Source organism: Camellia sinensis, chromosome 7, assembly GCF_055761805.1.
Source record: "Camellia sinensis isolate YWXY chromosome 7, ASM5576180v1, whole genome shotgun sequence".
Taxonomy (NCBI): domain Eukaryota; kingdom Viridiplantae; phylum Streptophyta; class Magnoliopsida; order Ericales; family Theaceae; genus Camellia; species Camellia sinensis.
This window is the reverse complement of record NC_138967.1, coordinates 45,804,221-45,876,309: the sequence shown is the minus strand read 5'-3', so window position 1 is coordinate 45,876,309 and position 72,089 is coordinate 45,804,221. Positions and strand designations below refer to the sequence as shown.

The following is a 72,089-nucleotide window of genomic DNA, read 5'->3' as shown; positions in this document are numbered from 1 at the left end:
CCAGGCTCCGGAAGGTTGTTGATTTCTGATTTACTGCAACAGAGAGCAATAAAGAGGCATCGCAAAGTATTTTCACATATGTATGCATGACTACTCTTCAGGGAGTGTAGTCCTCGATCCTCGTGCCACCAATCACGCATCTCGATGCATGATGGCCGAGAAGTCGAATTGCATGACTTAATATGAAATGAATGCACATATGGACACAACAAGGCCTAGACTCCATCATGGATAATCCAGAGTGTCGACAATCGGGAATTGAGACACGTTCCGTCACTCGGAGTACGAAACGTCTCTCGTTTCCCGTGCTTGGGCTAACTCCTATCCCAAGCACTATGCAATATGCATGACATGCATGAATGCGATCCTAACATGCAACCTAGCATACGCAATGCTATGAAATGGCATACACAATGCACGATGTAACGAGGCATACACAATGCTCTAACATACAACCTAGCATACACAATGCTATGAAATGAAATGGCATACACAATGCATAATGGACTTACACTAACATGAGTGGACCTCAACCACACTCACATCAGTAGCCATTAGGTGAAAATGAGACCCTCGAAATGCGTGCACGCATGCACGCAAATCGAGGACCGAACCTAAGGCATAACATGTAACTCTAACAAGGCATGGCAAGGGATGCAAGATGGCATGCAAACTCACAAATTCCAGCACTGAAATATGATGTTAAACAGCCCCGAAACATGGAAAAATGGCACCTGATGCATGAGATGAAACTCGAAACTCGAAACTAGGCACATGGAATGACTTATAGCTATACAAAGCATGCATTATTTGATCATGAAGCATGAAGACAGAGCCAAGGCAGTCCCAAAACATAAACATTTCCAGTTCAAAGCATGGCCAAAAGATGCTAGCATGGTGGACAAAAATAGCATGCAATCTTGACTAGCAAACATGGTTTACATGGCAAGTGTGTGAAGCATATGCAATCTCACCAAACCAGAAAAAATCAATGAATAAATCATGTGAAAATAGGCCCAAATAACCACTGATATGCAACCATGGTATGCAAAAATAATGAGTTACTTTAGAGGGCCATGCAACGGATTATTAAGCACATACAAGGTGGACACTTAGCATGGCATAAAAAACTATGAAAATCAAATATTGTAGTCCTAAAACTCACCAAATTGACCCTAGAAAGTGACTTCAAAGCATGCAAGATAGGGTCTCTTTGGAAGGCCAAAATGACCACCAAACAAGTCAAAGAGAAAGTGGGTCACCTCCCTCTGATTTGGAGGCTCAAAATAGTGTTCTAGCCACTGAAAATCCACTGGATTTCAGTGTCTAGAAGGCCAAACAAAGCATGCAACAAGAGCTTAGGTGTAAGGCTCAAAACAAGGGACAATCAAGCATAAAAGGAAGCATGAGACCTCAAATAAGAAATTCCCTTAATAAAATATGAAGATGATGTCAAAACAAGCCTTTTTCCAGTTTATAACAAATCTCAAAAATGAACATAAATAGGACTAATCTATCATGCAAAAATGGCCCTAAAAGAGAGAATGGAGACAAGGGACAGAAGCTGGCCCCAAACAGTGAAGAGCTCAAAATGAAGCACTTTACAGTTTACATTATTCCACTAAAATGATCAAAAATAGGGCTAAACTATCATGCAAGAAAAAGGCCTAAAAGAGGGATAAAGAGACAAGTGGTAGCAGATGACCTCAAATAGCAAAAAGCCCTTCAACAAAGTTGAAGAGGGTCTCAAAACAAGACATTTCATAGTTTATGACCAAGTCCAAAACAGCTCACAAATAAGCCTAAAATATCATGCAAAGATAGGCCTAAAAGAGAGTTTAAACACAAAGGGGGAGGAGGAGACCTCAAACAGAGAAAGACCCTTGATCAAACATGAAAATGAGCTCAAAATATGACTATTTCTAGTTTAGGTCGGAGCCCAAAAATACTTGAAAATAAGGCCAACCAATCATGCAAAATAAGGCAAGAAAAGGGGAAATAGGGACTCACCCCTGAAGATAAGCTTTCCAGCAGCTTTTGGTCTAAATTTCTGAGCTTTTAACCTTTGCAAATGGCCTCCAAGGCGCTGGAATGGGGTGTGGAGGTAGTAGGCTTGGAGGTGTAGTGTAAAGGTCAAGAACAAGGATGTTTGGAGGCTTGAATGAGAGAGATATATGGAAGGTTGTATATATGAATCCCAGCTGGTTTTTCTAACCCTTAGAAATGGAGGAGAGGTGATGGTTTTATAGAGGGAGAGAGTGGAGGAATGGGGGGGGAAATCAAATTCAAATTTCCCTCCAAAGGCAGCCCCCCCGGATACAAAATCTATGGGAAAACAGAGGGTACAGCTAGAATACACTTGGAGAGAGGATCATGGCCGGCCAGGTTCAAAAGGTTCAAGTGGCCAGCCGGCCACCCCCCATGGCCGGACGGCCAAGGGTCAAAAGGGTCAATTAGAATTGCTGGCCGGCCACCCCAAAAAGGTGGCCTCCCATGTGTGCACAACACAAATATGTGGTCAGAACCCAGAAAATGTGAACCAGGAGAGAGAAAAACCCATTTTTTAAAGGGGTTCAAAACGGTCAGAGACAATTACTGGCCGGCCTATTCATACTGGTGACCTCCCAGGTGTGTACAACACAAATATGGGGTTTAGGGCTAAAGAAAGTGGCCCGGGAGTGGTCAACATTAGCTTTCTAGTGAGGAAAACGGACGACGGAGAGCGATGAAGAAATAAAACTGGCTTTTCAGAAAAATTGTTGGCCTCCCACCCTCCTACAAGCTTTCTAACAATGAAAATAAGGTCTCCACCAAAAATGAACCAAAACGGATGCAAAACGGAGGTTCGGGGACCGAAACGCGCGGCCCGGGGCCCCGAAAATGGGCTGTTAAACACCGGAGGTGGCATTCGACCACGAAGTTGGTCTCTCGAGCCACAGTGTCCCTCAAAAGGGAGGAAATAAGGTGTATACCAAAAACCAGAGCAAACGGAGGTGGTTAGGCGGTCCCAAACCGAGGCACACGGCCATCGGCTCCGAAAAATCGGAAACCGGGCTCCAAACGGGAAAAATGGCCTACAACCACGAAACGTAGCCTACGGCCACTAAGAGATGATCTACGAGACCTCTCCCTCCCTTCGGGAAGAGAAAACAGAGAAAACAGAGCCTCGTTTGCAAACCGAGCAAGGCACGAAAGAGTCTGGAAGTCCGGAGGCAAGGCTTGCAGCCGGGACTCTGAAACTTCTGAACGAACACAATATGCAATATCACTGAGCGCTCAATCAATGACGTCTGAGTCTTAAGATCGGTCAAAAATGGGGTGTCTACAGTTGCCCCTCTTTGACAGAACTCGGAAGTCATAAGTGACGGGAGTGAATGTCAAAGCCTAGAGACGACCCATTTTTGACAAGGCCGAAGATTTAGACAAACAGGTGAGATAAACAGAGATGCGCCCGCAGGCGTGCCTGCAGGCAAGGGCAAAATGCAACCGACAATGCAAGAAGCTGAAGGTAACTTATGATTATGCAAAGGTAGCCGTAGCAAAGCAATCATACACAATGAATGCGACAGTTTAAGCAGGCGAATGAAATCAAACCAAACTACATTACATGCAGAAAGGATGCAAGAGAATTATGCAATTCTCACCACGTCTCACACGGAGAATACAATACCGTCCGGTTCGTCTGGTCGCATCAGCTTCAAATGAACCGTACATACAATATCGTGCCTCATGCTGCTGGGGATCTTTTGCTTCTTCTCGGTTGAACTGCAGGTACTACTTTTCTCCCTGACTATGGTTGCAGCTTTCCCTATTCTCCAACAGGGTGACAGACTAGGTTGATTCGGTATCCAGAATTGAGGTGCATACATATGCTATCTCAATCTATGGGGCTGCCATACAGATTTCAAGCCGAGGATATACCCCTGGGTATTTAAACCAGACTTTAGTCTCGGAAATCCCGAACCTTTGTGTTCTAGGCATAAGCCATTCGAACTCTAGTTTCCACCGTCTCAGTTGGTCTCCTAGGAACTCACCTCAAACACAGGCAGGTGGCTATACCAGACCACTGGAAGTCGTTCGGGCACGACAAACACCAAAGGAATTGCACCTTTAGAGGATTTAAGATCTCCTAGACCAAAGGGTGCACAAGACAATGCGATGCAGAGTGAATGTACAAAACAGCGCTAAGAAGATGTACAAAATAGTGCGATGCTAAAGGTGTACAAACCAGTACGAGCAGGGTGAATGCACAAAACAGTGCGATACAGATAAGGTGCGCAAGATAGCGCGATGCTATGCACTAATAAGTGCAGGTAAGGTGCGCAAGATAGCGCGATGCGATATGCAAAGCACAAGACAGTGCGATGCGCGAAATAGTGCGATGAATGCAATGCACAAAACGGTGCGAATGAGGTGCGCAAGATAGCGCGATAAAATGCATGCACAATGCAAGACTTGGCACATGGCTTACGACATAGCATTCCATTCATTTGGCACACGGCTCACAACACAACACTTTGTTTGTTTGGCACGCGGCTCATAACACAATATTTTGTTCATTTGGCACGCAGCTCAAAACATAGCACTCTGTTTATCTGGGCACACAGTTGTTTTGGGCACACAGCTCATTCGGGCACACAGCTCATTTTCGGGCACACAGCTCGTTTTTCGGGCACACAGCTCGTTTTTCGGGCACACAACTCGTTTCTGGCACGCAGCTCATTCTTCGGGCTCACAACTCGTTTGCAAGCACACAGCTTATTTTTCAGGCACACAGCTCCTTTTTCGGGCACACACCTCCTTTTTCGGGCACACAGCTCATAACACTACTCAATCTGAACACTCAGTCCATAACGCAGCATTTGGTTTGTATTTTGAACACACAGCTCAAGCACTTGAATTTCTGAACACGTAGCTCAAACTTTTGTCGTGAACACGCAGCCCACATTTTCTTGAAATCTGAACACACAGCTCAAACTTGTTGTCGTGAACACACAGCTCATAGTTTTTGAAAGTTGAACACGCAGCTCAAACTTTTGAATTTCTGAACACGTGGCCCATCTTTTATTGTGAACACGCAGCACATACTTGTTGAAAGTTGAACACGCAGCTCAAGCTTTTGAACTTCTGAACACGCAGCCCATTTTTTGATTGTGAACACGCGGCGCACACTTGTTGAAAGTCGAACACGCAGCCCAAACTTTTGAATTTCTGAACACGCAACCCATTTTTTGATTGTGAACACACAACACACATTTGTTGAAAGTTGAACACGCAGCTCAAACTTTTGAACTTCTGAACACGCAGCCCATTTTTTGATTGTGAACACACAGCACACACTTGTTAAAAGTTTGAACACGCAGCTCAAACATTTGAACTTCTGAACACGCAGCCCATTTTTTGATTGTGAACACGCGGCGCACACTTGTTGAAAGTCGAACACGCAGCCCAAACTTTTGAATTTCTGAACACGCAGCCCATTTTTTGATTGTGAACACGCAGCACACATTTGTTGAAAGTTGAACACGCAGCTCAAACTTTTAAACTTCTGAACACGCAGCCCATTTTTTGATTGTGAACACGCAGCACACATTTGTTGAAAGTTGAACACGCAGCTCAAACTTTTGAACTTCTAAACACGCAGCCCATTTTTTGATTGTGAACACGCAGCACACACTTGTTGAAAGTTGAACACGCAGCTCAAACTTTTGAACTTCTGAACATGCAGCCCATTTTTTATTGTGAACACGCAGCACACACTTGTTGAAAGAAGTTGAACATGCAGCCCAAACTTTGATTTCTGAACACGCAGCCCATTTTTTGATTGTAAACACGCAGCACACATTTGTTGAAAGTTGAACACGCAGCTCAAACTTTTGAACTTTTGAACACGCAGCCCATATTTTGAATGTGAACACGCAGCACACTCTTGTTGAAAGTTGAACACGCAGCTCAAACTTTTGAACTTCTGAACACGCAGCCCATTTTTGAAAGTTGAACACGCAGCCCAAACTTTTGAATTTCTGAACACGCAGCCCATTTTTTTATTGTGAACACGCAGCACACATTTGTTGAAAGTTGAACACGGAGCCCATATTTTGAATGTGAACACGCAGCACACTCTTGTTGAAAGTTGAACACACAGCTCAAACTTTTGAACTTCTGAACACACAGCCCATTTTTGAAAGTTGAACACGCAGTCCGAACTCTTGATGGTGAACACACAACCCACAATTTTTAAAAGTTGAACACGCAACTCATTCATTTCATTTGCACGCAGCTTATACATCCCACTTTGAACACACAGCTCACACATTTCACTTGTGAACACACAGTCCACACATTTCTCTTCTGAACACGCAGCTCATCCATTTCATTTGCACGCAGCTTATACTGAACACACAGTTCGTACACTTCACTTCTGAACACACAGCTCATTCACTTCAGTTTGAACACGCAGCTCACATATTTCAATTCTGAACGCGCAGCTCATTCATTTTCATTTGCACGCAGCTCATTCTTAATTCTGAACACGCAGCTCATAAATTATCACTTCTGAACTCACAGCTCATTCACTTTATGTTGAACACGCAGCTCATAAATTTTCACTTCTGAACTCACAGCTCATTCACTTCATGTTGAACACGCAGCTCACATACTTCAATTCTGAACACACAGCTCATATACTTTATGTTGAACACGCAGCTCACATACTTCAATTCTGAACACACAGCTCATATACTTCAATTCTGAACACACAGCTCACATACTTTATGTTGAACACGCAGCTCACGTACTGCAATTCTGAACACACAGCTCATATACTTCAATTTTTGAACACGTAGCTCATAGCATAGCACTGCTCAATTTGAACACACGGCTCATAACTCAGTAGTCTTTTAATTTTGAACACACAGCTCATTCTGAACATACAGGATGCGATGACGGAACTTGCAGAAGTTGAAACAAACTCAGATGTCCGACATCTTCCTCTTTTCCTTTTGCTTCGAAGTTTGGAACCTATATAGCTTCAGATGGGTTCTGGCTTTACTGTTCCCACATGACTCGGGTTGAACCCTGCGGTTTTTTTGAAAGAACAAAATCTTGTTTTGCACAAATGTGGAGAACGACACGGCACTCTGAGCACAAGACAATTTTTTGAAATTAAGAAATGTGTTCTTAACTGGGTATTGAGCCTACGACTGAACACAGTGAAAAAGACTCAACAACGGAAAACAAAAGGTAAACAACCTGAACACAATGAGACACGCTCGGAAAGACTCAAGGCAAGAATCGAGACAAACAAAACAAAAGATACGACACACAGACGTGTTACAAAGACGAGAGACCTCTCAGTACGCGAGGAGTCAGTTTCTTCGGGTATTGTTTCCCGCCCTTTCTCATTTGTGATTCTCACATCACTCAGCCCTCAGGCTCCGTTTTTGCTGAAAAAGCCCTTTTCCTCGCTTTTTCTCTCAGCGCACATCTCTCTATTCTTTAATCTCTCATTTTTTTATCCCTCCCCTGGGTGGTTGATGGATGAACAGGAAGTTGAGGGCTCACGCCCAACATAATCAGCTCGCAGCTATTTCCCCCGATGACATCTGCCGATGCGCCGGATGAGGGAATGGAGTATCTTGATTCATTCCAACTCGTGCTTCGCACTCGGCTTGATACCTCGCTGCTTGGAGGATGAGAGAGCTTTCAGCCCTTTGTTGTTAACTTCAGTTATGCCCTTTTCTGGCGGGTAGAGTATCCTTTCTGGTAAGTAGAGTGCCCCTTTCTGGCAAGAATGTTGACAACGGGGAAAAGACAGAACACCTGACTTAACTTTGCCCTTAGTTCATTATTTTGACCATTGTTTGTTTTTGACGTTCTGTTAAAACAATTTTGACCAACATGAGAGTTAGATTAACATGCTTGTTCGATTTTCTGATTTAAAATCATGCAAGTTAGGTTATGAGCACTGAAAATTTTCCTTTTTGGGTCCAAGAAATGGTCCAGTTTTGGAAAAATGGAATAATTTTTCGAGAAAATTAGTCAACTTCATTAAAAAAATCTCAAAACTGTTTTTACAAACGACCGCTGCTCAACGAGCACGGAACCTACTCTTGAGATGCACAACCTCAGATCCGAAGGAAAATTGCCCCTTGCTTGGATGACATTGCATGGCAACGGAAAGTTGCCCTTTGTTTGAACGGCACCACGGCGCATTGAATGGCAACGGAAAGTTGCCCCTTGTTTGAATGGCACCGCAGCGCATTGTGGTCAATCCTCAGGGTGACGATCACAACCGAACTCCCAGATACAAAAAAGACAAAGATGACCAGAACCATCACATGGACATAGTTGAGTTTGAAGTGTTTTACAGCTGGACTTTAGAATGAAGTTGCCTACGTATCCGAAAGATGGGAATCAAGCCTTACGTAGTTCGGGGTTAAGGTACACTCGGGTATTTAACCTCTCCTTTTGCGCTCTAACTTTTGCCAAGGCCGCCCTTCCGGGTTTTCAACCTTGCGAGCTATGTTCTTCTTTTCTTTTCAATTCTTTTCATTTCTTTTCTACTTTGTTCATTCTTTTTCAGAATTTTTCATTTCTTTTTCTTCATTTCTTTTTTTTGTTCTTTGCATTTTTCTTCTTTTTTTTTTGTTCTTTTCCTTGCTCTAACTTTTGCCTGGGTCGCCCTTCCAGGTTTTCGGCCCAGCGAGCCTCTCAAGGGTAAAAGTGTAGCTTGGTCCATGTCAAATGGTTCTGAGATCTTGAATCCGTCTGAATCCAAGAGAGTGGCTGTTGTTCGCTGACGATGCAGGAGTCCATCCCGTGGAGGCTGAATTTGCCCCTAGTGTTGTAGATCGGAACTCAGTTTTTCTTCAGCAATACTTTCTTCTTTCTTCCCCTCTGGAATTTGGCATTCTTGCCGATCTTTGTTAGCTTGAGAAACATCCCAATTTTTTTTTTTTTTTTTTTGACTCTTCGAGCACATCTGACAGTTTTGCCCCTAATTTGAGGGCTTTTGATCTAGCTTCGCAAGCTTCCTTTGAAAACACTTGATCTTCTTGATCTGACTTTTCTTGCCCCTAGTTCGAGGGCTGCTTCGAATCTGGCCACGCATCATGATTGGCCTTGGAACATTTTGAATCCAAGTTCAAGGTTTGAAAGCAAGGGGTCGAGTCTCGAGGCTGAGAGCGATCCTAGGCTGCACAATCTTAAGAGCGATTCCACACAGGTCTTCGCAGGACCGCGCAAAACATTTTTTGAAATCTTTTAAGAAAGCGACTAGTCGCTCGCGCTGAAGACAATGTAGAACCAATCTGGATCAAGCCAGGATCCTTCTCAGCACTCACATTAACAAGCATGATCTCATTCATTAAGGGCTTAGCACGCCTCTCTTTCTCTCAGTTGATCAAATTTTTGCAAATCCCGAGGAATTCCTTCCTCTTTGTTTTCACCACAGTGTTAGAAAAAGTTTTAAAAAACTTAGGTCAATGCAATGAGTTCAAGGCACAGAAAAGACACAGTTCTGGTCAAATACTGTCATCTCAATCAGAACTTCTGGTACAACTGGCACACGGCAGAAGCAAATACAAGAGCGTGAAAATTACCACTGTTCCATTCAAATTTGTTGGTGTAACTGGCTCCAAGCAGGAACAGACTCAAAGCAAAACGAAAAGACAAACACAAAACAAAATGGTGATACCCGAGGTAACACCCCCGGAATCACGTGACCTTTGTACAAAAGGACTGACTCGATATAACAAGACAGACCCTTAATCAAGAAGACTGACTCGAGACAATGAGACAGACTCAAAACAAAACTACAGAACTGACTCAACACCCAAGTCAGAAACTACAAGACTAGCATTCGCAAATGCTCAAAATAGTGCGTGCCATACGCCACATCCGAGGTAAACCGCGCGCCGCCTGTAGGTGGTCGAACCCCTGATCACATACTTGCATTATCCTCAAAATCCACCAACCCGGTGGTGACAGACTTTGTCGAGCTTGGAGGGAGGATGACTTCACTGTCAATCAAATCTTGCACTTCGTGGCGAAGACGGAAGCAGTTGTCGGTGCTGTGACCGGTTTGTTGATGGTATGCACAGTACTGGGTACCATCATGCTTAGCTGGAAGGGGACTCGGGAGAGGCCGAGGCTCGAGGGGTTTGAGATGCCCTTTTTTGACGAGGATTTGAAGGGCCTTAGACAAAGGCATGTAGAGGGCATGGAAGACCCTGCGACCTCGAGGCGGATACTTCGAGGTTTGCTGACTTTTGCTGGACGCACTCGAAAAAGGGTCGGCAGGTGCTGCCTTGGCTCTCTGATCTTTTCCAGGTTAGGATTGGAAGGAACTGTTCTGGTACGACGGTCCCCATCTCGATTTTCCCTCTGGCTTAAACTGCTCTCGGCCTGAGGGGGGAAGATGTCATCCACAGTTTTTACAGCAACAGCGAGCACCTGCTGTTTATTCAATCCTCCGGCTTTCAAAGCCTCAATAGCCCACAAGAGTTGTTCGTAGGGATCGGTGTCCACCTTCATTTTATTCTTACCACTCGCCTCGGCTTGGTAGAAGGTTTGAGTTGCTACATCAGAGTGGAGCCCCGTTGTTGTCGACATGCCATTGCTGAAACTTGGGATGGCTTCAGTTTGGCTAAGTTCGATTACAATTCGTCCCAGTAGCAGGGGCTCCTCCGATATGAAGTTCCCAGCATACGATGCATTTGGTGGCGGAACCGACATTCCGCAGGCTAGATCAACCACGGATCTCTGAAGGTCGCCAATCATTCCCATCAACTCAAACGTGGTGGGCTCACGAGCTTGAAACAACTAGGGTGTCCAGACCGGGTGCGCGGCAGGTGACCTAGGTGGGTGTGGTACTTCAACGTCGGTCTCACCCTGCAATGTGATTTCTTGGTCTATTGCAGCTGCCATAACCACAATTTCTTCCGAATTTTGCGTCATCACGAGTCTGTTGAACTGAACAGAGGTGATGTGACTGGTGACTGACGGATCAGATGGACCGGACTGGTGACGGACGGATCAGATAGACCGGATTGGTGACTGACGGATCTGATGAACCGGTGAGCCTTTTCCTGTCTTGCCTCAACAAAGGAGAACACTGGTTGTTCTGAACCGAGTCTCTGAACTGAAAGAGAAAACATGCAGCATCTCAGCCCAATCCCACCAATACAGACATGAACATAACTGAATAACTTCATTCGACCACTGATCACTGTTCCCAAAATTACTGCCCCCAAAACTGAATCTGATACCCGCAGATATAACTGATTCCCAAACACTGGCTGATGCCCGCCGGCCTGATGCCCCAAACTCGCAAACTGATACATGCAACCCCTGTAGAGACACACTCTGACAGCACATAACAGATAATTGAGAGCCAAAACACCCCTATGTTGAGGGAGGGTTTCCCTGTCCTATTTTGTTAGGAGCTAGGGTTTCACTACGCACGCAGCGGTTTCAAACAACCTATATCGGGTAAGCAACCTGTCCTAGTTTGGAATGGTCACTATGGATTCCGAATATGTACTAGGTCGAATGGTCAAAAAGGGTGCCCCGGTAAAACCAGGGTTTGTGTTCCCATACTGGCAGAGCCCATAACCGGTCAGCCTTATGGTCATGCCTTGACAAGACAAGCCTCCGGCAAACCGTTCAGGAATAGCAAATGGCAAACACAGTGTCCTAGGCGCACCAATGCAAAGAAACACACAAGTGTGGTCAAAACAAGATATCATGAGTTCGAGTTAAGTTCTCTAAATCCCCAGCGGAGTCGCCAGAAACTGTAGACATCCCCCAACGCCCCGGGAGGATGAGTCCCTGTTCTGTTCGTTTTGGGCTCACTACAAGTTCGGACTCTCAAATTGTCACGGTTCTAAATTTGAACCAAAGAGTCCAAATCCGACAAATCGTTTTGAGAAAACAGATTTTTTGAAAGAAGTGCCAAACATGGACTGCTTTGCCAGATACAGAGTCGCCACCTAAATATTTTATTTTTGGGAAATTTAGGAAACCCTGACTCGTTGCCTAAGGCCACGTGTCCGTCATCACCAAAGTTGCCTCGGCTCGGGAACTTGGGTACGATTGGGGAAGGTCACTTCGTGAGCACCCCCGCTCGCCCGATCAAGGATGCTAAAGCATAAACACTTACCGAGTACTCCAAGCCAAAACAAAAGCTATGTTAGAAATCCATGTATGATCCTAACTATACAGAAATGCCTAATGCAACACATGCAAAATGCAACTAAGATAGGCTCGGCTATTCTAAAGATGGCATGTGAAATGCTACAACTAACATGTATTCAACTTGGGATTGAGAAAAAAATGCAGTTAGTATGATGCGCCGAGCCCGGTGCATGCAAGACAGATGAATGAATGCAAACATGCTATCATACTGTATGCTAATTGAAACATGCCCTAATCTAACCATCATAAGCTGATAAATAAAAGGGAGAAAGACGTGGGGTTGAAAGACATACATCACACACATGCACACTTATTACAACATTGCCCTCGCACAGAGGGTCCGAATAAATAATACAGTCCCAAATGAATAAATAACACAATCCCGAATAAATACAGAATCCTAATTAATTAACAAATTAATATAGAAAAGCAGTAAATTGGCACGCAAATCCATGGACCGCCTCAACTCTGTTCCAAATGATGAATGATGCATGCTGGGGTTGCCTTGTGCGGAGAATCCCTTGCGATGCCCCGATTTGCCTCTGTTTGCAATTATTCTTGGGATGCATGCCAGGCTCCGGAAGGTTTTTGATTTCTGATTTGCTGCAACAGAGAGCAACAAAGGGGCATGGCAAAGTATTTTCACATATGTATACATGACTACTCTTCAGGGAGTGTAGTCCTCGATCCTTGTGCCACTAATCACGCATCTCGATGCATTATGGCCGAGAAGTCGAATTGCATGACTTAATATGAAATGAATGCACATATGGACACAACAAGGCCTAGACTCCATCATGGATAATCTGGAGTATCGGCGATCGGGAATTGAGACACGTTCCGTCACTCGGAGTACGAAACGTCTCTCGTTTCCTGTGCTTGGGCTAACTCCTATCCCAAGCACTATGCAATATGCATGACATGCATGAATGCGGTCCTAACATGCAACCTAGCATACGCAATGCTATGAAATGGCATACACAATGCACGATGTAACGAGGCATACACAATGCTCTAACATACAACCTAGCATACACAATGCTATGAAATGAAATGGCATACACAATGCATAATGGACTTACACTAACATGAGTGGACCTCAGCCACACTCACATCAGTAGCCATTAGGTGAAAATGAGACTCTCAAAATGCGTGCACGCATGCACGCAAACCGAGGACCGAACCTAAGGCATAACATGTAACTCTAACAAGGCATGGCAAGGGATGCAAGATGGCATGCAAACTCACAAATTCCAGCACTGAAATATGATGCTAAACAGCCCCGAAACATGGAAAAATGGCACCCGATGCATGAGATGAAACCCGAAACTCGAAACTAGGCACATGGAATGACTTATAGCTATACAAAGCATGCATTATTTGATCATGAAGCATGAAGATAGAGCCAAGGCAGTCCCAAAACATGAACATTTCCAGTTCAAAGCATGGCCAAAAGATGCTAGCATGGTGGACAGAAATAGCATGCAATCTTGACTAGCAAACATGGTTTACATGGCAAGTGTGTGAAGCAAATGCAATCTCACCAAACCAGAAAAAATCAGTGAATAAATCATGTGAAAATAGGTCCAAATAACCATTGATATGCAACCATGGTATGCAAAAATAATGAGTTACTTTAGAGGGCCATGCAACGGATTATTAAGCACATATAAGGTGGACACTTAGCATGGAATAAACAACTATGAAAATCAAATATGGTAGTCCTAAAACTCACCAAATTGACCCTGGAAAGTGACTTCGAAGCATGCAAGATAGGGTCTCTTTGGAAGGCCAAAATGACCACCAAACAAGTCAAGGAGAGAGGGGGTCACCCCCCTCTGATTTGGAGGCTCAAAATAGTGTTCTAGCCACTAAAAATCCACTAGATTTGAGTGGCTAGAAGGCCAAACAAATCATGCAACAAGAGCTTAGGTGTAAGGCTCAAAACAAGGGACAATCAAGCATAAAAGGAAGCATGACACCTCAAATAAGAAAATTCCCTTAATAAAACATGAAGATGATGTCAAAAAAAGCCTTTTTCCAGTTTATAACAAATCTTAAAAATGAACATAAATAGGGCTAATCTATCATGCAAAAATGGCCCTAAAAGAGAGAATAGAGACAAGGGAAAGAAGCTGGCCCCAAACAGTGAAGAGCCCTTCAACAAATTTTAAGAGGGGCTCAAAATGAAGCACTTTACAGTTTACATTATTCCACTAAAATGATCACAAATAGGGCTAAACTATCATGCAAGAAAAAGGCTTAAAAGATGGATAAAGAGACAAGTGGTAGCAGCTAATCTCAAATGGCAAAGAGCCCTTCAAAAAAGTTGAAGAGGGGCTCAAAAAAAGACATTTCACAGTTTATGACCAAGTCCAAAACAGCTCACAAATAAGCCTAAAATATCATGCAAAGATAGGCCTAAAAGAGAGTTTAAACACAAAGGGGGAGGAGGAGACCTCAAACAGAGAAAGACCCTTGATCAAACATGAAAAGGAGCTCAAAATATGACTATTTCCAGTTCAGGTCGGAGCCCAAAAATACTTTCAAATAAGGCTAACCAATCATGCAAAATAAGGCAAGAAAATGGGAAATAGGGACTCACCCTTGAAGAGAAGCTTTCCACCAGCTTTTGGTCCAAATTTCTGAGCTTTTAACCTTTGTAAATGGCCTCCAAGGTGCTGGAATGGGGTGTGGAGGTAGTAGGCTTGGAGGTGTAGTGTAAAGGTCAAGAACAAGGATGTTTGGAGGCTTGAATGAGAGAGATATATGGAAGGGTGTATATATGACTCCCAGTTGGTTTTTCTAACCCTTAGAAATGGAGGAGAGGTGCTGGTTTTATAGAGGGAGAGAGTGGAGGAATGGGGGGGGGAAATCAAATTCAAATTTCCCCCCCAAAGGCAGCCCCCCCGGATACAAAATCTGGGGAAAAACAGAGGGTACAGCTGGAATACACTTGGAGAGAGGATCATGGCCAGCCAGGTTCAAAAGGTTCAGGTGGCCGGCCGGCCACCCCCCATGGCCGGCCAGCCAAGGGTCAAAAGGGTCAATTAGAATTGCTGGCCGGCCACCCCAAAAAGGTGGCCTCCCATGTGTGCACAACACAAATATGTGGTCAAAACCCAGAAAATGTGAACCAGGAGAGAGAAAAACCCACTTTTTAGAGGGGTTCAAAAGGGTCAGAGACAATTACTGGCCAGCCTATTCATATTGGTGGCCTCCCAGGTGTGTACAACACAAATATGGGGTTTAGGGCTAAAGAAAGTGGCCCGGGAGTGGTCAACATTAGCTTTCCAGTGAGAAAAACGGGCGACGGAGAGCGATGAAGAAATAAAACTGGCTTTTCAGAAAAATTGCTGGCCTCCCATCCTCCTACAAACTTTCTAACAATGAAAATAAGGTCTCCACCAAAAATGAACCAAAACGGATGCAAAACGGAGGTTCGGGGACCGAAACGCGCGGCCCGGGGCCCCGAAAATGGGCTGTTAAACACCGGAGGTGGCATTCGACCACGAAGTTGGTCTCTCGAGCCACAGTGTCCCTCAAAAAGGAGGAAATAAGGTGTATACCTAAAACCGGAGCAAATGGAGGTGGTTAGGAGGTCCCGAACCGAGGCACATGGCCGTCGGCTCCGAAAAATCGAAAACCGGGCTCCAAACGGAAAAAATGGCCTACGACCACGAAACGTAGCCTACGGCCACTGAGAGATGATCTACAAGACCTCTCCCTCCCTTCGGGAAGAGAAAACAGAGAAAACAGAGCCTGGTTCGCAAACCGAGACAAGGCACGAAAGAGTCCGGAAGTCCGGAGGAAAGGCTTGCAACCGGGACTCTGAAACTTCTGAACGAGCACAATATGCAATATCACCGAGCGCTCAATCAGTGACGTCTGAGTCTTAAGGTCGGTCAAAAATGGGGTGTCTACACTACCTAAAGGTAGAAAGAAGACAAGAAGCAATAATGGATAGAACTTGACGGTATCAAAATCAATAAATGTTCTGATCAAAACGAAGCCCTCAATGTGCTCTAACTTTTACTCCAAAGGGCGAAGGTGAGAAAATGCACGGATTGAGAGTATTTGGTACAAAAGCTCAAGAACTAGAGAGATAGAAAATAGGGTTTTGGAATGTTTAGAGAGAGAAAGAGATGAAAAAGTGAATGAAAGAGACAGCCTCGTGGACTGATATACGCACAGACCTCTCGAGCGAAAGAGACACAATGTGTGACACCGCTCGAGCGACCAAAGCCACTGCTCAAGCACACAATAACCCCCTCCTAGTAGTTCAGACCTGTAAAGTTCGCTCGAGCGCAAGAAGCATTGCTCGACCGCAGATATCAAACTCTTAATAGTTTTACAGACTACGAAAGACTGCTTGAGCGCAAGAAGCATCGCTCGAGCGAACAAGCAAAAACCTGGGCAACAACACTTTGAAAAAAACTAACTCACAAACCTGTTTCAAACACAACTAAAACTCCCAATAGCCAAACTCAGTGAGCAATAAGACACAAAATGAGTTGAATGACAATCGAATACACGATTTCTCAAATCCAAAAGCAATAAATCGGTCGAGTCCAAACTAGAATCGTTATAAGTGTGAGCACTTGAATGCTACATATGCCGCCCAATTTTGAAGAACAATACCTAATATGTATCACTTGAATGTTGCATTTTAGATATTACATACATGTTTTTGAACTCTAAAGGCATATTACTGTGATTGCTGAATGGCATATTATCCTAAAGAAAATCCCTACCTCAAAATAAAAAGAAAGAGGAAGAACAATCCCAAAAATGGCGGAGACGAAACTTGAACTTTTTCAGATTAAAACGATCACCTCCTCACGCTTTACCTTTTATCCCAAAACACCAAGGTGGTGAGATTCACGGATTTGAGTATATATGGAGGTTTATGCATGAACTAGAGAGAAGAGAAGAGAAGAGAAGAGAAACTGGGTATGGGAGCCTTTTAGAGAGAGAGAAAGAGAGAGAGAGAGAGAGAGAGAGAGAGAGAGAGAGAAGAGTTAGAAAAGTGATAAAAATAAAATAAAATAAAATAAAATAAAAAGATCTTTCCCCTTAACTTTTATAGACAAATCGCTCGAGTGACCAAAATACTACTCTAGTGTTTGACACAGAACATCACTTGAGCGAGCAAAACTTGGCTCAAGCGAAGAAACCAAATTCCCAGAGGATTAACCTGGCAGAACAGACCACTCAAGCGACCAAAATACCACTTGAGCGAAGAATAGAAACTCTCAGTATTTCAAACTGCAAACAGATCGCTCAAGCGACCAACATATCGCTCGAGCGAAGAACGACCCCGTCCTAGAAGTTCAGACTACAAAAATTGAATCTGGGAGAAACCAAAAACCTCTTGAGCTAACCCAAGAACAAACAAGCAAAATTTTCCCAAAATTACTAAGTCCCAACCTGTTTCAAACATAACTAACAATCTAAATTTTAATTCTCAATCAACAAGGACTAGAATAGATATAAACAACGTCAATATATACAAAACTCAAAACCATGGAGTATAAATGGGTCAGGTCATAACTCAGGCCGCTATATAACATGTGAAGCATACTATCAAAACCCATCATTATTTCTTTCTACCAAAATAGAAAAATGCCCAAAATATTAATTACATAATCAAAAATGTTAGGGATCCCAAATTTTTACCAAACACTCATGTGGGTTAAACATATTTTTTAGCACCCAAAGCACGCGGTGGCCTTAGCTTTAGCCGCAATGTAGGTGTGATAGGGTTCCCTGCAGATGTGTTGTGAAACATGAGTACTTTAACAAACATGTTGTAACTATATTGAATACTTACAAGCGTATGGTACTTCATATGGTATTTATGCATACATACCGGGTACACGAACAAGTACCTAAATTTTTTCTTCTTCATTTTTGACGAATCAAGATGTACCTAGTATATACCAAGCCATACCATACCTCAGTCAAAATAATATTTTCTTCTACTGCAGAGATAAAATTTATTTCACTAGAATTTTTTGGCATTAAATGTTAATTGTAGGTTGGATCTTAACGAATTAAACCATTTAATCAATTTTTGCATTATTTCAAATTAAAAATAATTTTTTTTTACCAAACGTACCAAGCCGTACCCGTATCCTACTTTTTTGAGATTTTACCGTATCAACATCCCAGTATCATACTAGTACCAATACTCGTACCCGTACCTATGCTTCATAAGGGGCAATAGTCCATGTAGAATAGCCTATTTACATATCCATTTCATGAATCTAAAAAAAAAAACAAAAAGTACTCAAATGAGGGTAGGACCCATACCCATCTTTGGTAAAAAAATTTGTAAAAAAATTTGTAACTCTTACATTACTCTCACGTATTTACATTCATCCTATAATAATGATATTACCTCTTATGCAATGATTACATTCATCTTCATGCCTATATAAGCCTGCTTCCAGCAACCATTGTTTCTCCATGGCCTGGTTCTCTCTCTCTTTCTCTCCCTGCCATTTTTGCTTTTTCCTTTCATTTAATCAGAGAGGCTTCTAGTATGTTTACAGTTTTCTACTCAAGTCTCTTGTCATCAATTTTGCATTTTCAGTCTTGTAATAGCTTGAAATTTTTGTTTGGTATGATGGTCACAACTCTTCAAATGGCGTGTTCGGAGAAATATACATTTCTACGTGCTAAATGTTTGGAGAGACACTGCATTGTTTCCTAGCAGATCCAATATCGGATACGCGATTTACCAGAAAAATTATGGTATATCTCTCTTTCTATATATATATATATATATATATATGCATACATATGAAGCGCATTATCTAATCAATTCATTTAGTCATCCATTTAATTTATCTACCTTATTGATATTGCCTTCTTGCAGTGTGCCATTTTCTGACCCAGCAATCCTATATAGTCCTGGTGCTTCTGCATTTTGCATTCTACCCCTTGCAATTAAAATGGATAGCTCAATGCACGGTACTACAGGGTTGAGAAGGATCTGATGGAGCAAGTTAGGAGTGTCTGTGGTCTATTTTATATTACTTTATAGCAAAATTTACAAATAATGTAGAAGTTGTGTTCTATGTTACGCTACTTTATAGTAAAAGTTACGAATAATGTAAAAGTTACAAGTTATTGTAATTCCGTTAGGAACATTGTGGTTATGTTATGAATGATATAGTGTATATATTTCGAATCATTTGTGGGGAGAAATGTAATGAATTATTTTAGTGAAAAAAATTGCTACTAGTTGTAGTGTCGTTATGGTATTGTTGTTACATAATTATGAAGAAACGCCATTATGGTGTGGTATGCTTATTGTGTTATTTTCTTATATATACAGCATGTCCCAAGCTTGGGAAAGGAGGGTAGTTTTATCATGGAGCAAGGTTGTCCTTTCATGTAAATATGTGATTTTTGATACATATGATATGACATAAATATGCATTTTAACATTATACAAAAATAAATAAATAAAATAAAATAATATTTGCTTCTCTTGTGTATGAGAACTAATTAATGCTATATAATTTTATTTTTATATTAAAAAGAAACTTTTTTGTTATTGTTTAATTTTAAAAATTTTCTATTATTTATTTTAACTTATACATAGTAAGGGAATTATACTATATTAATAACCCAAAATCTATCTTAAACTACTACCACCGCGTTAAATCTCCAACGCAATCAAAACCTACCAATATTGTAGAGCATCAAATTCCCATCACAATCAAAATGGCTTATTATATATATATATACATATATTTGTGTACAAATTAAAAAAAAAAAATCAATAATATATTAATAAGAAAATAAAATCGAATTTTGCAAAAAATGGATAAATCCAATGACCCACCCCACCCTAATTTTTTAATAAATCTATTGGGGAAATTACCAGGAAGTCTTGTTTGAAAAGCGTGTAGCCTATTTAGTCCCATAATTTTTTGCTTATACCCAAAAGTCCTATAACGTTATTATTTTTCTTCTCTGCCTCTTTTCTTCTTTGTCTCTTTTGCTCTTTGTATTTTCTGGCGATCGTTGACGGGTAACCATATATTGCTTCTTCTCTTTCTCTTTCCGATATATAGTCACCGGTGACCGTTGACTACCATCGATTGGGATTCACCGACAACCACCGACCGCCGACTACTGACTTCACTCTCACCAACAATAAAGAAGATATGTTTCCGACGAAGAAGATGGGTAGATTTACATCAGATCTGATGTAGATCTACATTAGATCCGCCTAGATCTAAACAAAAAATAGTTGTCGGAGTACAATCCTCTCTCTATATTCTCCTCTCTCCTTCGATCTCTTATTTTTTTTACATTTTCTCTGTTATACACTTCTCTTTTTTCTGTTCTAATGGAGAAAATTTTTAAGTTTTGAACAAGTTGTTTTCAAGTTTTAGTTACAGGCGGTGAAAACTGTAAAATTTTACAGTTTTAAATTTTTTTGGTGTTGTGTAGATTTACATCAGATCGGAGTAAATCTACATCAAATCCGACTAGATCTAAACAAAAAATAGTTGCCGTAGTACAATCCTCTCTCTATATTCACCTCTCTCCTTCGATCTCTTTTTTTTTTTTTTTTTACATTTTCTTGGTTATACACTTCTCTTTTTTTGTTCTAATGGAGAAAATTTTTAAGTTTTGAATAAGTTATTTTCAAGTTTTGGCTACAGGCGGTGAAAACTGTAAAATTTTGCAGTTTCAAATTTTTTTGGTGCTGGAATGAATCATGGTATAAAACTGTAAAATTTTACAGTTCATTTAGAACTGTAAAATTTTACAATTTCATAACATGTTTTTCAGTTTGATTAATAAGAATAAATACTTAATAGATTTTTGCTTTGAAACTGTAATATTTTACCATTTCAAAACTTACTTTTCAGTTTGATCAATATTGGAGATTATTTACTTAAACCTTACAAAAATTGAAAAATAGCATATGTTTTTCCAATTGTTGCTGTTTTTTGTCGTTCCATTTTTTTTTCTTTTAGTTTATCAATATTTAGTACATTTTGCTATATTTTTTCACTCTAGTTTCTCCATTTATTTATTTTTTTCGGCGATATTTTCGATATTCCGATGAATCTCCATTGATATTCTTAACGTTCCGTGAACGTTCTGAACATTCCAGCGACTTCTATTAACGTTCTTAACACTTCGGTGAACTTCCGGCGATACTTCGGCGACTTCCCGGCGATACTCCAACGACTTTCTGATGATGTTGAATATTCCAACGAGTTTCCGGTGACCATTTGACGGAAGTTTGACGGTAATAGAATGTAACAGCATCTGTAAATTGAAAAAAAAAATAGAATTTTTTGGTAACAATTAAAAATATATAAGACTAATTGGTATAAGTGTTTTGTTTAGGGATTAGATAGATCTTGAACTTTATATATGGGAGCTTTTGCTATTTTTAATTTCAAAATAAAACTTTAAGTCTCCCGTGTATAACATAAGTTTAATGCTAGTATGATACGACATAAATATGTGGTTTAGCATTTGTTGACTTGGGAAAAAAATAATAATAATGGCTTCTCTTATCTGTACGAGTTTGTGAGAGGATTGTGGGTCATATCATCACAACGCTTGTGGATTCACAAGTCCAGAGAGAGGTTTGTTTTTTCTTTTTCCTAGTATTTTTTTCAAGGGATCTTATGAACTAACTTTTCATGTCGGTATACCTTGCAATTGTTTCAATTTGAGTAAGGGATCCGCTATTCCTACCTTATTTTACTCCAAATATATTTCATTCTTTATTCTTATTATACATAGTTATTATTTTCGTTCCACTTTGTTCCACATACACTTCTTTCTATGTATAATAAAGACAAAAAATAGAGTATATTTGGAACAAAATGGAGTAAGAATAGCGACTTTCTTAATTAATTGCATAACATTATATTTGAACTTTGAATTTTAAATTTGTAAAAAAAAAATAAGAAAAATGGGAAAGTAAAAGAATAGTCAAAATCCCTACATAAATCTCTTTCCTTGTAAAGGGTAACGGAAAATGGAAAACATAGCTAAGATCCTTCCACAAATCCCTTTCCTATTAAATTTTATTTCTTTTTTCTGTCCTTTCCTTTTAAATTTTATTTCTGTTTTCTAAATGTATGGTGTAAACACAACCTAAGTGTTTTTGGTCGGGTGAAAGGCTGGCTTTAAAGCCAGTACGGCTGTGGCTTTTGGCCCTAAAAAATATTTAAAAAGGGCCCCAATTTGGGAGAGGGAAAAACTCGCCTGAATTTGAAAAGTTTAAAACTAATCAATAGTTGATGTGGTGAATTATTTAAAATTAATAAATAATTATTTTTACAAAAAAAAAAAATTAAAAGTCGATTGATATACTGCATTATTTAAAATTAATAGATGGTTATTTTTCAAATTCATGGATTGTGTACGATTAATTATACTAGTTACAATTGTTTATGTAAAGTAGCTTTTCAATTTTAAAGTTGGTTAAATCTTACCTTTTGGCCAATTATGTTACAAGAAAGATTGAATAGATTAACAATTTTATCCATTGCAAAAGATTTAGTTGTTAAATTAGATTGCAAGCTTGATTAGCAATTTTGCAACTAGAAAATGAAAGAATTGTGATATTTTGTTATAATTTGTTCACTTTTTATTTAGTACTTGAATTTGGATTATTTTGATCATTTTTTTCTTATTGTAAACTTTGTTATATATTTAAGTAAATTTTAATAAAAGATATATAATCTTTTTATCACAATTTTTTGTTTGTTAAAAACAATGCTACGTTCACCTAATTTATCACCCCTAATGATGTAACATTGAAATTAGACTCTATATTATGAAATATTTGACAAATCAAAATTTGAGACTTGTCAGAAATATCATTAGAAGTGGTCTTTAAGGGTGATACGTTAAGTGTCTCATGTCGAGAGATTCGCTTTAGGTCTCGAAAATGTCAGAGCCAACCTGGGCTAAATAAGATTATGATGATATTGGGTTGTCAAAATAGGAAATGTGGTTATACTTTTCATATTTAGAGAGACAGAAAAGAGAAATCAAGTTTAAAAGGAAAGGAGTGAAAGGAGAAATAGGAAATGTGGCTGTCAAAATAGGAAACGTGGTTATTTTTATCCCATATGTAAAGAAATTCAACGAAAATAATGATGAGGAATTTTGAAGCTCTATCTGTTGTGAGGCTACTAAATAAATTTCACATCTTTCCTTAATTGAACAATACATTAATTATATTATGACCCCTTCAATTATTAATAAATTTTAGTTTACCCCCTTATCTATAAATTCATACTATTGACCTTTTTTTTTTTTAGGTAAGTAATACTATTGACCATTTCAACTATAAGAACAGTACAAATGCCTCTTTTTGAAGAGGATAAAAGTGACACATTTTTATAATTTAGGGAGTCAAAATATATAAATTCAAGTATGTAGGGATAAATTAATATTTACAAATAGTTCAATGGTTTTAGTGTAATTAACTTTTAAAGATTTTCCTTCACACCTCATCATGCACCGCTAAGAAAACACACAACCTAAGCCACCAGATTAATAATTGTTGAAAATTATAAATGATCTTACTAATGACAACTCCGACTATCAATAAAAATCACATAAATCAAAATATTTGTAATCTCAATACACATTTTGCATAGGTTAAAACACTTTTTATAAATTTTTATTCATTCTTTGTATATTTTAATACACTTTATACACATTTTTCAATACTACCAACCGTCCTTACAGTTGTTTTTCACATTTTCCAACTGTAAAACCTCAAAAATTATTTGACAAATCGGACCATCCTGATTTACTGACCTTGTGACCTTTGTGTACAGAAGTTAAAATTTTGTTTCATGTTAGATCTTGTTGAGTCCCAAAGCTCTCACAATGATGGTAGGGACTAGAAAGTAAATTGTAGCTAAATTACAGTGAACAATTCAAATTGATATGGCACATTCAATTTTGCACGTGAACAAGTATTAAATTTAAAAAAAAATAAAAAAAAAATAATATATTCTTGTGCAACAATTCAACTCTGCTAAAATATGCACCATGATACATTTAACTATGAGCTTATTCATGACTTTGGTATCTCTAGGTATAATCAATTTGAATATCCCCACTCACAGACACAAGATTCTCTGTACTCATATCTCTCTATCATATCTCTCTATTCCTCTATCCTGAATGTGATGGAAATTTTAAAACCCATGAATCTCAAGACACAATTGTGTTATAGCGTTTTTGGTTTAGAGCCGACCTATTGTATGTTTTGGATCTGAGTTTCATTGTCTTATACAATTGTTCATGTTTTGTTTCACCTTATTTCTCTTTGAGTTTGGCTTTTAGGACGTGTTGTTTACGTTTGAAACAGGTTGGTAGCTTGTTTTTCAAGTTGTTGATGCTCGAAATTTTATTCCTATACTCCAACGACACTTCTTGCGCTCGAGCAGTCTTTGTGAACCTTCAGTACTTTTGCAGGCCTGCAAAAATATTAGGAGTGTGTATTCTTCGCTCGAGCGACGCTTCTTGCGCTCAAGCAACGGTCCTCTGTCTGTAAAACTACTAGGAGTTTGTATTCTGCACTCGAGCAAAGCTTCTTACGCTCGAGCAGTGAAACTTATTTGTGTCCGGTCGCTCGAGCGACACATCTTGTGCTCGAGTGAACTACGCATATATCAGTTCGTAAAGTCACTTTTCTGAGTCACTTTTTTACCTCTCTCTCTAAACATTTCAAAACCCTAAATTGAGACTCTCTCTCTCTCTCTCTAAAACTCACCTTATGTCCACAAATACACCTAGATCCGTCGAGTTCTTCACTCGTGTCCCTCTGTTAAAAAGATAGAGCACGCTGTAAGCTTCCTTTTGATCCAAACAAAGTTGGGTTTTGGCGTTCTTGAAGTATCTTCATTCTTTCTTTCGTCTTCTAAGCTTAAAATAGGGATATCTCCACACTTTTTAAAAGTTTTAACTTAGTTATTTGTTATTTCTAAATAATATTGCGATTTTGAAAGATTTGGAACAAATCTAGGGTTTTGGGTAAAAATCAAAAGAGAGATTTTTCAAATGAATCGTTAAAAATGGTTTTGATGTGAAAAATAATGTTGAGTTGTGAGTAAATGGTTGATTTTGATATTTTGAATTGATTTTGAAAAGAAAATGGGATTTTACCCTAAATGCCTTAAATGTTGATTTTATTTAAATTATGAGATTGATATTGAAATTGTGAAATTGGATTGATATTGATGAGGATAATGGAGTTAGATATGTATTATCACTCACCTCTGAAAAATATGAAGAATTTATCTTTATTGATAATTGTTTATCTGTTTAGAAATATCTGTTTGGGCTATCGGTGGAGGATAGCTATGAATGTTGTAAAAATTGCATGTGAATTAGTAGAATTGAAACCATTTTCTCATTCATTTACATTGAGCATTATCCCACGCTTATACATTGAAAATGTTTATCATTTTGAGAAAAATGGGTGAATCTGGGAAATATGTATTGTAATGTTGAAATAAGTTGGCCTGAATGTCCATGGTGAAAGTCCTAAAAACCTCGCGTATACATGGGTGCCAATCCCGCGGACGAAATTTCCATGAAATGGCAATAGTAGTTCTTGTATAGTCTACGTTTACATAGGTCCCAGTTTACGGTTTCCTCTAGATGAAATATCCGGAAAATATTGTATTGTTTTGAAATTCCCAAAGTGTGATTCACTACCCTATCTTTTTATTCCAAAGGAAGTGATTTATGATATTATTATGACATTGTATGGTTTTGGAAAGAGATATACAAATGTTTTGGCACGAGCATTGCATATGCATTCACCTGATAGCTTTGTTAAGATTCATATATTGTGTTGGATTATTTATAGTGGGATTTGACCCTATGTGGAGAAACCATTTCAAGTGCTGATGATATGTCTCCGCCAAGGCAATAGCTTGAAAGGACTTGGAGCGAGAGCTTCTATTGTGTATTTGCTATATTTATTTTTGTATAAGCCAAGGGTTTTAACTTTATTGGACTTAAGTCCACCTTTGTTGTAATCAAGTATCGTCTTGGAAAGATGTAAACCTTTAGAGCATTTCTTATTTGTCTAACTTTCATCTTGTCTCTCTATTTTATCACATTTTTGTAAAACTTAATTGTAAATCAATGAAAGATAACTACTTTGTCATTGTGATCACTTATTGATGTTGAGTATGGATTATAGTAATTATTTCGGGCCTTACAATTGTACAACTGAAAATGCATTAGAATGGAAGATAAAAAGATTTTGGTACAAAAAATTATTTCCCTACATGATACAAGGAAGGCACACCTCACGAGTATAGAAGCAGTGGTATAACCTCTGTTGTGTCCAACACAAAGAACACAAAACATATACAGTTCCTTCTTCAATAGTGTTTTGACAAAAACTACTTAAAACCCAATTCACTCTCTGTTATGCTCACTTTTTCACAAAACATGCAAGCACTGAACTCTAAAAAATTAAAAATGAAAGAAAAACAAGTAAAAGAGATCAAGAAGCCAATTGATCTCTATATGGTGTGATTTCTTCAAATATAGGAAGTCTTCTAGACCTGACTAGGGTCCATTGGTTCATCAATTGGTCAAGCCCCTCAACAAAAGCATCTTCAAAACTCAATCTTCCAGGACTAGAACTAGATGACACTGCATGTTGAGATGGTTCTAGTTCCTTCATCAATTCCTTTGCTCGGTTTCTTGATTTTGGGTCATCAGATCCTAAAATCTTACCTTGCAACACGTCTTCAAGAACAGATCGCGCCTCAACGTATCGAGCATGGTTGATTAGGCACAGGCATAAGTTGCAGGCCTTGTTGGCATCGGGATCGATCTGTTGAGCTTTACGGTATACGACCTCAGCAGCCGCATAGTTTTTTTGTTGCATGTATGCCCAACCCAAATTGCCCTATATTGCATGCATATAAAAACATAGTAGAAAATTAATAGAAAATTATGTGGCAAGTTTTGATTTTATTACTTAAAGATAAAGGCCCATCAAGGCGGCTAATATTTTCAAAAATTCTATTGCCATATCATTCGGGTTAAGAATTTTGTATAAAAATTGTGTAAGGATATCATTTTCCTATTTCATTCTATGCATGTCTACACGTACAAAAAATAAATAAATAAAAATAAAATAAAACCTATGACTAGAAAGTGTTTGGTCTTCGAAAGCAAGAAGCAACACCAGTGATAGTGCCGATAACATCGTCTTCTGTCATAACTAGACCCCAGTTGACTAGAGACAAGTTAGACCTATACAGATAACATGGTTTCAACTTCCAATAAACCTCAATACAACAAAAATCATAGACCAAGAATCATGCAGCAGCTCGAAAGCATAAATAAATAAAAAAAAATAAAAGGACGCCCAATTTAATTCCCATTAGATGTTGATTCTCGGTTGGTGATCCCAACTGGAGGGTGTTTTTGGGCTTTTGTGGATCCACCTCCACTTCGATAATCCAAAATGTTCATATTTTACAATCATCTAAGCAAATCATTGATGCAAAAAATAAGTTAATAGGATAACTTCAACCACATGATCGGATTATATTTGTCTTCAAAAAATAGAGAGAAAGTATAGTTTTGAAAATAAACCCTCCATGATTTTGAAAGCAAATGTAATCTGATCATGTGGCTACAATTATCCAATCAACTTTATTTTTTGCATGGCCAATTTGCCCTAAGGGCCCTAAAAGTGAATGGTTCAGATAAAATAATGGACCGCATAATGGGCCCACAAAGTCCCAAAAGCACCCTCCAATTGGGATCACCAACGGGAGAGAATCGGCATTCAAAAATTATTGCTAATTAGTCCAATATACTATGATATAATTGTTTGTCCTTTTTTTCACTTGGGTAAGTACTTGGTGAGTAACAATGACTATCATACTTGCCTCTTTTGTTCTTTTTAAAATTAATTGACTTGCAAATCAAATGCTCTATCATTAACAAACCCATTCTTTAATTTTTTTCAAAAAAAAAGAAAAGAAAAGAAAAGAAGAAGCTCTTTCACAATCATAATAGCTAAAGTGACTAGATTAGTAGTAATTTGGCACAAAAGTGATTTAATAGAGTACCAGTATCCTGCAAGTCTCTTGCTTGACGGTGACCTGGAACTTCCTTCCGTGGGAACGAGCTGTCTTGGTAGGCTTCCCATTGAATGCTTCTCCTTGGTAAATCATCCGAAGCTTCTGCTTCAACAACTCAATTTGCTCCTCTAATTTCCCACATTTCTACCAAAATCCAATATATGATTATATTCTGAGGGACAAAAAAAATAAATAAATAAAAGGAAGTCTTGAAAATGAATATGTTCCATGGATAAATGCCCAAATAACAAGAAAACAAGTTGATATATGGAATTAATAAGTGTAGCTTGCTTTAAATTTTAATGGTTTATAACATTCAGGCCGACAACAAGGTTTTAAATTTATGCGTTCTTTAAATGGGGACTAAAAGAGAGAGAAAGATAAAATAATATTTGAGAACTTAACTTTTTCTAGAGATCAAATCTAGCAAACTTTGTTCCATACAAAATATGATTTGCAAATTATGAGACATCAAAGTTTTCTATAATTAAAAAAAAATATAAAAAAATGCAGCTTTTACCTAGGAAATATATATATACTAATTTGTTTTTCAAAGCTAAACTTCATTCATTTATCATGTTCAAGGTAGAACATGCACACATAATTTTCTAGTCTACAACACAGACTTCGCCTTGAGAATGAATAAAAAGCAACCCAGTGCACAAGGCTCGGACTTAAATTAGGTCTGGTGAGAGCGAGATGTATTCAAGCCTTAGCCCCATTTTGGGAGAGTTTGTTTATGTGATTCAAAACCATGTCACGAAAATGCTAAGGGGAAGCAGCCTTCACCATTGGTAGTCAAAATTAGATCATTCCTTTAAATCCCAAGATACATTTACTTTTTCTCATGATTAGGGCAAAAAAAAAAAAAAGAGAAAAAAAAAACAAAAAACAAAAAAAAAAAACAAAACAAAACAAAAAAAACCAAAAACATATTTACTTGAAATCTCAAACACAATGCAATCATATTAAAAAACAAATAAAACAAAAAAGGAGAAAAAAATGGAAACTATTATTTCTCACGATTAGTAGTCATTGTGTGCGTACCTTGTACAAGTCAATGAGGACATTGTCCAATGATTCTTGAGCTTGCTTAGAGCAGTAATGTCTAAAGGAATTGATAGCTTCAATTGCTTCTTCTGCCCTATCTTGTTGTTTCATCACCACTGCCATGTCTTTAAGAGCACTATCTACCCTATCTCCAGCATTTATTGCCTTCCAAAACAAAACTATGGCTGTATCTGGATCCTTCTCAACTAACTAAAGGGGCATGGAGGGAAATTTAGTCAACATAAATCAACGAGAAAATGAAAAGACGAGGTTCAAAACATAATCAAACATAGCATTTTCAAATAAATGGTCTAGAAGCACAATTTAATGTACAAAGATCATCCTTCTACAAAAATATAGTTGTAAATTGATTGGTGAGGAGGCACAAATCCACATAAAGGGACCAAATGACAATGGTTGATGCAGTTGTTTAGCTTGATATACATTATTAGACCTATTTTCTAACAGCTTAAGCTTTTGGAACCAGTTGTGATCTAACATGGTATCACAGCTTAGATAGAGGAAGGCTTGTGTTCAAGTTTTTCTCCATTTTGATGCTAATATGAATTCTTTCTTCTCTTTATGTATGAATGTTGCATCTCTACTTGCAAAAAGGGTTTGCATGTGAAGGAGGATGTTGGACAGCTTGATATATATTGTTGGATCCATTTCCCAACAAATTTAGCTTTTGGAACAAGGCTTTTAGGACTAGTGGTGGTCTAACAGATGCATGTCAAAATGGCAAACCAACTCTTTTTGATTTAAGGTTCAGTGGCACATATGAATGTGAAACTACAAACACGTTATCATTGTTGGATAGCTTGATATACATTGTTGGAATCATTTCTTAATAATTTAAACTTTTGGGAGTAGTGGTGATCTAATATGATATTAGAGCTCAGGTCGAAAAGCTCTTGGGTTTTATGTCTTTCCATTTGCATTTGTTCCTCATATGCATTCTTTCTTCTCCCTATGTATTAATGTTGCATCTGTTGGATTTATTTTCTAGTGTGGCCCAATAGCTTACATATCTTTCACATATTTTATTTTATTTGAACTCCACAACTAGATAAAGCCAATATTTGAGATAAAGTTCAGTAATTAGAATTTTAAATATGGGATAATTACTCTTCTAAGATAAGAAGGAAACATTGATGGACAAGAATTTTTCTGATAGGTTTATCTGGCCCTTTTTTCTCTTCTATATAAGGATGGATGACTCCCCTTACATAATATGAGCATTTTTCCATCACTCTAAGTTCTATAGTCATCCTAATTAAGAGAGATAGAGAGAAAAAGCTGAGCCAAGAATTCAACGTTCAACTATTAGGGATATTTTCTCAACTTCTCTAATTCAATGGCTCACAAAGGTATGTTCGTTTTATTCTTGAGTTGTATTGAATTCAAAATCCTACAAAGTTCAATCCTGCATTATTATTATGGTTATATGTACATTAATTTCTTACATGTGGTATTAGAGCCTTAATTTTGTGAATCAATACACCTTGGATTAATAATATTTTTATGAATATTATTATTATAATTATTCATAAAACGGTACGTCTGTTTTTATTATCAAAAAAAGAATGTTAATGATAGTTTCTTGAAAATGTCTTATGTAATTTTTATCATAATATTATCTTTTGCCCATCAAAAAGAAAATAGATTTGGCAGTTGACAAAGCCTTCCATTACAAATATATACACATATTTAAGTGAAAAAAAAAAAAAAAAAAAAAACCTGAAAGTGAAGGATGCATTAGGGTATTTAAAAGAGAACTGTTGACAAATGTGTAATATGCATGCTTCAATTTATTATTAATTTTAGCAATAATAATTTTTATAATCATTATAATATGACACTGAATTAAGTGTAATATTTATATTACCTACCATTATGACAAAGTGCATAAATTAAAAGCAATTTTAGAATTTGTTGAATCGTTCGATCTATTAAATAAATATATTTATTTGACTGTATTATGTTAGATAAATATGTTTTTACCTTGTCTAATTATGAACACTTATTGTCTATTATTGTTGATATTTATATATTTTCATGATTTAAATTTGATGTCATGATATAATTTTATGACATTGAATATTAAATATTGAAGTGATTAATTCATATTAAGTGTAATTCTTATGGACCATTATATGAGAAATTCATGGTTGTCATATTGCATAATTTACTATATCTATATATATATATATATATATATTCTTGTTCGTCTAGAGTTATTATTATTATATTGGTAATTGAAATCACATAAAAGAAATTCTAGAAATCATAAATAGTAATTTCATTAAAATAGTGATTGAATTAATGATAATTAAATAACTTAAATTAATGAATAGAGAATATTGTTAGTTAGTTCCGTACTCATAACGTTTACTAATTTAGTAGCTGCCAAAGTAACCTAGATTTGTAAAACTTATGAATATAGAACTACATAAAAGAACTGTTAAAAGAGTAACATTAAGGTCGATAATATTCTCAATTGCAGTTATAATTAGGAGATTGAGACTAACCCAAAGGAGAGTCACTTTCAAATAATTATGAACTGGGTAGGATAATGTAACTTATGTAATTTGACAGATTAGAATTGAATACCCAAATGTAACATGACTAACTGAAAAGTTGCATAAATTACTTTAGACCTACACAAGTGATTCTTGACAAGTGGACAATAGATATACCTAAGTTTTGCCTAAAGGAAGGACTTATGTGATATCAATAGTCCATCATTATAATTCTCAAAGCTTTAATATATATATATATATATATATTGTTTATGCCTATTTCCGCGTTACTTATGAGACATTGTGTTAATACCTCTTAAGATCTGTCAAAAAGATAGATTGATATCTAAGGTGGTTGGACTTATGTAAGGATACCCTCTCAACTAGAAAACCGAAGGTTTGTGAAAGATTTGTCTATATGGGGAACCGTCTCAAAGCTGAAGTCGTAGTTGTAGTAACCTATCGACTGATCTTAGAGACGGGTCATCAGATGGATCTAGAAGACACTTTTTATGTTCCTTCAATTTTTAGGAATTTAGTTTCGTTATCCAAATTAGATCGTATTGGATATTCAGTTTTATTTAGTTGTGGAAAACTCAATTTGATGTTTAATTCAATAATAATTGTTTTTGGTAATTTATGTAATGGTTTATATAAAATTACCTTAAATCATGAGTTTGCACAATCATTAGTAACTCTGCATTCAAATATTGGTTTAAAATGTGGTCTAATTAATGAAAAATCTTCAATCTTATGGCATAGACGGTTGGGGCATATCTCTAAAAATAGAATTGAAAAATTGGTAAAGAATGGGATTTTAGAAAACCTAGACTTCACTGGTTTTGAGATATGTGTGGATTGCATCAAAGGAAAGCAAACCAAACACACCAAAAAATGTGCCACAAGAAGTAATGAACTTCTTGAGATAATTCATACAGATATTTGCAAGCCACTCAACATCCTATGTCTTAGTGGTGAAAAATATTTCATCACATTTATAGATGATTTCTCGTGTTATGGATATGTGTATCTAATTCATGAAAAGTCTCAAGCAGTTGACATCCTTGAGGTGTACATAACTGAAGTCGAGAGACAATTAGATAGAAAAGTTAAAATAGTGAGATCAGACAGAGGTGGTGAGTATTATGGTAAATATGACGAGTCAGGCCAAAATCCTGGCCCATTTGCCAAATTCTTGGAAAAGAAAGGCATTCATGTTTAATATACAATGCCAGGTACGCTATAGTAGAATGGAATTTCTGAAAGGCATAATCGTACACTTAAAAATATGGTTAGCAGTATGTTAAGTTACTCAATTGTACCCATTTTATTGTGGGGTGAAGCTCTAAAGACTGTAATGTATATCTGTTGGTTGTATAAATTGTATAAGCCAATCACGATTCAACACGTGGCACGAGAAGGGCAATTTGGGAAGGTAATATAAATCGCCAACTGTTAGAATTTACCATAAACCTACCACCACTACCACCTCACCTACTCCACTAAACCTAACCCACTACACCACTACCACCTCACCTACTCCACTAAACCTAACCCACTACACCACTACCACCTCCACTTCACCTACTCTCCACCACACTCCTATATAATAGGAATCCTTGTAATTGTAATATACACAATATGAAATCAATAAACATCAATCAATAATACATAAATTTTTACATGGTATCAGAGCAAGGTTAAGAATTTAGTATTTTTTTCGCGTCACCGGCGGGCGGCAACCTCGCCTTAGCCGCCCGCCGGACCTCAACCTAGTCCGCTAGAATTTTGCTACACATACCTCCACTCTGCTTCACCACCTCGCCGAAACCAAACCTTTGCCTCTATTTCCTCTTTTGTCAGCAAGCTATCATCTCATTCCACCTTTGCCTCTATTTCCTCTTTTGTCAGCAAGCTATCATCCCATTCCTCCTGGAGACCTGCCTCAGACTGGGTTGCAGTCCATTTGCCCGAGCTACTGTCCAAGTCCTTGTCATTCTTGCAAGCTTGGCGGCGTTGGATAGCCTGGTTTTCTCCATCCAGCACGTCCTCGCCTCCGCCGTCCGATTCAAACTCTCTCTACCCGCCGGAAAATCAGATCTGATGGCGTACAGGGACGCTCTCTTGGCCCTACGCGCCGCCGTGGGCGATCGTACTCTCCACTGGACTTCGCATCCTCGCAATCACAGTTTCGGCTTTGTCGTCGCCAACTGCATTTCGCCGATTTCGTCGGCACAGATATTGGAGTGGGACGAGACTGTCTCGTGCTCGCAGGTTGGGGATGGTAACAATGGAGTTGTGAGTGAGCAGGCCACGAAGCCCTCTATTGCTGTTAGGGTTTTTTTCTTCTCTACAAGTGTGGATTTGAGAAGCTTAGTCGAACAAAACAAACCCTCTTCTCTCTCTCTTATCTTTCCCCTTTCAACACAGAGCGAGAGATAAGTATTATTTTTAATAACCCACCCCATGTGTGTCTTTTATTTTTATTTATTTATTTTTGGGACCATCCCATGTGCCCTTTACTTTCTATCTGGTTGGACTTAGCTGGCCATTACCTCTCTCTCGGTAAAAGAAGAGGGGATGAGGGACAGCATTTGTCCATTACCTCTCTCTCGGTAAAAGAAGAGGGGATGAGGGACAGCATTTGTTTAAAAAAAAAAAAAAAAAAAAAAAAAAACTCTTTTGGACAGACCCACACACTCACACATGCACCTCTGGTTTTTTAAACTTTCAACCTTTTCCTTTTTTTTATTTTTTTTTTTATTCTTCAACTCACGTGGCATGTCTCTTTCTGATTTTTATTTTCTTTTATCATCATCACATTACACTCATCATTTCTCCCACATTTCTTTTAATATTTCCCATCATTTCTTTTAAACTTTTCTTCTGCCAACCTGTTCCCCATTGATTTTATAATTTCATTTATTTTATCACATATCTATTTTAAAAAAAAAAAAAAACAAAAAAAAAAAAAAAAAAAAACAAATCATAAACCAAAACACACCACACATCATTTTATTCATGCCAGGGAATTAACCCCCATCACATTTCTACACAAAAAATAAAAAAAAATAAAAAATAAAAAAAAAAAAAAAAAAAAACAAAAAAACAAACAAACAACAACAAAAGCTTTGTTTTCTTTTTTGCAGCGGCCATACATCGACCTCACTTCTTCTCTACTCTGCCGCCGGTCTCTTCTTTTTGCCTCCGTCCTGGGCAGTCCTTGACGGTGCTGCCTCTGTGCTTCCTAATCCACCAAGCACATTTCCTCCTCCCTGCTCCTCCACTACAGCATATGGTGGACCTCCAAATCGGAACATCACGGTGGCCTTCCGCTTCAGCTCCTTATTCTCTGCCTTTAGCACACTGATCTCTGCTCGCGCATCCTTATACATGCGTTGGAGCAGAGCCAGCTGGGAATTTAAATGCTGCACCTCATTTGTCCTACTCTGCAGCCGGTTCGAAAAATTTGTGACCGCCGTCATGGTTTCCACGCATGACTTCAGAGTATACTGATTAGCCTCAATATCAGTTTGCACCGCCATTTTTTGCTCCACCGACCGCATCGGAAAGTTCAATGGAGCAAAACCAGAGGTGTTTGGTTGAGGTTCACTGGCCACCGCACCAGTTATTTCTCTTGTGGGCTCGTTCAGTTCTGGAAAGAGCGTGAGCAGGTTCTGGGTAGCTGGACGGGAAGAAGAGGCCATGTTTTGGGTTGCTCAGTGTTTCAGCGCAGGGTTTACAGAGTGTTTCAGACTGCCAAAATTCAGAGGTTTCCAACTGGTTTGCACAGCCTCTGCCTCAACCTTGGTTAAATAGCCAGGGCCGATCCGCGCATCACGCGCCACTTGCCGACAGACGACACACGGGCGCGCAAGCCAAGGCGCCCACGTGCCTCGCCATCATGTCCGGCACGCCTTTTGATGAATTGGGCACGCCTTTTGATGGCACGCCTTTTGACAAAATTGGGCACACCTTTTGAGGGTGCGACTTTTTATGGGTCCGACAAGACTCTGTAAACTGTCCCGACATTGATTCCGGTTAGCTCCTTTATGGGTCCGACAAGACTCTGTAAACTGTCCCGACATTAATTTCGGTTAGCTCCTTTATGGGTCCGACAAGACTCTGTAAACTGTCCCGACATTGATTCCGGTTAGCTCCTTTATGGGTCCGACAAGACTCTGTAAACTGTCCCGACATTGATTCCGGTTAGTTTCTACAAGGGTCCAGCAAGACTCCGTAAACTGTCACAACAACTATCACAACATTGTCTGCTACAACGGTCCGACATGACCCCATAAACTGTCTTCTACATCGGTCTGACACCGCCATCCAGTGTCCTCTACACCGTTATGACACCACCATACAGTGTCCTCTACAACGTTATGACACCCCCATACAGTGTCCTCTACAACGTTATGACACCACCATCGAGTGTCTTCACCAATGGTCTGACACGACCATACAGTGTCACCTATCCTCTTTTATTTTTATGTATTTGCTTGTTTTGTTCCTTTCTTCAAACTCAAGTTGGTTAATTTCTATCCTCCTTGAGTTTGCGGGGGGCTGTTAGAATTTACCATAAACCTACCACCACTACCACCTCACCTACTCCACTAAACCTAACCCACTACACCACTACCACCTCACCTACTCCACTAAACCTAACCCACTACACCACTACCACCTCCACTTCACCTACTCTCCACCACACTCCTATATAATAGGAATCCTTGTAATTGTAATATACACAATATGAAATCAATAAACATCAATCAATAATACATAAATTTTTACACCAACCATAGTCAGACACGTATCAACTCATACTGGTAATAATGGGTCTGCGTAACACTAAAATGATTGAGGATTATAAGGTGATGTGGCCTAACGGTTACTCACAAGGTTCAAATTCAAAATCAGGAGGGAAGCCTAACTGCAAACATGGTGTAGTGGAGTTAACTGTGAGAGAGCATGATCAGCGATCATGGAGGGATGTTTCGACGATTAGAAGTCCATTTCAACGGTTATCTTTGAGAAATATAAATAGCAGAGAAGGCCTCAGAAGGAAAAAGAGAGACTCAGATCCAGAAATCAGTTTTATCTACTTTATTTTCCTTTCCAGTTTTACAATTCTTTACATTTATGTACTTCAAATTCCTGTATTGCACTTCATTCATAGGAGTAGTTTCAAATAGCTTGTTGCTGTAAACCTTTACGAGGCTGGGTCAGATCATTATAAGTTTTTCATTTTTACTTAATGAAATTCTGCGATTTTCTTCACTTAATTGTTGTTTACTAAATTCTCCTAAACAAGCCACCAGTAAAAGTCCTCTTCATTGAGGCTGAAAGAACTAAAACACAATCATCTGATAATTGGTTGGCAATTAATCTTCTGTAAGGACTGATTGATTCTTGTTGGCATGCTTAAAAATCACAATACTAACCTTTGAAAGCCAAAAAAGCCAATATATATTTTTGGCACGCCTAGTGGGGCTAATTAAAATGGCTAGATGTAGGAGACAAGGAGAAAATGAACGCCTGAAAGAAGGTGTGGAAGGAGAGATAGAAATACCTAATCCAAAGGATAATGTGCATCCTGTGGAAGTACCTGTCCTATCAGAACCTATGGTCGAATAGACCAGCACTTCGGAACAAGTACCACATGTTCAAAATATTGGACGAGGCCATGGAATTGGACCATCCACTGTTCCATCTACTCAACCAATGAATCCATGGGAAGGCGTAGTAGATGCCATGGGATAACAGTTAATGAACACAATGGAAAGATGGGCAATATCCTTTATGGATCGGATGAATACCTATCAGCCAACTAACACAAGGCATACGGAGGAAATTTCAAATGTCCCTCAGCAAAGATTGACAAGAGATAAACAGCCTATGCAAAGTAATGGACATACCAATGGTCAAACTAGTAATCAAAATTATGAAAGACCAGCACCATAGTCTTGGTATAAGCCTCTTTCGAGACCTATGATAAATCAAAATGCCTCATTACCTAACAGTGAAGCCATACAAATTGGTGGATCTAGACCAACACAAGAAAATGGTATAAGAATGTTCCCAAATCCCATGTTCCCAGCCATACCTGGCACAAGGGGGGTTCACTAATCCTCTATTCGAATTCCCACCCGGGGGGTTAGAAGGATTTCCTGCGGTTGGAAGAGAAACAACACCTGTTCCTCCTATTACACCGTCTTTCGCAGGACAGGCTCAGAGAGGTCAATCGTACCCCCAACAGCAGCCAGTACCACATGGACAACCAATCCCAAATATACCTCCTTATGGACCAAGATGATCTCAGGCACAAGGTTTTCCACCAAATCCTGTGTTTGTTCTACTAGTGGTAGTCCAACAAGCACAAAATATGGTTCATAAGGACCAAATTGCTGATATTGTCAGAGAAATGTGTGGACCTATGGCTCGGGAGATTCAAACTCCTGTATATAGGAAAGCATACCTAGAATGGGTAGATAGGGTACATGAATACCCAAGAGGATTTAGAATACCAGACTTTGCTCTTTTTTATGAGAATGAAAACCAGTCAACAGTAGAACACATTGCTAGGTTCACTGCCCAATGTGGTGAATTTACCAATAATGATTACATGAAGTTAAGACTTTTTTCGAAATTCTTTAATCGGGGCAACTTTTGTATGGTATATTAACCTTATACTAGGCTCTATCCAAACTTGGCAACAAATACAGGAGGCATTTCATGCCCAATTCTTCCAAACGAAGCCAGAAATTTCCATGGCAGACTTGGCAAGGCTGAGTTAAAGGCCTGATGAGAAGACTGCTCAATTTATTACCAGATTCAAAAGAGCACGAAACAAGTGTAGAGTCATTCTACCAGAGCCGATATTTGTGAGATTGGCTCAAAATGGCTTAGAGTTTAGGCTTCGAAAGAATTTTGACTCAACTGAGTTTCGAGACTTAGTGGAATTAACTTATAATGTGTCTAGGTATGAATCATTACTTGAAGAAGAACAAGATCGAAGTAATGCATCATACAAGACTTATTATAGAGATCATAACTATGAAATTGATGCAGCAGAGATCGTAGGGAAAGTGCCTATGATCTGTGAGGCATTAATTCATAAGGACACTACAATAGACCAGCAGTTTAAAAAGAAATACCTTCATTGGAAATATTCTTTCGATTTAACAAAAGCAGATGACATTTTTGATTATTTACTTGCGGCAAATTTCCTAAAGTTACCAAAATGGTTTAAAATTCCCTCTCCAGAAGAACTTATAGGAAAAATGTATTGTAAATGGCATAACTCTTGATCTCACTCAACTAAAAACTATATTGTTTTTCAGGACAGGATCCAAGAACATATTCGAAAGGGGAGTTTAAAGTTCCCAACCAAAACAGAGAAAGCTATGGGGATTGACACTAACCCATTTCCATAGATTAGGGAAGTTATAACTAATGTTGTTGTGCCGGACTTTCAGAACTTATCCTTGAAAGAATTGAAAGAGGTTAATGTGCATATGCATGTTGCCAACCATACTACTGTAACAACCCTCACCTTACTCTTGCCGTACTTGCATACATTCTTGCATGGTCTTGCTGCTTATGTTGATTTAAAGGTTTTATCTTGGCTTGATTTGCTTAAGTTGCTTGCACGATTTTGTTCCTTGCTTGGTGCGTGTGCGTAGCCGAGATCATCTTGAGCTTAGTCCGCCTTTGACCCTTGTACTTAGAACCATCTTGAGGTCTTGTTCAACCCCATCTTCACCTCGGGCATCCTTTGCCGAGATGTTCCGCACTTGAACCTTGTCCGCAGGCAGGTATGGCCTAGGCCGAGATGTGGCGCACCCCGGCCAAGGTGTGGCACAGCTTAGTCAAGTGTCGTCCTCCCTAGCCGATGTTTTTCTATCCTGTTGCTGGATCCTTGTTTAGAGCCGATGTCATCTCTTTGCCGATGTGTCTTGCCCGAGCTTGCTGCATACGATTTGTCAGAGGCTTGTCTTGTCTATCAATCACCTTTTTGGAGCTGAACCAACCCGATAATGCCACGTGTCCGAGCTGTTTGATAAGGCAGCCGACAGACCTTGAAACAAATCATTTCTTGTCTCAAATCTTTGTTTTAGAGAGAGAAGCTCTAGAAAGGAGGAAGAAGAGTTCTTGAGTGAGAGTTGTCTTCCAAGCTTGATCTTTGTGGCTTGAACCGTTAGATCCGAGTTTTGAGGTTAGAATCTTGATCTCCTTCGATTGTTCTTACTGAATACCTAGCTGCATTGCATGATCGGTTTTGTTTTGCATGTCATGCATCGTTTTGAAGTTGGTTTTAGAAAGAGAAAATGGTTTTCATGTGTTCTTGAACAAAGTCTCATTTTGATTGTAGAATTTGGAACGAAAACCATGTTTTTGTGTTTGTTCTTGCATGACCTTCTTGAATGGGTACTTAGGTCCATATTTTGAACTCTTGGCATGAAAACTCAGATTTTTGTAACAAGTTGTGAACTTGCATCCATCTTTCAAATGATCATGTTCTTCATATTCTTCAAAAGAAAACCCAGGTCTTTCATGACTTTGTTTAACGGGACCTCGGCTTAGCCCTGGACGGTACCCAGTGTGTTTTCGAGAAAACGGGAGCAGTGGTTAAGCTCCCAGCTTGTTTTGTTTTGTCTTTGACTTAGATCTGGCATGAATGCCGAGATCATTTGCATGTGTATAGAGCTTACTTTGAGAATGTGACTTGCCATGTGATTGTAGGTCCTTGATATTTGCTTTGAGTCTACACCTGAAGAACTAGGTGAGTGGTATTATTGATAAAGCTATGTTATACTTGTTTGATAAATCTTGTTGCCTTGTTTGACAAAGTATTTTGTTAGCATGAATAAATAGCTCTTGTTTTGATGTGCCAAGTATACTCCTTGTTTTGATGCCATCTTTGGAAAGGATACGGTCCTTGTTAAATCGGGCTACGGGCCTAATTAACACAAGTCCCTTGTGCTGGAGGACTCTAAACTTTCGCAGTACTAAGTATAAAAGGACACGGTCCTTGTTAAATCGGGCTACGGGCCTAAGTAACACAAGTCCCTTGTATTGGAGGACTCTAAACTTTCGCAATACTCTTGACCAAACGATTACGGATCGTACAGCTTTTGATATTTGATGATGAATACGGTTCATCCCTTGTTTTGCCGATGTTATGGTACTTGACTGATGAATACGGTTCATCCCTTGTTTCGCCAATGTTTTGATATTTGATGATGAATACGGTTCATCCCTTGTTTTGCCGATGTTATGGTACTTGACTGATGAATACGGTTCATCCCTTGTTTCGCCAATGTTTTGATATTTGATGATGAATACGGTTCATCCCTTGTTTTGCCGATGTTATGGTACTTGACTGATGAATACGGTTCATCCCTTGTTTTCGCCGATGTTTTGATATTTGATGATGAATACGGTTCATCCCTTGTTTTGCCGATGTTATGGTACTTGACTGATGAATACGGTTCATCCCTTGTTTTCGCCGATGTTTTGATATTTGATGATGAATACGGTTCATCCCTTGTTTTGCCGATGTTATGGTACTTGACTGATGAATACGGTTCATCCCTTGTTTCGCCAATGTTTTGATATTTGATGATGAATACGGTTCATCCCTTGTTTTGCCGATGTTATGGTACTTGACTGATGAATACGGTTCATCCCTTGTTTTCGCCGATGTTTTGATATTTGATGATGAATACGGTTCATCCCTTGTTTTCGCCGATGTTATGGTACTTGACTGATGAATACGGTTCATCCCTTGTTTTCGCCTATGTCAGTAAACACCTTTGGGTACTTGTAATATTTGATCGATGAATACGGTTCATCCCTTGCCTTGCTAAGTTTGACGTGTTTCGTTTTGAAGGACTCCGGCTATATTCATGCAAAACCTTTATCTTTAGTACCATTCACTGAGTTTTGTACTCACCCCTCTATATATATGTAGGTGACGAGCAGGACGGCGGCGACGCCTAGATCGTTTGGATGCTTGTTTTGGATTCGTGCTTATATCGGCTTTACTTTTGTATTTACGTCGGCGATGCCCTGTTTTGCATGTCGGCAAATCTTGAAAATCATGCTTCTTGACTTGTATTAGCTGCATTTTGTATATGTCGGCTCGAGAAGCCTTTTGATCAAGATGTAACATGTATCTTTTTACCTTGTTGTATTTAAGTTGTAAAGTAATTGGAATGTTTGGCATTGCTTTGATCTACGCACAGCTCTCATGGACCACTTGCATTTGATTTATTGCTTCCGCACTTGTGAGCCCCCTATATTCATACTCTGATTGTGTTAAGTTTTGAAAAGTTGGCCTTCGGTAATGACGGATTACTGGCCATCACGGCACCAAACTACTAGGGGCGGTTTGGGGTCGTGACAACTACTATAAAAAAAAGATACCAGAAGTTCACCAGCGAATGGGCAGAGCTTTGCAGACCAAAGGGAGGACTCTAGTAAAGAGGCACTGGATGATGACTCTCTAGAGGCAGCTGTCATGCAAAAGATGTGTCCTAGATGCAGGTTAAGTTACAAATGGTTGAAAAGGCTCCCAATTGACAAGAAACAATATTACAAGGATGTGCAGAGACGTCCTAAGCCAACCAATGCCTATAACAAGAGACCATATCCAACTAGTCCCAGACAACAACCATTCTTGGCTGGGCCATCAGCTACTAGAATGCATTCCAAGGGTACAAGACCTCTACATGATTTCAGATCACCCAACTACTACAAGATGAATGGTAATCAACCTGATAGGAGACTTGAAATGGCCCCGAGTTATGGAATCAGAGCCAGAGATTGGCCTCCTAGATCAACCTCGAACAAAGATAGAGGGTAACCACCTTAACAGAAGACTTGAAGTAGGCCCAAGCCAAGGGATCAGGGCCAAGCAAGGGCCTCCACAGGCAGCTTCGAAGCTGGCCCCGAAGGCAGAAAGGGCTAGTTCAACAACTGGACTAGTGAGTTCATGGGTACCTGGGGTTCCAGATTGGTTTGTAATGCAGAACAAGCCTAGGGAAATATCTGCCCAGAGAAGTGTTGTTGGGGACCAGGGTAAAATGGTTCAACCTCCCATGGTGGCTCCAAATAACTAAGTGTTGTTGAAGCACCCAAAAACAAAGGAACCAAATATGGTTCCAGTAATTTCTAGGTCCCAAAGAAGGAAGATCAAAAGAAGGTGCACTCAGTACCAGAAGGATTTGAAGGAAAGTGGAGAAAGTTCCTCATTGGCCCAGCCAAAAGGCCAGGCAAAAGAAAGAGAAAGTCCAAAATTGGGCCATAGTCCAAAATCGACTCCTTAGAATAGAAGAAGTTTTAGCAAAGAGCAGTTGGCTAAAGTTCAATCTGAATTAAAAGCCAAGGAAAGATCCAAGTTAGCAGGTCTTGAAAAAGCTTTGATGGAAAGTGATAGTGAAACAGAAGGAGAACTTAACCTAGGCCAGAGGAAAGAAATGGTCGAGGAGATGTTTGAAGCCTTCATGGCTAAACAGACATTTTTGGCCAAAAAACTAGCAGTAACAGACCATTCAAAAGAAGCCACTAGTACTGAAGTTCCAGAGTGTAGCATGAAGATGCTTCTGAGGTAACTAAACAAGTTAGCCTGGGAAAGAAACAAGATTAGCCGGCAGTTCAGTTTGGCTCATTTCCTCCAGTGTCAGTAAATATGGTACATATATTGCCACAAGAGTTCCAAGCTGAGGATGGAAACGAAGAAGGTCAGGAGATTGACCCTATTCTAGTTTCTAGTGAAGAGTTACAAGTTAGCTTGATTTAAGATGAGTCTGAGATAGCTACACCAATGGAAACTGAAGATGAGAGTGAGGAAGTAAGTATTAACCTCTCATAGCCTTTTAAGTATCCTACAACATCCATGACACAGCATGTTAAACCCTTGTATATCAAGGCCTTTTTCGATAGGATACAGATGAACCAGGTATTGGTGGATAATGGGACAGTAGTGAACTGCTTCCAAAATCTTCTTTGAAGAAACTAAGAAAAAGGAACCCCAGATTAATCTCAACCAGCACAACCATTGTTGGCTTTGCTGGGGATAAGCAGATGGCTCAGGGTATTTTACCCATTAACATAAGTGTGGAACCAAAAATTGCATGACGGCATTCTTTGTTATTGATAGCAACGCTAAGTATAATGCTTTACTTGGCAGGGATTGGATTCACACCAACAAATGTGTGTCTTTCTCTCTACATCAGAAGATAATGATAGCCTTATGCAATGGAGAGACAGAGGAGATCAGAGGAGATCAATGCAGACCCTCAACCCTTCATAGCTTGTGCTGACTTTGCAGAGGCCAAATTGTATACTGAATGAGTGACACTACTCAGTATACTGAGAAAACCTGATTGATTAGCCAAAGTGACGGTTGATGAGGAATTAGCACACCTGAAGCACTTAGTCCAGGAAAGTGTTGATGAAGAATTTGTCGCCAAGGATGACAATGATGTCTAGTTGTAGGCAAAAAGATAAAACCCAAGAGGTCAGATCTTTGGCTTTAGTTAAATTTTCAGTATTAGACATAAAATCAATAGTCTAGAAGGTTCAAGAACAAGAGAAAGAAGTCATGGTAGTTAGCTGTAAGTAGGAGCAGCAACAGGTCAGGTTTTTGGCCTTTGATAAATACTGTGCATTGGACATCGAAACAAAAGTCCAGGAGATACAGGAAGAAGAAGCCTTATGGACAGACTTTGCCTATGAGGAAGAAGATAAAGATATTGAACCAAGAAAAGTGGAAGCAGAACAAAGCAAAGAAATTACTTCGAAGCCAGAAGAAATCAAGGGAGAAGCATCAGTAAGTTCTCAAGTACAAGACCCCTTGGAAGAAGTTAATTTAGGGGAAGGTTCTGCACAACAACCCACTTATATCAGTGCTTGGTTAAGTGCTCTTAACAAGGACCAATTATTGGTAGTCTTAAAGAGATATAAAGATTGTTTTGCATGGTCTTATAATGAACTGCCAGGATTGGATAGGCCATTAGTGGAACATAAGCTCCCTATAAGGCCTAATTTCAAGCCATACAAGCAAAAGCCAAGAAGGATGAGTCCTGAAGTGATTCAGAAGGTCAAGGAGGAAATTCTTAGACTCCTAAAGGCAGGCTTTATTAGAACAGCCAGGTATGTTGAATGGCTATCCAATGTTGCGCCCGTGATTAAAAAGAATGGTAAAATGAAGGTGTGTATTGATTTTAGAAACCTGAATTTGGCAACTCCAAAAGATAAGTATCCCATGCTCATAATAGACTTATTGGTGGACAGTTCAGTAGGGCACCAGATTTTATCTATGATGGATAGACATTTTGGTTACAACCAAATCTGCATTGCAGAGGAGGATGTCCATAAGACAGCATTCAGATGTCCTGGAAACATTGGCACCTTCGAATGGGTTAAAATGCCATTTGGCTTAAAGAATGCTGAGGCTACATATCTAATAGCAATGAACACTATCTTCCATAATCTCATTGGAGGGTATCTAGAATGTTACATTGATGACATTGTAGTAAAATCTCAGTCCATGGAGAAACACTTGTTTCACTTGGAAGTAACTTTCGAAAGAATGAGAAAGTTCAAGTTAAAGCTTAATCCTCTCAAATGTGCTTTCGATGTATCAGCTGGAAACTTCTTGGGGTATGTAGTACACAAGAAAGGAATACAGATTGATCAGAATAAAGTCAAAGCCATCATTGAGGCCAACCCTCCATCAAGTAATAAAGAAGTACAAAAATTCCTTAGTCAGGTTAATTTTCTTCGAAGATTTATTTCTAACACTGCTGGGAAAACTAAAGTATTTTCTTCTCTATTAAAGTTGAAAGATAAAGAAGAGTTTGTGTGGACAGCAAAACATCAAATTACTTTCGAAGGAATCAAAGTCTACTTGGCCAAGCCTCCAGTACTGATGCCACCAAAGAGTGACAAGCCATTGAAGTTATACATTACTACAGCAGAAGATTCATTGAGAGTTTTCCTAGCCCAAGATAATGAAGAAGGCAAGCAGCAAGCAGTAAGCAGTTTATTACCTTAGTAGATTTTTGAATTCTTGTGAATGTAAATATTCAGCTGTAGAAAATTTGTGCCTTGCATTGTACTTTGCAGTGATGAAATTAAGATATTATCTTTTGCTTACAATTGTCTTGGTAATTGCAACCACAGATTTGGTTAAGTATTTGTTATCTAGACCAATGTTGGGAAGAAGAATTGGCAAATGGATACTAGCCTTATCAGAATTTCATCTAGAATATGTCCCCCAAAAAGCAGTAAAATGACAAGTTCTAACTAATTTCTTGGCAGATCATCCATGTCAGACAGAAAGCCAAGAGATAATAGATCTTGGAATGGTTAATATTGACTCATAGCAAATGTGGTTTGATGGATCAAAAGCCAATGGTTTAACTGGAATTGGTATGGTAATTAAGTCACCACGGGGGGTAGAAACCACACATGGTTTCAGAGTTGATGAAAGTACTTGTTCCAATAATCAAGTTGAATATGAAGCTTTAATAATGGGACTGGAAATGCTTATTGGATTACAAGTCCATGCAGTTGATATATTTGGGGATTCTCAATTGGTGTTAAACCAAATGAAAGGAATTTTCAAATGTCAAAGTGCAAGCATGTTCCCATGCGCTATATTGTTGCATTATATTTGCTTTCTTAGTTTCAGATAGCTAATGTGACTTATATCCCAAGATTCATGAATAACAAAGCCAATGATGTAGCTCAGAACGTTTCGAATTTTAGAAGAAGAGATGACACTCAAATGAACATAAGTCAAGCAACATATCAAAAAGTAATACCACATTTAGTTAAAAGGATTGTGGTGTTAGAAGTCAATCATAACGATTTACAAGATCAAGATTGGAGGAATCCAATAATGCAGTACCTAACTGGTCCATTTTCGAAAGCTAACAGAAAGATCAAATTACAATCCATGCAATACATAGTGTATGGTAATGCTCTTTACAAAAGGGGAGCAGATGGATTGTTATTGGAATGTCTAGGGCCGAAAGAAACATTGACAGCTATGGCTGAAGTTCATGAAGATATTTGTGGTGCTCATCAGCTTGGTGTGAAGATGAGATAGTTGCTTCGAAAGCATTCTTACTATTGGCCTACCGTTCTTAAAGATTGTATAGAGTATGCTAGAGGTTGCCAGGCATGCCAAAAGCATGGCATGATAAGACATGTGCTAATAACTAATTTACATGCAGTTGTGAAACCGTGGCCATTTAGAGGCTAGGCTATGGATATGATAGGGAATATACATCCACCCTCTTTGAAGTACCATTGTTTCATCTTGGTGGCCACAGATTACTTCACTAAGTGAGTCGAAGCTAAACCATATAAGGCTGTAGGCTAAACTGAAGTTATTGAATTTATTAAAGATCTAATCCACAGACCATAACTGTGGATAATGGGACTGTATTTAAATCCCCCGGACTATTTGGTGGGATTGGATATGTATCATGTGTTTGTTTTTTCATGGGATTAGATGTCTGGAAAGAACTATTTTTAGTGAATGCAACGTTTGGTTAGACGGACTGGATAGGATAAATGAACAAAATACTATTTTATCCTTTTTCAATTGTTTACTTAGTAATAGCAATATTAAAGATATCTTTAATATTTTAATTATTTTTAGCTAGCTTAAATAAAAAATTATTTTATTTTATTTTTTACACAATTAAATAAAAAAAATTTTAAATTAAATAAATAAAATATCAATAAAAATATATGTTATTTTTTAATTAAATTTTTAAATAAATTTGTTTTTAAAAACAATAATAATTAAACAAGGAAATTAAATAAAACATCTATTAACATTTAAATAATGAAATTAAATAAAATATAAACAAAATTTTAAAATAAAACATCAATAAAATATCTATAAAAAAATTATTTAAAAAAAATAAATAAAACATCAATAAAAAATTAAATTATTTTATTTTATTTTTAAATTGAGACATTTAAATTTTATTGAATTTTACTAAATATAATACATAATTAAATAGTAGAGGGTCAAAATAGTAATTTCATCACCTAATCCCAACAGTAAATAGTCCCTCCAAAATTGTCCTACACCCCCCTCCCCCCGGATAGTATAATCCCCCATATGGGAGATAAGGAGCCCGGCCGGACTCCATGTCCGGCAAACTAAAAAAAAAACATATTTCCCCCGGATTACAAACCGTACAGTAAATAATCCCCCCTCCCTTATCCCCCAATCAAACACACCATAATTGTTTGATTCATTTTCTAACAACTTAAGTTCTGGAACTAGTCGTGATCTAACAAATTCTTGTCAAAATGACATATACCAACTCTGTATGATTTAAATTTCAATGGCACATATGAATGTGAGACCAAAGACAAGTTGTCATTGTCAGATAGCCTGACATATTGTTAAGAAATAACCTTCTACAGTATGCAAATTTATGAAAACAAAATTGTCAATGCTGTAGAAGGTTAATTTAATAAATATTTAATTAAGAGCCTTTTGGAAACATTTGATTTAATATGGTATATCGATTAGTGATTTAATATGATATTAGAGCTCAAGTTAGGAGAGGTCTTGGGTTTAAATTTTTTCATTTGCATTCTACTTTTCTCAGTGTATTTTTGTTTATATCTCTACGTGCAAGTTGGGGTTGCACATGAATAAGGGTATTAAATAGCTTAATATACATTATTTGATCCATTTTCTAACAGCTTGGACTTTTGGCAATTAATGAACTAACAGTCATCATCTAGAACATTTTTAGTTCTCATGTTTCATATAGATGACAAAGTTGAAGTAGGATTTTTAACGATGAATAGTGTTTCCACACACATTTTTCACAATTTGTTATTATAAGAACCCAAAGATTTATGATTATTCATAGAGAAAAATCCCCTTTCTCAACAATTGACATTCAAGAGGCATATAATTTACTATCTATATGATTACATTGTTCATGGGCCAGCACAAAATACTTTGTTTGATATTGAAACTTATGAAACCTCACAACTTCACGCATGAACCCAAAATTATAGTTGCAACTAAGGTTTTGAACTGCTCAGAACTTTGTACATGGTAAAAAATCTATACAAATTTTGAATTTGTATTCAAAGCAACATTCACTCGGGAGCAATAATTCCATGCTAGGCTGTAAATCCTATGTGGTATATCTGTAATATCTAAACAATTAATTATTTCTAGAAAAAAAAAAAAAGTTAAGGACAAAATTAATTTCTCTAATATTAATTGAAAACTATAAACATGCCCCAAATAATAACTATCAACTTACCCTTTTTGGTGTTAGCTGCTTGATTTTGTGCCTCTTTGCTTTGTCTGGTGCGATTGGTTTCCAAAATTGAAAAAGTAGATGAATGGCCAACACTAATCAGTGTGTTTGGTTTGAGGTTTCTGGATTAAGTTTTTTGAAAATTGATTTTTTTGATTTTCGTGTTTTTTTGTTTTTAGTGAATATTTTTAAAATTTTAAACATTTTTTTTACTTTTTTAGATGCACCTTACTTAGATGTATCTAAAAAGTAAAAATATTTTAAAAAATTTTTGTGAAAAAATATTTTAAAAAATTAATAAATACATAAAAATACAAAAAATGTATTGAATTCTTGTATTTTTTTTTGTATTTTTGGTATTTAGTAAATTTTTTAAAGATTTTTTTTACAATTTTTTTAATTTTTAGGTGTATTTATGTTAGGTGTGTTTAAAAAGTAAAAAAATTACTAAAAATATTTTAAAAATTCAGTAAAAATAAAAAAAATACAAAAAATAAGAAAATAGAATTTTCTGAGAAGTAGAAACAAGTAACACTCCCCATTTGAGTGTGAGAGGCATTAGGTTATTCATCTACTCGTTGACATTATAACAATTTGGGTTTTTACGGCACCAAATACACGCCGTAGATACAATTCTACGCCGCGCAATGTAAAATCGTATTACGACTAGTCATGAAAAATCATTCATTTCAATAGCATGCCATAGTACGTCGTTAAAAACCCTTTAACAAAGGTTTCTGTAAGTTGTGTTTGATTTTTCTACAATTACTTTTACACGCCGTTAATCATAGAAGACAAAGCATGGTGGGCATTAATCCTAATGCTTTATATTATGATCTTCTAACTCCGGGATGCAGTTTTGGTGTATTAATAAATCAAACTAGTCCATTATAAAAGTTACAACTAATTCATCCAATTAGTCGAAGCTTTTCCATCTACTCATAACAAAACCAAGATTGGAATATCTTTCCCTCATGTGAGCAAAGAACATATATCCTTCCTAAATTGAAAGAAAATAGTTACATCTACCACGTTGTCTAATATTCTTCATATTTAACAATGCTATGCCAACTTTGTTTTTTTATTTTTTACGCAAAGTACACTGGTAGTCCTCACATTTTGGTCGTTGTATCATTTTGGTCATTGTAGTTTCAATTGGGTTGATTTTAACCATGAATTTACGATTTTGTTTGATCCAATTCATTATAATTGTTAACATTTTTTTTTTATGGAAAATGCTTCGCATGTGTCATACTTTAAGAGACAAAATTATAAATTTACTCAGCTCAAGTCATTGAGTTAATCTCCACTAACTCAGTGATTATTTTTGTCAAAAATTGTAATTGCGTTATTAATTTGATTAAATTGATGCAAATTTAAAATTAATGATCAAAATTGAAAGTTTAGGAGCCAAAATAATATAAGGGGCAAAATGTAAAGCCTGCTGGTGTAATTTATCCCTTTGTGTGTGTGTGCGCGCGTGTGTGTGTAAGTCCTTCAAATATTTCTATTTTCATTTTGCTTTGGAGTTCGAGGTTTGAACTTTTATACATTTCATGAATATGAATTTATGCCATTTTTCTAAGAAAGTCAGGCTCTTCTATTTCAAATGATTCCCAAATTTTGAAGAAAAATTACACTTACTCAAAAAAATATATATTTAAAAAAAAGTGTCCAGTAAATAAAATGTGAATATGTTGTAATCCACATCATACAAGTCTTCTCGTACACTTTTTTTTTTTCAAATCATTTTCTGAATTTTCTTAGTGCACAATATTTTCCAATTTTGAATCGAGAAGTTCATGTAATTGAATTGTTGACTATTATGACAATGGTTAGCATATATATGTTGGGGGTAGCATAAGTCGTGATAAGTGTAGGACACTAATCTTCGGTATCTCTGTAATCTCTTGTAATATTTTTGATCAGTAACTGTATATGTAACCTAATTTGTGATCAACTATGAAAATCTTATTTGTATTTATAATTTATTTTTCTTGTGCATTTGTTCGTTTATGTATTTCATATTTCACCGATCCGAATCCCTAACAATATAAAATGTAACAAAAAAGCACTAAAATTATAAATGCATAATATAATTAAATTAAAAAGACATGATTGCATGTAAATTAAACAACTACAACATAGTCATGACATATATATATATATATATATATATTTACCTGAACATGTTTGGCTCTAACATAAGGACTATCACCAGGAGGAAGCTTGTGAGTGACATGATATGAATTTGATTCTTCTTTCTCACTCTTTCTCTGACAATTAATCATCTTCAAACTCCCCTTCATTTCTCTCTCTCTAAAAAAACTCTTTATTTTCTCTCTCTAGATTGGGAGTTTGGGACTGGTAAGAGATATTTGGAGGTGGGAGGCCATCTCCAATGGAGAGAGAGAGAGAGAGAGTCAGAGAGAAGAGGAGAAGGATTTGCATTAGGAATGAATGTGGACGCGAAGCCATCTAGGTTCATGCTCGTTGAATTTCTGGGTAAGTCATAGAGGATAGCTGTTCGCCACGTATGTCTATTCGACGCGTGTCGGAATGACATAGATTAAGCAGGAGGCGTGCCGTTGGATTTGATTATTGGATTCGAAAACAGATACTTTGGGAATCCCCTCCAATACTGCTGTGCAGCAATGACTGTTGAACATTAATTTATAGCGTGTTATGAATTTATTTTTATAATTTGAATCGTTGATTTTGTAGAATTTGTTGAAAATATTATTTTTATCAAAAGTTATATTAATTGGATATTAATAATTATATATTTTTTATGCTATTTTTAAAAGAAAAATTTATTATTTATTTTTTTTGGTTATCAATTATATAATTATTGATATCCAGTTAATATAATTTTTGATAAGTATAAAGTACTCAATAAACCTTACAAAATTAACGATTCAAATCATAAAAATAAATCTATAATACACTTCAAATTGAGGCACAACAATTATTATTGTGTTTTTTACACAGTAGTGACCTAATTTCCTGCGCCATAGGTACCTCGGTTGGAGAAATTATGATTTTGTTTTTAAATCATGGTTTAAATTAAAATTTATAATCAAATAAATTTTTAAAAGATAAATCAAACAAACATCTTTTTGAGATTTTTATTTAATATAAATTCCTTTCTCATAATTGAAAAATTATACTTACTCTCTTGTCAAATTAAAATTAGGGAAGTGATTGAGACTCCCTCCAATCATCACATCCACTACCCCCACGTACAAGTGGCGGGTGGTGATTGAAAAACAAAAAAAAAAACAAAAAAAAAAAAAAAAAAAAAAAAAACTGGCATATCAGAGAGAGAGGGGGTTTAAAGGGGGTGCCTCCTTGAGGGGGTCCAACCCATTTTCCTTGAAATTATATATTTACCCCTTCACCTTTATACATATAAAATAATATTAATATTTTGTTTATACCATTTCCAATGAAATAGCAATCATCTCCTTTGGTTTAACTCACACAAAAAATTAAATTTTTTTATTTTTCATATTTTTTTATTTTTATTGATTTTTTTAATATTTTAAGTAATATTTTTATTTTTTAAATACACCTAATCTAGATATACTTAAGAAAGATAATATTTTGTGTTTTTTTTTAAATTCATCAAATAATAAAAATACAAAAATTCAGTAATACTGTAATAAATGTGAGTGAATAGACAAGAAAAATGGTGGTGAAAATAAAAATGAAAAATTATATTCATATATAAAAATTTATGCAAAAAATATCATAACAATATTGTGATAGTGATGTTGTAAATATAAATTATGTTTATGGGTGTTTTATTTTAAAGTGAAAGGCCACGATTAAGCTATATCATTGTGTTTGAAAATTTTATATAAAATTTATATTTGTATATCATCACTTAATAAGAATATGTTCACGTAGAATTTGATGATGGAAAGTTATAAAATGTAGTCATGATGATAGGGAGAAGAAATGGCAAGAAAAAGGGCAAATGGTCATTTTAAAAATTTTATGACATAACATCAGTAATCTATAAGACAATTCGTAATGAGATTACAAACCTTAGAAAGGGGAATGTAATTTTTCAAATGTGAAAGGGGATCTGTATTAAATAGAAACATCAAGGGGTGTCAGCGTAATTTACCTATTTTTAAAATACAACTCAAAATTACTTTCAAAATTCCTCTCTTCTCTTTATTTTTTATTACTATTAATCAATCACTTTTTCTCACTCAGCTCTCCTCTCTCCTCTCACATTCTCTTACATTCTATCACATTCTATACATCAATCAATCAAAAATTAAAAATAAAAAAAAATTACAAATCATCTCAAAACTATTTTCAAAACTCATAACTAAACAAATTTTCTATTTTCAAATCATGATTTAAAAACTTAAAACTCAAAACATAACTTCACACTTCAATCGTAATTCTAAAACTAAACCAAATGAACCCTATATTTTACCCAGGCAAAGCCATATGGTGCTTTCAAGGGAGTTTGATTGATTAAAATAATAGACTCCATCACTTGTCTTCTTTAAAAAGATAAATAGGTAAGTATTTAATTTTGAATGGTGTGAAATAATGCTTCAAGACTACCCAATACCTCCTCCGTCGCTTGGGAGTTGTCCAAAGTCTGATTTGTAATGTCTGGCTGTTTGTGTTATGAAAAATTATTGGTTGGTTTAAGGACACCACGTAACCATGTTCCTAATCAATCATAAAGTCTCATGTCCCTTCATGTTTTTCAATCACCAAACACAAAATTGTGGATTCATTCCTTCCACCAATTAGAACACACCTGGGCACCACATGACTGTGATTGTGATTGTAACTGTGCTCTAGGACCAACGAATAATTTCTTTTGTTGTATTAAAATTAACAGTTGTGACATGCAATATGTATGTAATTTAAATAAATAAAAATAAAATAAAAAATTTATTGTATATTATGTATTATTTAAGTGATAAAAAAAATTAGTAAACAGAAGGCTTGATATTTGAGCCTCATGCCCAATTTTAGGACTCTATAAAAAGTGTTCACTTTAAAAGTAAAATAAAATATTTATTACATATTATGTACTACTCAAATGATAAGAGTTTTTTTCATTTGACCCAAAAGTCCAATGTTTAAGTCACATTCTTCTCATCTATTTTTTTTATTTTTTTATTTTAAGGATTCAACACACCATAAAAGGTGTTCAGTTTATATGTAGTATAGATGTAATGAAATAGAATATCAACTGAGAGGGGGATTTTTAATTGGACCTACAACCGTGGAAGAGGCCAGGCAGAAGGAGGTCCGAGCGTGTTTGGGCCGAGCTAACCTAGGCTGATCCTGGGTTGGTTTGCTCGGTTGAAGTCCATGGCCCATTCAGCCGAGATGGTTTTCTGTCAGCCCGGCCTTTACTGTTCGCATATTTAGCTCGACGAGAAAGGTCTTTCGCGGACTGGCCTAGCTTGGCTGGAGCACAGTCATACAGGAATGCTACTGAGCTCGGTTGTGATGAAGCTCGGCGAGGGATTTTGTTGGACTCGTTAGGTAGCACGGTCGTAGGAGCCGGGATAATGCCGCCAGGCTGCTCATTCCCGCTAATGCTGTTTGGCGGTTTGATTAGGTGGTGTTTGGCTGAATTTGCGCTAACAGATGGGAGAGCATGATAGGAGAGCAGCTCCACGTGTCAATAGGAGAATGGATGCAGAGGTAAACGCAGAAAGTATATAAACATGACTGCGCCCCCCATGCTGGGGAAAAAACATCAATTGGTGAGAGAAACTTAACATTCATAGAGCTCTCCTCTCTCTCTCTCTCTCTCTCTCTGAGTGTGCTAACATGACCGTCGGAGAGGTTTTCCGGCAACACACCACCGGGTAGCTCACCGCCGTTGTGTTTGCAGATCAATCAAATAAAAACGGAGCTTGGACGCAAGGAGTGCGGAGAGCGACAGATATTTTCTCCTCGTACAATTGGTGCTGTCTGTGGGAAAACCTTGAGCAAACACAACATTGCCCTCCAAGCTCATCAGATCACCCTTTATAGCGAACAACGACGAAGTGCCACTGTCTGCCATCGACGATGTCACCCCAGAGTCAGTCCGACGGAGAGACGAACTTCTCGCCATTCTAAATATGACAGACCTGGAGACTTCCCCATGAGGTCTTCTAAGAGATGCACGTGATAAGCGCGCCAAAAGTTTCTGTCACTCACGGAGCCCAGACAGACATCGGCAGCGAAAGAGAGTCGCACGCTCGACAACTGGAGCACAAGTTGAGGGACCAACACGCCATCATCCAGAGAATGACGGCAGAGATGGAAGCTCTCAAACGGTAGGTCAAGGGAAAGGGTGCTACTGGAGTGGGAGACCACAGTAAGCGCACCCAACCCCGCCGCTCAAGCAGCCAGAGCCAGCGGCCCACACCCTCCCTTTCTATCACCAGAAGCTATAGGGTTGGAGACTCAGACATGCCGGTAGAGAAGTCTAGCGCGCAAGATAGTACCTACCATCCCTCACATCCGTCGACAACGTCGAGATATTCCTACTCCGTTCGTTCAGAGGACTTGAGGGATGTCTTGAAAGAGCGAGCTCGCCAACGGGAGATTCAAAGGGTGCCAGTGCTCCAACGGTTATCCTACGGAGGTCACGCCAGCGAGAAGGTTATGATGCTGCCACCCCGTTTAGCCATGCCTGTCCCTTTAGACAGAGATTTGGCGAGGCTAAACGCCACCCCCTTCTCCCATGAGATAGAGACCACGCCACTTCTAACAGGCATTCACCAGCCCAAGTTTACGCTTTATGACGAGAAAAGCGATCCGTGCATGCATGTAAGCCACTTCTGGCAGGTCATGGCTGGACATAAGCATAATGACGCTCTCACGTGCCTTATTTTCCCATCAAGTTTGGGTGAGCTGGGCTTGAAATGGTTTGAGAGACTTCCAGAAGAAAGCATCGAAGGGTGGCAGCAGTTGGCGGAAGCATTCGTGACTCGTTTCAAAACCAACACCAAAACATCAAAGGAAATGGACCACCTTTTGAGAGTCAAGATGGAATCGAGTGACACCCTCAAGGTATACAACTCTAGGTACTGGGAAACCTTCAACGAGATCCTAGATTGCCCGACCAACCTGGCAATCACCCAATATAAGCGCGGTCTCCCGGTTGGACATAGGCTGCGGGACTCGCTTACAATGAACTAGCCGACTTCCATGGGGAAACTAATGCAATGCATCAATGAGCACATCCGAGTAGAGGATGATGTGGCGGTGTCCACCGCGACGACAAATCCGGTGACAACGGACAAAAGGGTGGCTGGCAAGGTACACGCGGTCGGACAGGAAACAAACCGTCCAAATGATCGCGCGGAAGAATCCGATCGTGGTCCAAATCGTAGAAACCAAGGTAGAGGTAACTGCAATGACAGTGCAGAATATCCCCGCGATGATGTAGCTGATGCAAACAGAAAGTTGAACGCTCGGACGGCATCACCACGGTATTTAAGATTCTAATCTATCGCATGCTTAGTGAAATCCGCGACGAGGATTACGTCCGGTTTCCCGCTAGGTTAGGCGATGCACAAAAGGGCTTCAATCCGCGGTATCGTTGCACATTTCATAGGGAGCGAGGGCACCGGACGGAAGACTGCTTGCCCTTAGAGCAACACTTGGAGGAGCTAGTCACAGCCGGTCACTTAGACATTTACATCGATGACGGCGTTAGTGTGACAACCCTCACCACTGATTACTGATGACCCTATTGATTACTGTTAAACTGAGACTGATTATGATAATTAACTGAAGTAACTGAAATCACTAAACTGATTAATTGAATGTGCTAGTTTAAATGCATATCTATCTGTTGACTGTTAAATTATCTGTTTATGTTTTATGCTTTAAACTGCAAATTGAAGGCCTTATCGGCGGCCGAATCTGAAATTGGTTAGTGATATGTGTTAATCATAATTTATGTGATTTTATGGTGTATTTATCTGAAATGTGATTTGGTATGACTAAATTAGATTAAAATAAGCTAAATCCCACAAGTTACATTATTTACAATTTTGCCCTATTAGTGGGCCACTACACCAAACATTTTGAGGCTTGTTTTATTCCATCTTGTGCATCATCTTGTTCATTCTTCTTGAGCTCCTAACCGGTTAGAGAGTGAGGGAGAGTGAGAGAAGTGCGTTCAACTTGTTTTCACCTTGATTTTGCTTGGAGGCTTAGGGGATTTGGAAGTTAAGTGCATAATTGGGCTTCTAGACCTTTAATTCAAGACATAAGGTAGAGCTTTTACCTTCTTGTGTTTGATTTGAGTTACTTCTAGCATGTTTTAGAGGATTGTTAAAGGTTAGAGCCAAGACATGGCTTATGATGTTGTATTGTAGCTTAATTCATGTATGCATGTTGTCATTCTTGAGTTTTGAAGTTATTGTTCATGAGATTGCTTCATGCATGTTCATCTTTTGATCATAGTTCATGATTTTACCATGTTTTAGAAGAAATTGGCTCATTAGAGCATGTAATTGAAACTTTGAATTGGTTTAAACTCATGCATGTCATGTTTGAGCTTTGTGTCATGAAAATTGGTTTGAAATTGGATTTAATTAAACTACCTTTGGGCTTTGATTTCTCAAATTGATCTTTGAAATATCTTATATTATGGGTTTTAAAGTGTTTTCCAGAAAATTAGCCCAAAAGGATCGAATTTAGTACATTAAAACTTGGTTTTGAGCTTGAGGTTCAAATTTGAAAATTCCAGATTTTGAACTCACGCTCGAGCGGGGTATCTGACGCTCGAGCGTGAAATTCGTGCATTCAGCACTTTACACTGTTTTACAGTCCGCTCGAGCGGGGTATTGGACGCTCAAGCGAGGACTTGTTTCATACGCTCGAGCGGGTATCGAGCGCCCAATCGAGCGTGATTTTCACACATCCAGTACTTTTTAGTACGAGCGGAGGCTTTTGTTTGCATGTCCGCTCGAGCGGGGAATCCCACGCTCGAGCGAGACCCCTATTTTCTGAAAATTCTGAAAATATTTTTAAAGTGCATCTTTGCATCCTTATTCCATTATAGGCATTCCTAGGCCTAGTTTAAGGTATCTTAATGAGGATATAGATGTAGAACCACACCGAGGAAAATTAGGGATTAAGTTACTATTTTCCCAACTGCATAGCTTAGTGTGTGGTCACTCTATAACTGTGTAGGGTTGGCATCTGAGGACGCGCTCTAGCTTAACTGTAGCCCAGAACTCTGTGAGTAACAACTGTGTAAATATATGTTCAAATATGAATATCTTCTGAATGGTTAAACTGTACTGTTTCTGAATTGATACTGTTAACTGAATGAATGTATGTCCTCTATTCTGAACTGTATTGTGGCATCCTTAGCAACTACTGTTACTGTTACTGCTACTGTTACAGAGATCTCTGTCGGTTCCCATGTTTGGAACCATTACTGATGGCCATCATTGACTGTTAGGTCTTTCAAGACCTATTGTTTATGTACTGCTATGCTAATGGATGTACCAAATATGACTGTTATGATTGAATGACTAATATACTGAATCAATTGACTGTTTTCAATAATGAAGGACATTCATGCTTAACCTCTTTACGCATTATGTTATTCACTGGGCTTTAGCTCACTGCTCATATATACATGTAGGTGTTCGGGCACCGGACCGCTGCTAGGGGCGTCAGGCAAGCTTTTGTTTTGTCAGCCAACCACGGTGCCTCACTGCGAGGTTCCTAGTGTAATCAAGCTTAGGCTGCTTTTGGGGTGTCCCAGTTTCACCCAACTGTCACTATTCTGTAATACTGTATAGATTGAAAGTTTTTGTACTGTAATGTCTTAATAGGGATTGAGTCCCTGATCTGGATGATTGTAAATGTTGTGCTTACTGTTTGTACTGATTGTATATATGTATGTATGAAAAGTCTTTTTGCATACAGACTGTCACAGCTCATTGGACATTGTTTATTTACTGATTTGGCTTCCGCCATGCCCCTATACTCTGTATTACTGTATTACTGTTAAGTAGGCCTTCGGTAATCTCGGATTACTGGCCGGTTGTAACAACCCTCATACTCTTTACTGATTAATGACTGACCGATTACCGATAATCACCGAGTATTGTGAAACGAAACTGATAATGACTGATAACTGACTGATAATCGAACTGAATGAAATACTGAACTGACTGACTGAAATTGAAACTGAATTGACTGAGTATATGTTGGTTAATTGCATTCTATCTGTTTGATTGTCTGATTATCTGTTCATGTTTATATGTTTAAACTGCTAATTGAAGGCCTTATCGGCGGCCGAACTAGGAACCGATTGATGTTCCATTATCCTCAGAATTAATGTGATTTTATGGTATAATTACCTGAAAACTGATTAGGTATGATTACATTAGATTAAACATTGACCAATTGCAAACTTTGCCTTATTTACCAAAGAGCCATCTAGTGGGCCACTACCTAGGCACATTGAGCTACACCACACTTGAATCAAAACATTTCCTCAGCTTCTTTGAGCACACCCCCGAATTTAGAGAGAGAGGAAGTGAGAGACTTGAGTTCACTTGAAAAATTGCTTGGGAATTGAGGGATTTAGGGCATAAGATTGCATAGTTGAACCTCTAGACTTGCATTCAAGGAACCTAGGTATGAATTCCATCCTTTTGACTTGTCTTTAAGTTGATTCATGCATGGTTCATGTCTAATTGTAAAGCTAAGCCTAGAATTGGTTCATTGTTGTTGATTTGAAGCTCAATCTTTGCATGCATGTTAGTATTGTTGGTTTTTGAGTTGTTTTCATGGCAAAATGTCACATGCATGTTCACAAATATGTTTAAGTCCATGATTTCATCATGCTTTGGAAAGATTTGGCTCATAAGAGCATGAAATTGAAGCTTTGAAATAATTTGAATGCATGCATGTTTGCATGTTTATATTGTTCTTGAAATTGGTTTGAACATTGGGTTTCAATTAAACACCCTTGGGCTTTGATTTCGCAAATTGAGCTTTGAATCATGTTTAACTATGTGTTTACAAATGTTTTCTGGAAATTCAGCCCAAGAGGTCGAGTTTTGAGTTGTTTAAACTTGGTTTTGAGCTTGGAGGTGCAATCTGGGTTTTCCAGATTCTGCACTTCCGCTCGAGCGGAGGAAGTGCCGCTCGAGCGTAGAATTCGAGCAACCAGCATCTCTCTGCACTGTTTTGCAGTCCGCTCGAGCGGGGGATTGGGCGCTCGAGCGGAGTCTTGTCTCAAGCTCGAGCGGGCGTCGAGCGGGGATTTCACCCATCCAGTACTTTTACAGTACGCTCGAGCGGAAAAGTTTACGCTCGAGCGTGTACCTTTGTTGCATGACCGCTCGAGCGGGGAAACCTGCGCTCGAGCGGAACTCTGTTTTTCTGAAAATGCTTTTAAATGTGCATCTTTGCATCCTCATCCCATTCTAGGCATTCTTAGGCCTAGTTTAAGACATTAGATGAGGATATCGTTGTAGAACACACCAAGGCCAATTAGGAATTAAGTTATGATATTTCCCAACTGTGTAGCTTAGTGTGTGTTCAATCTGTTACCTGTGTAGGGTTGGCGACTGGAGAGACACGCTCTAGCATACTGTAGCCCAGAACTCTGTGAGTAACGATTGTGTAAAGATATGTTCATAAATGAATATCTTCTGAACAAATGAACTGTACTGTTTTCTGAACTGATTACTGTTAACTGAATAAATGTATGTCCTAGATTCTGAACTGTATTGTGGCATCCTTAGCACCTACTGTTTACTGTTATTGTTACTGTTACAGAGATCTCTGGCGGTTCCCTCGTGGAACCACTACTGTTTACTGACTGATGGCCATCATTACTGTTCGGTCTTTTAAGACCTACTGTTACGGTTATGCTAATGGATGTACCACATATGACTGTTTACTGTACTGAATAACTGAAGTACTGATTGAATTGAACTGTTTTCATTACTGTAAGGACATTCATTCTAAACCCCTTTACGCTTTATGTTATTCACTGGGCTTTAGCTCACTGCTCATATATATATGTAGGTGTACAGGCACCAGACCACAGCTAGAGGCGTCAGGGTTACTCCAGTTTTGTCAAGCCAGCCTTCGTGCCTCACTGCGAGGTTCCGAGTTGCCATGCTATGGCTTGGGGGTGTTTTGTTTGTTTTTCCCCCCTCTGTACTGTTTTACTGTTCTGTATAGACCGAGTGTTAGTGTACTGTTATCTAGGGTCGAGTCCCTAGTCTGAATGATTGTAAATATTGTGTATACTGTTCTGTACTGTTTATGTATAAATGTATGAAAAGTCTTTTGCATACAGACTGTCACAGCTCAATGGACACTATTTATTTACTGTATTGGCTTCTGCCAGGCCCTGTACTCTGTCTTTACTGTATTACTGTTCTGCAGGCCTTCGGTAATCTCGGATTACTGGCCGGTTACGGTGCTAAACCCATAGGGCCGGGTTTGGGTCGTGACACCGGTTATGGTGCTAAACCCATAGGGGCGGGTTTGGGCTGTGACAGTTAGAGCCGCGCACCGCACCCCGGCTGATCCGAGTGGTTTGGATGACCTGGAGGAGCCCCCTCAAGGAGTGGTCAATGCAATCCACAGTATTGTGGAGCCGGCACGGGTATGCGAGCTTCGAGGGATGATCAAAAAGGCGGAACATATGAGGGAATTTTTGTCAGTCCAACCCGCGATCAAAAGAGGCAAGACCAAGGAGAAAGATGTGATTAACTTCTCAACTAGGGACCTTGAGCGCATTTAAACGCCGCACAATGACGCCTTAGTAGTCACCCTCCGCGTCAAAGACTTCAATGTCAAGCGCATCTTGATTGACCAGGGAAGCTCGGTTGAGATTATGTACTACAACGCCTTCAAGCAACTCAAACTCCGGGATACAGACTTGGCTTCGGCAACTTCGTCACTAGTTGGTTTCAACTCACAATCAGAGTGCCCTATAGGAAAGATAATCTTACCAGTCAAAGCTGGATTCGTGGTCAAGTAGGTGGAGTTTTGGGTATTGAAGGTGCCGTCCACATATAACCTGATCTTAGGTAGGGGATGGCTTCACGCTATGCAGGCGGTAGCGTCAACCTACCACCAGGTTACGAGGTTCCCCTCGGCTATGGGGGGAGTTGAGGAAATTTGGGGTGATCGAGTCATGTCGAAGCAATGTTTCGTCACAGTGAATGGGAGTTGAGCTGCCAAAGGCTTCGTGCAAATAATTCAAGGTCCGGAAGACCAAAGTGTCCTTGCTGACTTAGGCACCAGGGCTGAGGGCAAGGCCGATGAAGAGTTGGTGGAAGTGCGGATCGACACCAAAAGTCCAAACAAGTTCTTTTTGCTAGGGTTAAGCCTAACCGCCCAAGAAAGGACCGCGATGGTAGAGTTCTTGATGGTGAATATCGAAGTCTTCGCATGGATGCCGTATGACATGCCTGGCATTGATCCAAGCTTTATTTGCCACAAACTCAATGTTTTCCCGGATGCACGTCTTGTCATTCAAAGGACGAGGAGATCGGCTCTTCATCACGCCGAGGTAGTCACAGAGGAAGTGAGGAACCTGCTGGAAGCAAGGGCTATCCAAGAAGTGCACTACCCTCGGTGGGTTTCAAACACGGTCGTAGTGCCCAAGAAGAATGGGAAGTGGCGAGTTTGCGTTGATTACAAGGCTGTCAACCGAGCTTGCCCTAAAGATAGCTTTCCTCTGCCCAGAATAGACTAGCTAGTGGATCTCATGGCCAGGCATAACAAACTCAGTTTCCTGGATGCCTATCACGGTTATCACCAAATTGCCATGCATGCTCCCAATCGCGAGATAACCTCTTTCACTACCCCAAGGGGACTGTTTTGCTATTGAGTCATGTCTTTTGGTTTGAAGAATGCCGGGGCGACTTTTCCAAAGGATGGTGACTAAAATGTTCGCTCCTCTGCTGGGCCGGACAATGGAGGCTTACATCGTCGACATGGTGGTCAAAAGCAAGCAGCAAGCCGACCACTTATTTGACCTAGCCGAGATGTTTGCTATTCTTAAACAACACAAGCTTCGCCTGAATGCGTCAAAGTGTGCCTTCGGCGTGAGATCTGGGAAATTCCTGGGCTTCATAGTCACAAACCGAGGCATCGAAGAGGACCCCTCACAAATCAAAGCCATACAAGAATTGAAGCAGCCCAACTCGGCAAAGGACGTGCAACATCTCGCCGGTATGGCAGTCGCACTTAACCGATTCATAAGTCGGTCATCAGATCGTTGCTGCCCTTTCTTTAGAGCTTTGAGGTCCAAGTTTTCATGGGACGTGGAATGTGATAGGGCTTTGGCCGAGCTCAAGATGTATTTATCTTCCGCCCCACTATTGGTGACACCCAAGCCTGGCGAAAAACTCTACCGTTATCTGGCAGTTTCTCAATATGCAGTTAGTGCGGTGCTTGTTCGGTCAGAGGGCATCCAGTTTCTCCCTATCTTTTACATGAGCAAAACCTTGCTACCGGTAGAGTCGAGGTATTTGCCACTGGAAAAAATTGTTTTGGCGCTAATGATGGCCTTTCGGAAATTGGCGCACTACTTTCATGCTCACACAATCGTCGTGTTGACCGAATTTCTTCTAAAAGCCTTGTTTGAACAGGCGGATTTCTCCAGTACGATTCTAAAGTGGGCAGTCGAATTGGGGCAATTTGACATCAAGTTTCGACCCTGAACTGCCATCAAAGCCCAAGCCCTAGCAGACTTTGTTGCGGAATTCTCACCTGGAACTCACCAGGCATGCCCAGTGGATCTTACTGCGGTAGCCGAGATGGCAAATGAAGGCTCAACAGAAATAGCACAACAGAGTGATGTTCGCGACGCGGAGCTTGCGCGCCCATCCGTACAACCTTCAGTCAGAATTATACCCCTGCTTGGCAATGTGACGATGGACATATTTGTTGGGTCTGGGGCCGCATCGCCAAGGGAGGATGAAGACATATTTGTCGAAACCATCAAGGACGAGCTTACAACAGGCATAGCCGTGCAGCTAAGCACCCATGATGCCGTCAACCTGCATGACTTCCAAGATCCCTCAGAAAGTTGTAAGCTTTTTGTTGGTGAAATATGGAAACTTTTCGTAGATGGTGCCTCGAACCGGCACGGCGCCGGGCTGGGCATTATTTTGATCTCGCCCGACGGTCTAACCATCAAACACTCTATTACACTCGGATTCCCAGGGTCGAACAACGAGGCTAAATACGAAACACTGCTGGCCGAACTTAGAAGCGCCCTCCAATTGCGCGCATCCAAACTGATGGTCTACAGCGATTCCCAACTCATCGTCAACCAAGTATCTGGGATCTATGAAGCCAAAGATGACAGAATGGCCAAGTACCAAGCTCTAGTGAGAGAGCATATCAAGGAATTCCAGGCAATAAGGGTCCAACAAATTGGCCGTGAAAAGAACGGCCGAGCAGACGAGTTGGCCGGTCTAGCTTCCATGTTCAACAATTCAACTCTCAATCCTCTCCTAATCGAGTTTCTCCCAAGGCCTAGTATTGAGGACTCCGTGCAGACAGAAGTACTCTATACCGAGCTTGGCCCAGTTTGGATGGATCCTATCATCCTTTTCCTAAAAGAACGAATTCTTCCGACCGATAAGAAGGAAGCACATAAAATCTGGATGAAATCAGTGCGGTTTTGGCTCTCTCCATCTGGTGCTTTATATAAGAAGTCATTCACAGGTCCGTACCTCAAGTGCATTCATCCAAATAGCATAGAAGCTTTCCTGTACGAGATCCATGAAGGAATGTGCAGAAGTCACATCGGGGGAGATCTTTAGCCTACCGAGCTATCTTGCAAGGGTACTGGTGGCCATGCATGCAAGCGGATGCTCAGAAGTATGTTAGAAAATGTGAAAAATGCCAGAAGTTCGCCCACCAAATTCACCAACCGGTCAGAGAACTTCTTCCTCTCGCAAGCCTTTAGCCTTTTGCGATGTGGGGGCTGGACATAGTGGGACCACTCCCAATGGCACCAGGCAATCGGAAGTTCTTCATTGCGGCTACGGATTACTTCACCAAATGGGTTGAAGCTGAACCCTTAACGACTATCAAAGAGAAAGATGTCAAACGGTTTGTTTGGCAGTATGTGATAACGGGGTTTAGCGTTCCCAAGGTTTTGATTTCTGATAATGGCACCCAATTTGATGGGCGCATGTTCAGAGGATTTTGTGAGGAATTGAATATAGAATTCTACAACTCCACCCCGGCTTACCCGCAGTCCAACGGCCAATTCGAAGCATCGAACAAGACCATTCTCGATGGGTTGAAGAAAATGCTAGAGAAAGCCAAAGGAAAATGAGCCGAGGAACTCCCAAGCGTCCTTTGGGCATATCGGACAACCCCGAGACACTCGACCGGGAAAACTCCTTTTACCCTGGCATATGGCATGGAGACGGTCATCCCATTGGAAACCGGCATGCCCGCCATCCGCAGCGAAAATTTTGAGCCCGAGTTGAACTTTGAAGCCATCGCTCTAGAATTGGACCTAGCAGATGAACGCTGGGAAAAGACGTTAATCCACGTGGCTGCATACCAACAAGAATTGTCCAGGAAATACAACAAAACAGTGCACCCCAGACCGTTTAAAGTCGGGGACTGGGTTTTGAGGAAGGTGATGGGCAACACGCTGGTGCCGGGCGAAGGCAAGCTAGCGGCAAACTGGGAAGGGCCTTACAGGATAATCAGCCTGGCGGGCAAGGGGGCATACCATCTAGAGGACTTGGATGGCAAAAGCATACCTCAGCCATGGAATGCAGCCAATTCAAACTGTACTATTTCTAGCATTTGTTTTTTATATGCAATTTTTTGTAAAAGGACTTGTTTTCCTTTATTTTGAATGTAATACTCCATTTGCTATTATAATATAAATGAATTATTTATGCTTAAGAAGTTTGTCGTGTTCGAAGTAATGTAGTGAATGGGGGGCATACTTTCAAGTTTTAAATGAGATGATTTACTCTAGCTAGAAGAGTTGATGATGTGCTCAACTCTTGTGTTTTAGTCGAGATGATTTACTCTGGCTAAAAGAGTTGATGATGTGCTCAACTCTTGTGTTTTAGTCAAGATGATTTACTCTGGCTAAAAGAATTGATGATGTGCTCAACTCTTGTGTTTTAGCCGAGATGATTTACCCCGGCTAGAAAGTTGATGATGTGCTCAACTCTTGTGTTTTAGCCAAGATGATTTACCCCGGCTAGAAAGTTGGTTGTTTGTCCAACTCAAAGGCCCTAGCCGAGATGCTCTACCCCGGCTAAAAGAGTTGATGATGTGCTCAACTCTTGTGTTTTAGCCGAGATGATTTACTCGAGCTAAAAGAGTTGATGATGTGCTCAACTCTTGTATTTTAGCCAAGATGATTTACCCCGGCTAAAAAGTTGATGATATGCTCAACTCTTGTGTTTTAGCCGAGATGATTTACCCCGGCTAAAAAGAGTTGAAGATTTGCTCAACTCTTAGTTCTGCCGAGATGTTTATCTCGGCTTCAAGATTTTGACCAAGATACTTTTCTCACCGGGCAAAAGTAGTATGGTTTTTGAGAATTAACAACAACACATTCCAAGAGTACAAGCAAAATGTGAAATTTTCATTTATAGAAGAACTGGGTACATGAGGTGGGGCATGTAGCCCGGTTACAAAAACTCGAACAGAAACCAAAAAGAAAAAGTCTAAACTACGCTAATGGAGAGAGGTCGGCAAACTCATTCCCGGTTGCTTCTGTCACGGTTTCTACGTCAACGATCGCAGCCTTCGCCTTTTCGCTGAGCTCTTGTTGGCTACCGTCGTCCGCGACCTCCATCTCTGCCGCCTCTTGCAAAGCGTTGAAGACTTTGTTGGCGTAGGGAATCAGCTAGGCCGGCAAAAAAGCCGAGGGAGGTGAAGCAAACACCTCGGTCTCCACTCCTTGGCCGAGCTTTTCACAAGTGGCCTTCCAGCCGGACTTGAAATAAATGTCCTTGGTGGCCTCAACTTGCTTGTTGTAGTTGTCCTCGGCCTCCTGGAAACCGATATTGTTCGCCTCGTCCACAGCAGCCTTCCGCGCCTCTTTCTGGGCTGCAATTTGGGCTTTCAGCTCGTCTCTCTCCCGCTCAGCCCTGCCAAGGTGGCCAAGGAGTCTTGTGTTGTCAGCATTGGCTGTTTTGAGCGATGCTTTAGACCTCCCCAGCTTGGTTTCCAAATGCTTGACCTGGTTGGCCCCATCAGTCACCTTCTGCCGGAGCTTATGAATCCGGTCCATCACAAGATGTTATTTTTGGATGGCCTGCAAGAGGACGTGTTAGAGTTCGAATAAAGAAAATCAACCGTGCAAACACTTGAACAAATTTGAATAAGACATGCAGAATTCTTACCTGGGTCATAGACTTGACCGAGGACTTCACGAGTCGGGTGTTGGGCACGTGGTTGGTACCGGACACGTCACTCAGCAGGAGTAGAGCTTTTGTCAGGTTGAAGGCTAGGAGATGTTCTTTGTCGCCTTTGACTGAGGCGTTGGCTGGGATCTCTTTACCCCGGTGCTTCAACTGCGGTTGCCATGGCGGCGTTGGCTTAGATGTGTCCGCGGGTTGCTTGGTGCTAAGCTCTACAACTAGCTCGACTGTTGGGTCGGCAGACCGAGGCCTTTTCCTGGTTCTGCGACTTTCTTTGCTAGTCCGCGCTGCGGCAGTCGACACCAAAGCAATCACTGTCCCAGATGTTTGACCGGCAGCCGGGGCGCCGTGAGGGATGCTCGGCATCTCAATGGACGTGGCGGTAATTAGAGTATTGATACGGCTCTGTTTAGCCATTTCATATTCCTTGGTCAGACGGATTAGGGGCACGTCCGGTAGTGTCGGATCGGGTGGTGGAGACGGTGCTAGGAGAAAGTTTGTAACTCTACTCCGGCGGGGAGTTGTGTATCTATAGCTCGGTACGTAGCCAAGAAGGTCGTGGCAATCTCGTTTATGATTCCGTAGCGCTGTTCTGATGGCAGCCTCATTTGGGTTAAAGTAGTTCGCCTGCAAGGCTTCGATAGCTGCAAAGAAAAAAAAAAGGCATTAATGCAGAATAGTGAAGGAAAGTGGTTTGACCGAGCAGTGAGCACGGCTTACATGTCGAACCGAAATTCTTGCTGATGTACCAGCCGGGCACCTCGACAGTTTTATAATTTCCAAACACCTAGAAAAAGTCATCATCGTGTATATCTTTATCTGGGGTACCGGTTACGAGCTTCTCCTTACCCGGCCTAATCTTCAGGTAATAGTTAAGCCCGTTGCATGTATGCCCAAGGGTGTACTGGCGTAGAATTTTAGCCAATCCTAGGTTTAGGCCGAGCCGGTTGTTCAGTTTGGCTATCCCGTTTATTATTCTGAAGGTGTTGGTTGAAACTTGTGTTGGCGCTAACCCGGTGCGCCTCAGGAACTCACACATTAAGGGTTGAACCGGGAAACGTAGGCCGCCTTCGATTATGGAAAGCACGGTGGAGAGGCATTGGTCCAATCTGCCCCATGGAGTGGTGTCTTCTGCATCGAGCTCGAGATGTACGTCTGCAATGACGCCATATTCTTCCCAGAACGCGGCTAGTACGATCGGCGTATCAACGAGGAAGCGGTAACGCCCCGTGTGAAGCTGGCCTGTTTTAGCACGGTGGTATTGGTTGGCAAAATTTCGTGCGAAGGCAGCTCGGCCTTTTGAAAGCCTTGATGTTGGTGTTTGGTCCCCTAAGACTCTGCAGTAAAAGTAAGTGTAAAGGAAGCGCGGTCATGCAAAACGAGCTCGACTTTAGCTCGGTCAGATAGAGTGCCAGACCATCTCGGTCATAGAGGTATACCCCAGAAGCTCGGCTGTTCAAGCAGACCAAATATTAGCCCGGTCGAGCGGTCTAGCACTCTGTTACCTCGGTTCCTACACGAGTCTTGCGAACTCGCAACTTGCTCGGTTTTGGTGTTTTTTGGGATCAAAAGAAGACCTGGAGCCCGATCCGCCCTAGATCCTCACGTGTTCATCACAGTAGATGACGAACAATAGAAGGAAAAGAGGCAAAGGTGATTTTTGGGGGCTACGTCCTAAAGCCCACCGCTAATGTGCTCTAAGCTTAACTATGGTGATCACAGGTTTGAGAAACATAAGTAACAAATGAAGAACAATATAGGGTTGAGAACTTACAGGCAAGGGCGCCGATGGAGGCTCTAAGTAGTAGGACGAGGGCCCTCAGCGACGACGATGGTGTGGAGCGTGCTGGCTTGGGTGCTCTAATCTCAACGGGATGAGTATGGCGTGGGCTCTCGATCGCGGGTTGGTTTTTGCAGAAGAGGATGAATAGCGGAGAAGAGATGAATAAGGAGTAAGCAACGGCTTTAAAAAGGCAAAAAAAAGGCCAAAATTCGAATATGAAGAGGCGGCGGGGTTGGTAGTTCGAGGCCAATGAGCAAGTGACGCGTGTCCGTAATGACTGCGCATCAGTATTGAATAGACGGGTTGGTAAGTCGACACACCAACCGAGCAAGTCAAAGGACCAAGCATCGAACTTAGCGCGGTTGAGGTCTTGCGGAGTAAGACCGGGTGGAGAATCGACCCCGGTCGAATCATGTAATCCCAATCACGCTTGAGTGGACGGAATTAAGGGGCAATTGAGAGGGGGATTCTTAATTGGACCTGCAACTGTGGAAGAGGCCGGGCAGAAGGAGGTTCGAGCGTGTTTGGGCCGAGCTAACCTGGGCTGATCCTGGGTTGGTTTGCTCGGTTGAAGTCCAGGGCCCATTCAGCCGAGATGGTTTTCTATCAGCCCGGGCTTTACTGTTCGCATATTTAGCTCGACGAGAAAGGTCTTCCGCGGACCGACCTAGCTTGGCTGTCGCACGGTCGTACCGGAATGCTACTGAGCTCGGTTGTGATGAAGCTCGGCGAGGGACTTTGTTGGACTCGTTAGGTAGCACAGTCGTAAGAGGCCAGGATAATGCCGCCGGGCTGCTCGTTCCCGCCAATGCTGTTTGGCGGTTTGATTAGGTGGTGTTTGGCTGAATTTGCACTGACAGATGGGAGAGCGTGATAGGAGAGCAGCTCCACGTGTCAATAGACGAATGGATGCAGAGGTAAACGCAGAAAAGTATATAAGCATGACTGCGTCCCACATGCTGGGGAAAAAACTTCAATTGGTGAGAGAAACTTAACATTCATAGAGCTCTCTCTCTCTCTCTCTCTCTCTCTCTCTTAGTGTGCTAACTTGACCGTCGGAGGGGTTTTCTGGCAACACACTGCCGGGTAGCTCACCGCCATTGTGTTTGCAGATCAATCGAATATAAATGGAACTTGAATGTAAGGAGTGCGGAGAGCGACGAATATTTCCTCCCCCGTACATCAACATATTAATTTTTAGAAAAATTATAAAACAAAATTTAGAGTTCTCTTATAACAAAATGAACTTTGAATTTTTAATTATTTCAATTTAAATTTTTTTATTTGTTTTCAATTTAAATTATTTTTCTACTTTGGTTAAGTAAAACTGATAAAAAAAAATATATGTTAGTTATTAAATTCAATAAAAATGATGTTTTAGATATTTTCTATATATTACATTGAGTTTAATGATACAATAACTTTTTTTCGTCATATTTATTTAGCTGATGTTCGATTGAAAACATATCAAAAGATTAGGATTTAAATTAATAGATTAAAAAATTAAGGTTTATTTTGTTACAATGGTCAAATTAAAATTTTTTTTTTTGTTGTTGTGATTTTCTCTAATTTTATGTTTAATTAATTAAAATAATAATAATAGATATATTACAATTAGAATCATCATCACGATAAAGAAATAATTATTCTATAAAAAAGTTTAAGCAGCAATCATTTCATGTCACACTACCTCATTTGAATAAACCAATAGCCTAAATTCAATTATGCAAATCTTCAACTGTTACAATGCTAATCACAACATGAAATTGTAGTCCTGTTTTTGTTTCTTTACCAGTATGTTTAAATTAAGTGTATTTAAAAGGTTAAAAAATCAATTAAAAAATGAAAAAAATCCATGTATTAATTTTTCAGGGAAAAATTTTATTTTCAAGTTTCTTTTTTTTGGTCTTTAGTATTTTTTTTATATTTTAATATTATTTTAACCTTTTAAATGCAACTATTCTAGATACATTAAAAAATAAATATTGTGAAGAAATTTCTTTTAAAAAAATCACTAAATAAAAAATATTTAAAAAATGAGTACATTTTTGTATTTTTTTTATTCAATATTTTTTTTTTAATTTAAGACTTAAAGTTTAGGGTTTAAATATGTATAAACTAGAGGTTGGCATACGTAATACATATGTAATTTGAAAAAAAAAAATAATAGTATAAGAATAATAACAAAAAGAAATATACATGTAACATGTGTTGTTCAAATGGAGTGTTTGCCTTAATTAAATGTGTAATCTCAGTTTCAAGACCGTTCTCATCTTAATATAATTTTTCGGACGAATAACACTAATAGTCCTTATAGTTTGGGATTTGTATTACCTTGATCCCTAAACCTTCAATTGTGATACATTTAATTTTGAATTTTAAATCTTATTCCAAATAAAGATAATTGAAGACATTGTTACTCCATTTGAAGGGTAAAGTTGTCATACAACTTATTTTGTATTGGTTAATTTATATGTTGTTTGAAATAAAATGGCCTTTTTCTTAATAAATAATGTTGGAATTTTTTTAGTTATAAAGTTCTGTTTGATTTGGTTTTCAAAATCTATTTTTAAATTTTTTTTCTAAGAAACTACAAATTAAATTGGTGAAAAAAAAAATTAAAAACATATCATTTTTATATAATTTTATCTTTTAGAATT

General features: G+C 39.1%; 1 protein-coding gene and 1 long non-coding RNA gene across 2 annotated transcripts; both read right to left on the bottom strand.

The window, feature by feature from the left end:
• Window positions 1–26,449: 26,449 nt before the first annotated feature.
• Window positions 26,450–51,712, bottom strand: LOC114288622 (protein SULFUR DEFICIENCY-INDUCED 2). Its single transcript, XM_028232143.2, has 4 exons — window positions 51,420–51,712; window positions 29,385–29,597; window positions 28,326–28,481; window positions 26,450–27,148 (listed from the first exon to the last, which is right to left on the bottom strand). The coding sequence occupies exons 1-4, from the start codon at window positions 51,543–51,545 to the stop codon at window positions 26,738–26,740; spliced, it is 906 nt and encodes a 301-aa protein (XP_028087944.2). The 5' UTR covers window positions 51,546–51,712; the 3' UTR covers window positions 26,450–26,737.
• On the bottom strand, window positions 34,570–39,521 carry LOC145795073 (uncharacterized). The gene is made up of 2 exons (XR_014335253.1): window positions 36,597–39,521; window positions 34,570–36,554 (listed from the first exon to the last, which is right to left on the bottom strand). It is a non-coding gene; the product is annotated as an uncharacterized LOC145795073 (long non-coding RNA).
• Window positions 51,713–72,089: the final 20,377 nt, after the last annotated feature.

What these genes read in the sequence shown, in the direction of transcription:
- LOC114288622 (XM_028232143.2), bottom strand. Translation starts at nt 51,545, where the DNA reads ATGAAGGGGAGTTTGAAGATGATTAATTGTCAGAGAAAGAGTGAGAAA. An exon ending in TCCTCATTGACTTGTACAAG is followed by an intron (nt 28,482 to 29,384) that starts GTACGCACACAA and finishes GGATTTTGGTAG; the next exon opens with AAATGTGGGAAATTAGAGGA. An exon ending in AAGAGACTTGCAGGATACTG is followed by an intron (nt 27,149 to 28,325) that starts GTACTCTATTAA and finishes CATGCAATATAG; the next exon opens with GGCAATTTGGGTTGGGCATA.